This window comes from Aotus nancymaae, unplaced genomic scaffold (assembly GCF_030222135.1).
Source record: "Aotus nancymaae isolate 86718 unplaced genomic scaffold, 86718_ANA_hifiasm-v0.15.2.pri h1tg000036l, whole genome shotgun sequence".
Taxonomy (NCBI): Eukaryota; Metazoa; Chordata; class Mammalia; order Primates; family Aotidae; genus Aotus; species Aotus nancymaae.
Window position 1 is genome coordinate 5,445,673 of NW_026988450.1, and position 72,089 is coordinate 5,517,761.

Sequence of the window (72,089 nt, forward strand, 5' to 3'; positions counted from 1 at the left end):
CATGCCCCAGGGAAGCCTCACCTCCAGGGGGTCACCTCAGGAGAGCATGTAGAAAGCCTGCCGACTTGGCCATTTTTACAAATATTTCTTCCCAGGATGGCACCAACCCCACTGCCTGGTACATAACTGACACCTTCCCGTGCCCATTTCCTCCCCTACTTTATAAAAGTACCTATTTCTGCTCCCAAAGTGATGCAGCACATTTAAATCCAGGATGCTTAGTTCCCTTCCCAAGCTAGCTTCTGAATAAACTCACATTTTCTTTATTAGACCTCACTCTCCCTAACTGGACTCTGCATTCAGCAAGCACTAACCTGCTTTTTGGTTATAATAGACCTTTTAGAATACGTTATGTTCTATTAAAATTGCGCTGCCATTGCAATATATTGCAGTTACTTGCTTAATTGCTTGTCTTTTGTAAATTGTAAGATCAAAAATATGTTTGGCCACTTAAGACACTAATAAATCCAGTAGCAGAACATTAAAAAAGGGGGGGTGGGGTGTCTATTTTGTTTACCTCTGTTTATTCAGTATCTAGCATAGTTCTTGACAGAAATATATAATTGAATATTCTCTTAAGCACAAGTTATTGAAAAAGTAACTATCATGCCTGTTTGTTCATTTGTTTTATGTTATCACTAGTTTTCACAAACATGGGAACCATCAGCAGGAATGTGAGGAATGTGTAGTGCTGTCAATTAATCACAGAGAAGATGTTATAATGCCTAAAACTTGCTATATATTGAGTTTTCTTCCAAAACATTTCTCCAAAGATAAATTAAAATTTTCTTTAGAAAATAAGTTTCTAATGATAGTCTACATTCAGAATTTATAGACCCAAATACACAACAACCAGCCCAAGGAAACGATCTTGATTCAGATGCAAACTTGCTATATATTAAGTTTTCTCCCAAGATATTTCTCCCAAGATATATTAAAATTTTCTTTAGAAAATGTTTCTAATTATATTCCATATTCAGAATTTATATACCCAAATACACAACAACCAGCCCAAGGAAAGGATCTTGATTTAGATGAAAAACTATTTGCTCTCTTATTTCCTTAGACTTTTTCTAACTTATTTTTGTACCTAGTTCATTAACCAATCAAAGAATCCATTAAAAATGGAAGCGGAGGCCCGTACCACACTTGCACTCCAGTTGCTTATGAAATTGACTTACCAAAGATAAACAGTAATCAGAAATTTGCTCCGTTTAGAAATGAGACTAGGACTTAGTAGTGTGTTCTTCCCAATTAGCAAAATGAGTCCCTTTTTACTTCTCATGCCTACGTTTTGCTTCTATTTCCACAAATCTTTCTTTTGTCAAGATACTAGGTTTTAAGTTGTTCTTTGTGTATAAAATATCACTTGGTTTAGAAACAGACCATTCTTGGCAGGGAGGTGATTTTATTATACTGGGAGCAGGGCAGAAGGCTGCTTGTGTTTCCAGGTAGGGTTGCTGTTTCTTTATGCTTTTATTGATGGAACAGTTTGATTTTGAATTTTGCATGTTTTTGTAGTGGAAAAAAAGTGGATTTTCATTGGGAAGGCGGTAGGTAACATTGATTCTGGGGTCCTGGCAGCATTATTGTGAAAATAGGTGAATTATCCTAAGCGATTCCCAGGTCTGGGAATTAAAGATCACAGTTTAGATCCCCACATATTTTGTTTCTACCCACCAATCACCCACAGCATTGTCATGGATGGAAAGTTAGAGTAACCCTTATAGTTTAGACAAACAGTTTCCATTGTTCTTGCTAACCTGCAGCATCACTGAAGTAATTATAGAATAAGCAATTTACCACAATAATTGACTGTTGCAATTTTTAGCGGGTACAATTTTGATTTTATTGCAAGGCACACAATCATATATACAATGCACAATTATCATCTTTTAAAGCATAAGATAAAAATAATATACATTATAGTAAAGAACATATGAGTATACTTTTGTTTCCGAGGAGAAAATTGCCTTAGGAAGCTGGGTTATACTTTTTGATTTTCATATTTATGCTAAATCATCCAAATAGCTCTTGGTTAGAAAGTAAATCTCATTGATAGGACACACAACCCTGCATAGCTTTCTCTTTATAATGTTCCAATTTAAAAACAGCCAATGTGCTCCCTGCATTTGTGTGAGTCACCTTATTTCATCTCAGGACTAGATGAAACACCTTTCAATTGTCTGACAATAGTTATACATGTTTAAGAACTTTTATTTCTCAGTACTTTATCACAGAATAGAAACATTTTCTGAAGATTTTATGTGACTCTTTATCGATTTTTTTCCTCCAAACTATTTTTCAAAATGAATCATTTTTAGTATCAAGCCTGGAGTTTTGACTTACATTCGAGGGACACTCTTAGACTGGTAACTATTCTGACACTAAGAGTGTTTCTGCTTTCCTCCCAGTTAGAGTGGGGGGTTTCCTCCTCAGCACTGCCCCTGCATGGCTGGTTCACTTCTCTGTGCCTTCTCTGACCCATTGCTAGGACCTGTCTTCCAGACCTTCTTACCAGAATGGAAAGATAGGGGTCATGTAGAGAATCGATCTCAGTTAAACACATGAAGTTCTGGTCTCAAAGAGAGACAACAGACAGTGCCCTTCTCACTGAGGTCAGAGAATAGGACCATCAAGAGATGAGAGATATTGGAGAGCCAGAGGGTCTGCATCGTCTGGAACGGTGACTATATGGCAGTGTTGTTCCTGCTTCACAGCAGGACATTAGGACACACACACAAAAAGCATGTTCACACTTTGAAAAAGAAATACATCTGTGTAAGTGGTATTTTCCCTGCTATGTCATCCACTTTATCATTCCTTTAAAGCAGTGCCCTCAAATGACATTCCTCCTTCTTCACTCCTTTTTCAATGTGGGGGAGTCAATATTAACAAGAATCAAAAAGCTTGACACCCTCGTGGGCACATACAGCTACTTTTCTCTCCTTAGGCTGCAGACTTACATATGAGGAGAAGCAGGAAAATCAGGCAAAAATTCAGATTCCAACAATGGCAATTAATGCTATGAGAGCATGTTGAGTGCTAATTTAAAGGAAATAGGCCAGGCACTGCCGCTTATGCCTATAATCTCCACATTTTGGGAGGCCGAGGTAGGTGGATCTTCTGAGGTCAGGAGTTCAAGACCAGCCTGCACAACATGGTGAAACACTGTCTCTACCAAAAATGCAAAAATTAGCCAGGCGTGGCGATGTATGCCTGTAATCCCAGCTATTCGGGAGGCTGAAGCAGGAGAATCACTTGAATCCAGGACGTGGGGGTTGCAGTGAGCCGAGATCGTGCCACTGCACTCCAGCCTGGACAACAGAGCGAGAAGACTGTCTCAAAAAAAGAAGAAGAACAAAACACACTACTCTGATTTCATCTCACAATCCTATCTCTGTTATATTTTTCCCTGGACAGGTATCTGACAAGAAAATCTCTTGGATTTTCCTGTTCCATAAAGAAGTTTTTGTATCTCCTACTTCACTAGGGCTTGTTTCTGGAACTATCCTCTATATAGATACCTTTCCTGTGCCATAGCCCAGATTTTTAACCACGGGATTAGTATAAACCAGTATTCAAGCCATTCCTATTTACATTCAGTTATAAAAATACAAGGGCAGCTAGGAATTTCAATAAAACAAGAAATACTCAAAAGAGCATTTCATTTTCATGAGGAGAAACCAGTGCCATTCTGCTGTATGTCATCTGTGTTGGGTGCCATGATAATCTGGAGTAGAGGCAAACATGGTAATATTCGGAAGCCATGTGTAAAACCTTCAATGCAAAGTTTTGTTTCCAAAAGGTGAGAGTACATACACCACCAAGAAAGTGCATGGTGAACAGAACTTAACAGTGGTAATGATGTCTATAGTTACCTAGGGCTATATATTCAATTTTTCTATTAAATTGCAGAGGATGCTGCCCTAATAAGATATAGGCTTGGAGATGAGTGTTATTTCTAAATTATTCCTTTTCTCTTCCCAGGCAAATTACAGAAAAAAAGCCATTACCTCTGAAATGATAAGTTTCAGGGGGAAAAAGAGGGAATTTATATGTCATCTGGAAGTTTTAGCAAAATTACCCTAAATGTGCTTTTTCTGGCATTATCCTCAGCAGGGATGCCCTTCACAGAAAGCTGTGCAGGATCTGTCCAGGCTCCAGGAGGGACATCATGTCCTTATTCAGCACCATTTAGGAACAATTCTACTTCCCGCCGAGAGCCACAAAATAGTACCTCGAGATCCACAGAGGCAAAACGCCTTCCCCTCCATGAATAGAGAGGAGCTGCGAATCACTATATATTCATAAAGAGATGTGGCAAATAAACGAAATTCTGCTACAGCTACAACCTGGGAGCGAGTTAAAGCCTCTGTGATTCATTAACACATGAGCTATGAGCACTGTTACAGGACTAAATGGTGTTCAGGGAGTCTGAAAGAGATCATGCCATGACTAATTCCCAGGAAAATGTCTCAGCATCAACTTAGCAACTCAGGGGATATCATTAGTGTGCCGTCAGGAAATCGCCTGGCTGGAAAGCAAGCCCATTCCTTATTTGCACATGTACTACTATTTACAGAAGAAACTATATATATTTTCAGTGGTATTCAAACTACTTTATGTTTCTTGACAATGGGACATGCTTTATCGTATGTAGGACTGTCTACCTGAATAGCATGCTAAGAAAAAAAATCTGTAGTTTTTGAGAAATTAAACCACGTTACAAACAACCTTCTGAATGTTTAAATAATTTCATAAATAGCAAGATAATGTTCTGGTATAAGTGAACATCGTGAACATCAGATGCCTCAGATGTGGGTCCAAGCCCTACGTAAGCTGGAACTCTCACCACACAGCCATGTGAAATGCGTGTCCACACAGCATACACTGAGCTGGGCACGAAGCCTGGAAATAGTTCTCATTCTGTTGGAGGTCGTGGCTGTCATTGTTAAACATCTGGATTGCATGCCCACTGAGCTCTGAAAGTGATGTTTCTTCTTTTCCTTTTCTCTTAAACCGAGCTTTTGAAACCACATTGCATAGGAAGGCCACAGCAGATGGGTGTTAAACCTAATCTAGGAAACCGGAAGGAAAAGGCCTGTTACCTTGTTCATCAGAGGAACAGAGGGTCTGCCTTGCTTCTGTGCCCTGGAGAAGAGGTGCACGTGTTGCATGGACCTTTTGTCCTTGATGTTTCCACTAATCGCGAATGCTGTCTGCATCTGATGACTTCAGACCATGAGATCTCTAAAAGTTTATTTCGAATTCTGTCTTTTCATGTCAGACCGCAGTGGTGATCTGAGTTAAACCTAGATCATTCAACTCCCCTCTTCCAGAAGAACTGTAAGAAGACATCTCCACGACTAGTCATACTGGTTTATTCATCCCGTCGACGTCCCTCAGGTAAGCAGGATCCTGAACCGTATTTCGGACTTTGCTAGTGCTCTGCCGCTCCATCCTCATCTTCAGTGGAAAGCAGAAGTCCCGGAAACACCGCTTGAAGTTTTCATCAAGAAAGGCATAGAGAATGGGATTCAGGCTACTGTTGGTATAGCCCAAGGCGATGCAGAAGTAATAGCTGGAGAGAGCAGCCGTGCTGTGGGAGGTGCTCCCCAGAGCCTCCACCAGGATGAAGATGTGAATGGGGGTCCAGCAGATGATGAAGACCGCCACCACCACCAGGACCAGTCTGGTGATCCTGCGCAGGTTGCGATCTTTCTCTCGGGAGCCAGAAAGGAGCCGGACGCTTTTGAGGCGCAGGATCATCAGCGTGTAGCAGACAATGATGATGAGGACAGGGATCACGAAGGCAAAGACAAAGACACAGATCTTCATGAAGAGGTCCCACCAGGAGTAGTCATCATCCGGGAACTGCAAGGAGCACTCGATGACATCCACATCTGGAGGAAGGCAACAAAAACCACAGCACAGAGACCTGTTATTGCTATTACCATGGCTGCAAAGTGTTTTGAATGTGAATGTTAATGCCTTTGATTGCAATGGTCCAATTATGGTGAGATGACATTGCCTGAAGTAGATCACCAAATTACTAACGAATATTGTATTTTATTAGCCATCCTAATATTTGTACATGGAACAGTGATGATAGTCACTGTTTACTGGTGACATACACAATGCTGTAGAATTAAGATTAGCTGACAATATTGCTCGTCTAGTTGCAGAAGCTGGTTTGACACTGATGGCTTGCAGAAGAACTAAAGAGCTGATATATAGCATGAGAACTTATTTCTATTTCCATTCATTAACAGTTCTTCCAGACCCAAGGCTCTGGTACAAAAGCTAATGTCGGGCCGGGCGCGGTGGCTCAAGCCTGTAATCCCAGCACTTTGGGAGGCCAAGGCGGGTGGATCACGAGGTCAAGAGATCGAGACCATCCTGGTCAACATGGTGAAACCCTGTCTCTACTAAAAATACAAAAAATTAGCTGGGCATGGTGCGTGCCTGTAATCCCAGCTACTCAGGAGGCTGAGGCAGGAGAATTGCCTGAACCCTGGAGGCGGAGGTGGCAGTGAGCTGAGATCGTGCCATTGCACTCCAGCCTGGGTAACAAGAGTGAAACTCAGTCTCAAAAAAAAAAAAAAAAAAAAGCTAATGTCTATTTGTAACAAACAATTAAATATTTCAATGTAGTCACTAAATTAGTTAACTAAATTAACTAATTTAACACATTTTTCAATGTGTTTGAAAAACATTAAGTGGTTTACAGGAAATCATTATGTAGGTCAACAAAAATTGATCTGAAATTTGTTTAAATATGATGCAGGTATTGTGATTTAATGGAACCAACAGCACTCGTTGTGATTAAGGGCACTACTGAAACACGAGTAGAGCCTTTGGAGGAGGCGGGGGAGAATCATCATCATCAAGGAACTTCTGAGTAAATCAGGCACATTTATTTTCATTTTTACCAACATTATTATGTAACTCAGATAAAACAAATATTTGTATGTGATTACTTAGAAAATTGCTTTATTTGCTCTGCTTCTCTTTGCTGGGTAGGATTCTCTTTGGAGTAGTCTTAATACTAGGAAGACCAGGGACTCAGGATCAACACCTTCTAAACTATTTTTGTGGGGGTCTCATGGACTCCAGCCAGCCTACATTTCCAACCCCTGCCCCAGAGAAGTCAGTGAGCACACAGCAGAGCTCTCTTTGCCCCGGTCCTTCCTCATAGACAAGGTGGTCATACGCAACATCATGAGTATGATTACTGTAATGAAAATATTTTCTTCTGACATTGGAAAAATCTGCTTCAAAATAGCACACGAATATTTTTTAAATAGCAAAACAGCTCTATTAATAATGTTTTCTAAAACGTTTTAATGCAATCAGTGGAATATTCCATCTTACTAGAATTTTAATTACATATACTTTAAAATAAAAAGGATATAATCATTTTTAACAATTAATCAAGATGACTATCTTAGAGACCTTCATGTTATCAATGAAATACCAGATCAAACCTTGGAGTAGTAAATGAATGCTTCCAGAGTAATTTAACATTTTTGATTTTTTAAAAATGTCATTGTCTAAAGTAATATTACTATGAAGACTACTGACTTTTGCTTTAGTATTTATGGTAAATGATTTTTAAATCTTTCTAGTGTCAAAGAATATAAGGTATCCATTAAGCAACTTTTGATGGGTGATACTTGAAAAAAAATCTGAGTTCAATGTAAATATTCAATTCTGGGTTATGACTTGTTTGTTGAAACTGGTAGAAGAGTTTCCTTGGAGGTAGGGAGCATGGTTTGGTTTGGATTTTTCTGCTAAGCTTTTGATTTCAGCCTTAGCTCTTCCTTGTGGCTGACCTCAGCTTAAATGTCACTTCAGACACATTCAGATGGAGGTGTGTCTCTGAAACAGTTCTCTCCTTGGTAACTTATACTTTGTCTACATTTTATACTCACCCAATCTCCCAGACAGAAGCTTGTCTGATCTGTAATTATGTGTTACCTTCCTGACATTTTTCTCTCCATCCAGAATGTGAACTGCCTTCGTGGAAAACCCAGCCTGCCTTAATCAACACTGAATCCCTGGCACCTAGGGTAGTATTGGGAACATGTGGTGCATAAAGAGAATAAATTGTTAAATAAATGAACAAACAAATACATACCACATGAATAACAAACCCTCGAAAATGTGTCCTAATTACAGTAGTTATTATGGAAAATTCACCGGCTAAGCTGAGCTAAACAGAAGCCACACAGGGCTGCTGTTTAATTTGATAGATCTTTAACTCTGAGGCTCAGCTCCCTCCCAAACCATCTTGCATGTAGTGGGAGATAATAAGTGTCTGAGTGGGTGGAATAATCAACAACAGCTACTCAAAATACTGTTCGAAGGAAAAAGCTTGTGTTCGGTAGCACAGGAGGGTGACTACAGTTAACAATAATTTATTCCATATGTCAAAATAACTAAAAGAGTGAAACTGGAATTCCCTAACACAAATAAATGATAAATACTTGAGGTGATGAATATCCCAATTACCCTAATTTGATCATTACACATTGTATGCTTGTATCAAAATAACACTGGTACCCCCTCAATGTAAAACTATCATGAATCCATAAAAACTAAGCATTTTAAAAAAAGAAATTCCTGTCCAAGCATGCCATTTTTATTACATGTTCTGTTTCCGGAAGAAGGGGGCATTTTCAGGTTGAAGTATCCATACAACTGCCTCAGTTGAAAAAGCAGACTTTTGTTTCCTTATCTATTAATATCAGAGGGCTGCGGTTTCTGCTGGCTCTTGTTCCAACATCTCATGGTTGTCTTCATTATAGAGTTAGTTCTAATAGCTAAACTAAAGCTTTTCTTGTGTACATTCATTTTGTTAAGAATAACTGTTTCTGCTTATGGCGATTATAATAATTCTAAGCTATTATAATTACAGTAAGAGCAGACTATGAATTCTCAAATAATATATACACATATACTGCAGTATGGAAAATATTAGACTCAACATTTTATGTAAAGTGAAAGCTTTGCATCAGAAGAGTTTTTTGTACTTTATTTCCATTTGCTGTAGGCATGAAGGAACAAAATTCTGTGTGTGATTAATCACACTTTAAAATGCAAATATGATAAGGGAAGTTGGGCATTTCTTAAAATTTACCTAGTAGTATAGCTTGACACCTGCTGTGACTATGCTAGAAATTCATTTTGTAGTTTCAGAGGGAAAAAAATCAGCTTCATGATAAAACAATCAATACGTGTCCTTATACATTTGCCTAAACCCACAGGAGGTACAACCCAGAGAGTGAGCCCTCCTGTAAACCACAGGCTCTGGGTGATAAAGATGTGTCAGTGTGGGTTCAGCAGCTGTAATAAATGGACCACTCTGTGGGGGATGTTGATCATGGGAGAGGATGAGCCTGCGTGGGGGCAGGGGGTAAATGGAACCTCTCTGTGCTTTCTGCTCAGTTTTTTCGTGAACCTAAAACTATAAACCTAAACCTAAACAAACAAACCATGTACATGCAAGACAAGCTATGATTTTAGCGCCTTGCCCTTTCACTATGACCTAGAAAGTCCTCACTATACATAGTCAGTTATCTGCTTTCACAGGTGTTATGGGCCTCCCTAATAAACTGGAGCATTTAGATACCCGCTGGAGCATTAAACAGCTGAGTAAGGGCCACAGTGACTGTTCTGCTGGCCTCTCCATCATGAATTTCTATGAGGAACAAAGATGCTTTCCATAGCTTTACTTTTTGCTAGTAAAGCAAAACTCCTAGAACAGGACCTCTCACCTTGGTTGCAGGTCAGAGTTATGTGGGGAGAGCTCAAAAATCTTGACACCCAGGCTGTACCCCAGGTCAATTAAACCAGACCCTTAGGGTGTGGGATACAGGCAGCAGTGTTTCTAAAGTACCCAGGTGATTCCAATGTGCAGGCCAGAGTGAGAACTTCTATCCTAGAAATACAGGAAAAACATGAATTGGCTGGTTTGTATGGGGTAAAGCCTGATCTGTCCAAAATCAAATGGTTCTGCTCATCTGTGACTACCATTCATCTCTGAACTTGCTTTTGAATGGCCTACAGCCAAAGCTGTTAAGATAGTGATGTGGAGGTTATCCTCTAGGAAGAAAAGAGGAAAGAACCGGCATTTGTCACCAATAATTTATGTCCCTTGTTAGAAAATAAAAGAGTGAGAAGGCGTGTCCTGGAATTGTCAGGTTGTACTCTAAAATTCCACATGCCTGAGGATTCTTACCTCATCCTCACCCCTCCACATTCTACTGAGCACTTCCAGAATAGGAGACAGGTCGGGCATCTCTTTCCTGGCAATGTCATTGTTGCAGTCACTGTTTAGAGGTGGAAAGGGACACAAAATGGTTCTATTTCTCTCATCTTTCATGAATCCAGGCACTATTTCTATTGCCTTTTGGCACTAATTTCCACAGATATGTGTGGCTAGATGGCCTACTCGCTCCAAATTAAAAGTCTATATAACTTGAAGCTACATTTTTATGAATGGAATGAAAATGACTGCTCTTACCTTCCCTGACTTTGGTGCCTCCCAGTACTATTGCGGAGATACCGACGGATGATGACAGCAGCCAGATGCAGATATTGATGATCTTTGCCTTCAGGGGCGTGCGGAAGTCCAGAGCCTTCACGGGGTGGCACACGGCAATGTAGCGGTCCACGCTCATCATGGTCAAGGTGAAGATGCTGGTGAACATGTTGTAGTAGTCGATGGAAATGACTATCTTGCACAGCACATCCCCAAAAGGCCAGGAATTCATCAAGTAGACCGTGCTCTGGAAGGGCATGGTTGTAGTCACTAAAGCGTCTGCCAAGGCCAGGTTAAATATGTAAATGTTGGTTGCTGTCTTCATCTTTGTGTATCTAAAAGAAAAGAAATGATAGCATTTCCCTCCATTTTCAAGTCAAATCCATGAGGTGAATATGTTGGTGACAGCCTTTGGATGACTGATTTTGCTTCTTTGTTCAATTATCCTCATATTCATTGAGGGTCTAACATGTAAATGGGCTGTCCCAGGCATTGGGGGTGATAGGAAAATAGACAAAGGTCTCCACCTTTATCAAGTGTTTATTCTAGTGCTTTGTTTAAAAAATTTTAATGAAGAAGACAAGGAATATAGCAGAGATAGAGGGATAGACACATGAACCTAGTTCTGCACATAATATAGGTCTTTGTTTTGTGGCTGACAATTCATCTTAATCCTGTCCAGAGTTGCTTGGCTTTAAGCATTGTTCAGACACTATATTCTTTTTCTTTGACTTGTTTAAAACATTTTTTTCCCTCAGGGTTATTTTGAGAAATCAATCATTATAATTGTGATGTCTTTTGAAAATACAAAATGGTTTTCAATTTTGATATATGTTCAGTTGCAATGACTAAAACACAATTAGGCTTGCTGATTTTTGTTCTCCAGTGCACCATTAATTTGTCATTTTGGATATATTATATAAATAAAGCAGGCTGAATTCTGCTCTTACACATGCCATAGCACTAAGCATAGTATGGTACAGTAGGAGAGAAATAATTCTTTCTTTCTTTACTCCTTGAGATATTTTCTAAGCACATAACATGTCTCATCTTCTGACGGAGAGAAGAGCAATTTTCAAGGAAGGTCAGAATGATTGCTTTGATGCCTGAGTTATTCTTTACATTATAACACGATGTTTAGGACAACTTAATTTTCAACTAAGACTGAATTAAGAGGATTGTTTTGCTTACAGAATGCTTCCTCAAATATCCATAAAGCATTAAATAAATGTTCCAAACCCTACCATCAGGTTTTCAAAGGCCAAGAGCTGAAGTATGTTGGGAAAACCATACGTTGATTATCTTCTACAGCCTCAGATTTGAAGACCTTGTCACGTGTTCCCTGTTTGATACATGAATTTCCACATGAGAAACAACTTTGAACATTCTGTGATAGAACAGAACAGCCCCGGCTCCTCTTGGAGGTAGTGTGGTCTCATGTGAACTCAGACAGTCCTGAGTCTGAACTCAGTGAATGACTTATCTGAGTTTCAGTTCCTGCCAAACAAGAATCATAAAACCTAACTCACAATTCATGAGATAAGGGCAGTAGACAGCCTGACACACAGGATCACACTCCACCCTCAGCGTCCACTGCCTTTCCCACCTCCCATCTCTTCTCATTAGGAAGTGGCTGTGTTTGGGGTCAGCTGGGAAGGCATTGTGAAAGATGGGTACCAGAGTTAGTATCTGTTGGTTTCCATCTATATGGTCTGCTAACTAAGGAGCGATTTCATCTGGAAAGCGAGTCTATTTTAAAATGTGGTTGGCTTTATACTTTTTATTCAGGCATTATTACATGACCCACCATAAGTTTTAGAAAGTGACTAAACATGGATGGCGAAGTTCTCATGGCACAGGCTTCACAAAAGCAGAGATAGCCAAGCAATGACAGTTACTGAGATGGAGACACATGTTTCCAATGAGAAAGACTGAAATACTATCTATTCAGATATTTTCTTAACACTATGGTTTTACGTTTGAAAAAAAACGCATCTTACACACCTACCTTCTACTCTCTCATCTCGCCCCACCCCGAAATCCCAGATACTAGCAAGGATTCCAGCAGGAATCTTCGACTCCTCCTCTTGTATTTTGTGACCCTGATAGTCCCCTCTTTCTTTATGAAGTCAGACTGGCATTCTTTTTTCCATAAACTTAGGCAGACCTGGGTTGTAGTCCTTATTTTTCAAACTAACTAGTATACTTTAGACCGTCACTAACCACCCTGAGCCTCAGTTTCCCCAATTATAAAATGGAAAATGTAATATTTATCTCATAGAATTCCAGGGGTATTAACGAACGCACCTGACTCAGAGAGCATGTTTAATTTATGTCATGTTCCCCAACTCCTACCTCCCTTCTTACATGGGTGAAAGTCACCAGTTACCACAGGAAGCAGAAAAGAATGTAGTTTCTAGGTAGCATCCATGGTCATATTTACCCAATTCAGCTTAAATATAAAAGGTGAGAATAAAAATGAGCCCTGGGACCTGACAGGAAGAAAATGAATGGAATGGTGCATGAATTACCATACAATATAACGTGCATCTTTAAGTATCCACACAATGTAGAGTGATAGGTTGATTTTAGTTTCTCAAAATATTTATTATAGCCAATAGATTTATGAAACTGCATGAGACTTGAACATGTAAAGAATGCAAACCCCGCCGTCAGATCTCAGAGAGATGAATGTGGGCAGTAATCACGCTGACCGCATTTCCGAAGCGCCCGCAAGAGGCCCTCTCCTGTGCGTTCCCCATGCTCTGTCTCGTGTCGTCCTCACAGTCACTCCACGTGGTAGGTATTGGTATCCCTATTCTACAGATGAAGTGACTAAGAATCACAGGATTTTCTTTAAAATTCTCAAAGTGATATAACTATAAAAGGCATAGCAGAAATTTAAACCCAGGAGTTTGATCCCAGTTTGTGCATTCTTACGTCTCCTTAGCACTCTGTAATTTGCAAAGTCCAGTTTTTTGACTTGCATGTATCTTACTTGCTTCTCAAAACTACTGCCCTTCTAGTTTACCTGGGAGACTTATGTCTTTTCCCTCATATAGCTGAAGCAAGTTAGGCTCAGGTAGGTTCAGTGATTTGTTTGGTATCAGCGGAGGCAGGACCTCAGTGGGAGGATCTGGAAGGGGTGACAAGGCAGGGCCCTTCTTCCAGGTTTCTGGAAGACACATGCTTATAAACCTGTAACACTATAAAGGGAGAACCCCTGAGTAAAATTAAAAGTGATGAATAAACTATGAATTCAATGAATATTTATAGATAGTCTTCTGCGCACTACACTGGACTACTCTGTGAACGTGAATATAAAGCAAGGTGGTGACGCTCAGAGGCAGTCTGGTTGAGCCCTGGGGTATTGTTTGTATCTAACCGCAACAGAATTAGCGAGCCTTTTCATTCATTGTATGTCCCCCACTAAAAAAGCAAGCAAGCTTTCTCATTATGCTATGATACGAAATTACTTTTCATTTCACCCACACTGCTTTACAAAAATTCACAAGCATTTTAAGCAAAATGGCACCATCTGGGTGGGAAGTTCTGGCTTGTGTGGAGGAGCTGGAGGTGGGCCCACAGCTCATGGCTGCACTTTTGAGCATACACACTGAAGGAGCATATGGTTTGAAAAGAGCAAAGTCCGTGGGCTCTCCTCGCTAAACTGACAACGTAACAGACCTGTAAACAACAGTACCCTGCATGGAATGGGAAATGAGGGGCAGGCCAGGAAAGAGGGCTTAACTAGGGAACTTGGGTTGTGAACAGCAGGAAGGCTCTGGTGGCCAGGCAATAGGGCGGAGGGTGTTCCAGAGACTTAGAAATGCTCCCCAATGACACCTTGACTCAAGACCGTCCTACTGTACTCCTCTTTACAGAGAAATGAGGCCTGGCTTCAAATTTGGCAGCCACTGGAGCTTGTGTGATGGTAAAGGGAACAAAGTTATCTGCTGAGATGTCAGGAACCAGTGTCACCAGGCAGGGTTTCCGGGAGGACATGACACTTGCCGCACTAGAAAGGAGGCACTCAAGATGGGGGAGCTGACCTTGCAACACAGCACTCTCAGGACTTCCTGTCCTTTCCACCCATGGCTGGACTCAAGACAATACACAGGAGGTAGAAGAGGTAATTATTGAATTATTAGCATGCTTTGCTGTTGGGGTGCATTGCCTAGGTTTGTTTTTTGTTTTTTAAATTTCAGTGATGCTTCTTTAATCAGGAACTCCTTTTCACCTTCATGACAATAGTGTAATAAACCTTTAATCTTGATGATGGATTATCATATACCTTAAAAACCAACACACTTTCAGTTGCACTGATTTCAGTCATTCTGGGTCTTCCCTTGCACCTGTCCCCCATGGTAACGCACGCATCCTCTCTGCCCTCTCCAGTTATGTGCATGCACTCTCCCCTATCTTCGACCTTTCATTTCTTTCAGCACGTTTTTAAGTCCCTACCCCATAAGCAGCAATACACTAGACTTTGAGGATGACTGAAAAACTCAATATACAGACCCTGGCTCTAAGGATCTTTTAAACTGAGACCAGATTATAATATGAACTATAGGAATACATGGAAGGGAAAGATTGCTGTGTAGTGAGGAAGTCAGGACATGTTTTTAAGGGAAAACGTAGCAGAATCTTGAGCTTTGCGAAAGATTAGGACAGAGTGAGAAGCTTTCTGGCTAGTGTCTCATTCAGAGGTCAATGAGGAAATGGATTTCCTGGTTCAGGGATCCTGCTGGGGAGTCTCAGGTGGCTGCCTGGGATAGGAACAGTAATGTCAGGCCACAGAGGACCCTGAACACCAGAAGGAAAAAAAAAATCACTTTAACATTTATTGATGACACTATGTGACAGACACTGTTTGGTGAATTTCATATTATTTGATAAAGTTGTCATGATGATTAAATGAGACATGCATAAAATTACTTAGCACCAGACTGGTACTTGATAATTGCTTAGTGAATGCAGCCTTCATTGTCACATGGCTGCTGCTGCTGTTGTTACTGTTATTATTCATTACCTACCACAGGCCTAATAAGCCATATTACAATCCGATAAGATACCATTGCCTCACTTTTTTCTGAAGAGAAAAGTTTCAGAAAACATTTTAGAAATACTCACAGTGTTTTTCAGTTCTTAGAATCTATATGTAATAAGTAAAGGAACTCAGGCTTGTCTTATTCCAAGGTTTCTTTTAAAATCAGAGAAATTTTATCAGAGAAATAAATTCTGCCATAGTTCAAGATTGAAAAGCATTCTGAGAACATTTAGCCTGAGAAACGGGGCATAGTCCAGCTGGAAATACTGTAATAAATACATTACATACATTAAATACTGCCCCTCAATAGACAAAACGATGTCGTGTACATTGTGGAGTTTTTCCATAGGCTCATTTTTGAGGGTTGGGGAAACTGAGTTAAAAGGGAGTAGGTGACTTGCCTGAAACCACAAACTAGTGAGACAGTGGGAATTCAAACTTCAGCTCCAATATAATGACAAAGAAAAAGGAAACAAAACAAAAGCCTGGCGATTTTCTAAATAAGTTCCTTTAATACAGCAAATACCTAAAGGTCCATAGAATGCACTGAACAGATGCTGTTTGGTGAAAACATGAGTGTGATCAAATGCCATGGACCCACAGGAAGCTGGTGACTTTCTTACAACATTGGAGCTGGCCTTAGAGTCCAAAGATGCCCAAGACACCAAACTCAGTAGGAGGAAATCTCTGCAGCACCAAGGAAAAGGCAGTCCTTTTCACAAATGATGGAAGATGGGCATGGTAAGAGATGAGTGTTGGCGCTTTTGTCTCTGTATTGCCAACAAGTCTTTTCCTGGGCATTTTTTCCAGATGCATGGCATTCTAGAGTTTAAGTGCAAAATGATTTGAAAGGGTAGGGTAAGTGGAGAGTGGTCGAAGGATACAAAGCTTCAGTATAAGAGGAATACATTCAGGGGATCCAATGTACAGCAGGGGGCTAGCATCAACAATACTGTATTGTTTATCTTGAAATTTGCTGATTGAGTAGATCTTAAGTGTTCTCACCCCCCCCCAACACACACCATACACACACAAAATGGCAACTGTGTGTGGTAATGACTGTGTAATCTGTGGTAATCACAAATTAACATATATAGAATTATTACATTGTGCATGTTTAATTTATGTCATTTTTATTTGTCAGTTACACCCACCAAAGCTTGGCGTGGGGGGGCGGGGCGCGGAATAATGAACCCTGATGTAAAGTATGGCCTCTGGGTGCTAATGATGTGTAAATGCAGGCTCCACGGTCCCACGAATGCCCCACTGTGGGGGAACGGGGTATATGGGAACTCTTTAACTTCCCTTCAATTTTTCTGTGAAGCTAAAACTTATTTTAAAAAAAACTATTTAAAAAACAAAAACAAAATGAAGAATGATGACTGTGCTGATGTGACTTCCCAGTGGAACTTACTTAAAAACATGAGTGTTTCACTAAATTCTTTCAGTTTCAGTTCATCTCAACGAAATTAATTGCTATAGTCTCTTCTGGATTGGATTATTCACTATTGTAATTGTAGGGTTTTATTTTTAAAGGGGCAGTAGTTTATCAATTTTAGGGAAAAAAAGGAGGGAAGCAGAGACAGGAGGATGGCTTGACCGCCCCACTGCACCCCAGCCTGGGCAACGGAGAGACACTCCATATTTGTTTGTTTGTTTAAAAGAAAAGGTAAAAGAAAAAAGAAAAAGGAAGGGAGTAAAGGAAAGGAAAAGAAAAGGGAAAGAGAGGAAAGTAAAAACGGAAGCAAAGGAAAATGGAAAGGAAAGAAAAGGAAAGAAAATTCACTGCTTCTCAAAGGATCTGACTTTGATATCCCTCAATCTGCAGTATTCTAAAGGAGTCATACTCACACAGGAGCCAGGCCCTTGCAGCTCTCAAGAATTACTCTCCTGCATGAAAAGCACAAAGACATCAAGAGAATAGCAGGCAGCCACGTGCAATCAGGACCGCAGGCAGCCACACGCAATCAGGGCAGGCTGTCCATGCAGGGTGGCAGCAAGGAAGGAAGGGGAGTGGGGAGCGATGATTCCACGGGAACAGCCAGTGCCCCAGGCACCTGCTAAGCTCTTCATCTCAGTAGTCCTGGTTGTGGAATCATGTACCTCTGGACCTCCAGAAGGAATGTTCTAGTGTATTCAAGGGTATGGGCAGGGTGAGCGCTTCTTACGCCCAACAGCACCCAAAAGAAAACTGCACCTCGCTAACACTGGTGTGCTGTTTCCTAGGGCACAACTACCCATATGCCTAGCAGTATATGAATACTTAAAATTAGTTTTCCTATTTTTATACAGAAATTTGACCTAGGTTGGAGTGTGGGCACATGGAGAGGGGGACGATGCCCTCCTGCACTCTCCTCTCCCCATGGAGCCAGTCCTCCACTGGACAGGAAGCAACCTAGCCAGGCAGAGGGCACTGAGAAGATTCAGGGCTATGCAAATTGGGCTGTGGTACCGGATTGATCATTTAACAACTGTCTGCCCTTGGGCAGTTCATTAAACCTCTGAAGTTGATTTCCTCATCTGAAAACGAGCTCTAACAATCTTTGTTTCATAGGTGTGTTGTGAATTAGAGTGAGCTCAACAGGAGCTCAAAAAATCAGTCCTGTCATAACTGGTCTCTGACTGCATGTAACTCCAGCCATTCTTAATTCAAGGCTTCCCTGCCCAGCTTCACACCAGTTCCTTTGGGAGCTCTCAATTCATCACATGGTTTTGTCATCCTCCACTGAAATTCCAATCTGCTTGGCCAGTGGAGAAGGCAAGCGTTAAACAACCTTCAGCCATTTACAGTATTATCCTCACTCCTGAAATCTATTCTTATATAAGCCTTCCTTATCAAAGACATAAACGAGCATCCCCTCCAAAGAAAGGGGAAAGAAGGGACTACTGCAGATCTTTCTGTTGAGGAATAAATAAATGTTATTCTGAAACCATCTCTTGTTAATATATGATTCTAAGCATGTATTATTACTTGCACCACTGAAACCACATAAGCTAAATCTTCAAAAGGCAACTGTCTTCAGCCATACAGTTTGAGGCTTTTAGCTGAGCACAGAGGCTCCTGGGGCCGTGACAATTAAGTGCATCCAACTTAAACAGGAATGAAGGGAGGTGCTAACTGCACAGCCACGTGAAAACATTGCTGCTGAAGAGATGCAGCTGAATGAATCATGGAGAAGAGCTATTCTGTACCAATGAGAAGCAAATTCCTTCTGAAAGTAACTCTGAGGCAGGCATCAGAAAACATGTCAAGTCAACACAATCAAGAAATGATTTTGAAGGCTACAGTTTTGCCTGGAGTCTAGTAAAGTTTAGGAGCTCTATACCTGACTGCCAAATTGGTCTCTCATGCTCTTGTTCTTTCTCCCTTTCTCTCTCTCTCTCTCTCTCTCTCTCTCTCTCTCTCTCTGCAGTTGTTATCTTCTCTGATCCCTGCAAACAGTTCCACGAGGCTTTGGATCCCCGCGATCGCACATCCCATGGGGGAGAAAATGATTTGGCTGATCCATATATAAGCAGTTGCAATTCTCTCTTCAAAAGGTTGTCAAAGGTATACAAATTACTTTGAGAAATGAAAAACAGTCTCTTGAAAATAATTTCTGAAGTTATTTTGCTGAATTTGTCTTAAAGAAAATATTCAAAAACAAGATCAAGCAATTAAACACAGGTTTCAAGAAAAAGTAGAACATATTTTATTAGTCAAAGACTAAAATAAGACTGGTGTCCTGTAGGGAGGAGCAAATGGTGAATTATACGGGTGCCATATTGTACCTCTGCTTTTTTAATGCCTCTGTATATATAATTTGGTGATATGATGTAAGGTATGCTATGTTGACACTTGTGAGAATGTGGAACACGTATGTACACACCACAGTGATTACAACAGGTATTTCTAAGGAGGGAGAAGAAGAAACTCAGGAGAGAAGACGCAGGCATTGTGCCAGACACTCTGTCACCCCATTCCATCCCACACTTCTCCAGTTCCAAGACAGCCAGACAGTTTTGGTGAGACTGAGACAAGTGCAACCATGAGGCCCAGACTGGCCCAGAGGTGCCTTGAATGAGTCAGTAAATGGCACATAACGTAAAGTGATCCCAGCAGAGGAAGCCTGGAACTTCTGTTCAGTGGATTGGGGAAGAAACACTCTGTCCTGCTATTTATAATTATGAAAAAGAACTATGAAGCACAGATTGCTGATTTGATTTCAAAGTGTGTTGGGAACACTTTCTGATCCTCCTCCAAGACACCCAGTCATCTACCTGGTAACACCGCCCTGATCGTCATTCATGAAACAACTGCTCCATCTCCGCCCTTCTCACACCCAGGATGCTCCTGATCAACCGTAACACTTCATGATGCAGATTTTTCGGTGCCTGGAAATGATCGATGAAGAGGTTTCTCATTAGGACTTTGTCCACTTTTCCTTCTGAGGTGTTTGCTAAGTTCATCAATTTCTTTTGAGCATCATCCAGGATTTCTGGTCGGACCTCATTTTTTTTCCTAAGTTCTTCAATTTGTTCCGTAAGTCCTGATGCTCAATCCAATGCAGCATTTGCTACATCCAAATGTTCCTGTAATGATAACACTTTTCTTTTCAGATGTTCCTCCTTTTTCTTCCATTCAGCTCTAAGATGTTTTTGCTTTTCTAGCTCAGCAGAATACGTAGCTTTTTCCTCTTGTTGGAAACGCTGTAGTTTGGCCAGTGACACAGCACACTGCTTCACTTCTTCCTGAGAGGCAGAAAGCTGCAGCACACTTCCATCCCTTTGCTTGGAGACTACATTCAATTGTTCTTGCAATGATTCTACCTGCACACTGGCTTGATGGCTTGCATTTTCCATTGCATTAGAGGATGAAACTAGCTTTTCCTCCAATACTGTGGCTTTCTTTCTTAGTTTAGCCTCTCTATCTTCTGTGGCCAAAGCCTCACGGGTATAAGAACATTCTGATTCTAGAAGATGATTACGCAATCTCTCTAGCTCCCGGGTTGACTGAAATTTGTTGTCACATAAATGTGGAACCTCATTCTGTAGGGCAGTGTTTTCCATTTGCTTTTGTTTCAGAGACAACATGACTTGGTCTCTCTCCTGTTGAAACACAACTGTCTTCTCCTGCATTGATTTAACTGCATTTACAAGTGGATTTAACTCCCCAATCTTGCCCTGTTCTTTTTCTTTCAACAGCTCTTCAAAAGCAAGAGCCTTCTCCTTCATTGAATGGCACTCAAACTCTTTTTCTTGCAGCATCGTAGAAAACTTCATGTTAGTCTCTTGCAATGCTTGATATTCTGTTTCCTTTTCTCTGGATGTTTCTATGTTTTCATTTTCTCCTTTTAGTTTGCTATTGTCCGTCTGTAGAATTAATATTCTCTCCTTCAGGTTTCTTACTTCCTGTCTCAAAAGTTTGTTTTCATTTACTTTGTTAGTGAATGGAAGAAAGTAATTGATCACTTTGGGATTTGATTAAGATGTCTTTTCCCTCAAGTAACTTTTGCAAAACATCTTGTTTCTCCTTTAGCTGCTTAATTTGTGAATCAGTTTTTTCATGTTCTTTTCTTTCTAGCTCTGAAGTGGCAGCAGTTGAATCAGACGATCTCTGATTATTTGCCTGGAGCGTTCTAATTGTTGTATCTTTTTCCTGTAGTGCTTTTCTGAGCTCTTCTAGCTCTTGCTGTAGCAATTCAGAAGATTCATTCAATACATCAGACTTACTTGCTCTAAGAGACTCTGCTGACTGGGGAGTCAGCAATGATGCTGAAGATAGTTGGGATGAAATAATACCAAGTTTTCCTAAAAGAAGATCCTTGGTATTGCAAAGCTCCCCAAGGCCGTGCTGAACTTGTGCTAATTCCTGCCTCAAATTTTTGAGTTTGGTTTCTTTCTGCTCATAACTCTGGATCAGGCCAGTATAGTCCACTTGTAATTTATAATTATTATCACTGTCAACCAAAACTTGTGCCTGAAGTTGGTGAAGTTCTTCCTGAAGCTGGGCGGACTCATGTTGCATATTTTGTACTGTGGTCATCACCTGCTGTTTCCACTCTTCCATTTTCTTTACTTGCTGTTTTAACTTGCCACCTTCCTGTAAGAGCTCCTCAAATTGATTACTATTAACACCTCCAACCTCATTGCCAGTGCTGGATGTTCGTAAAACTGCCAATAAGCTCTGACATTTTTGATTTAGTGCATCTGTTTCAATGTCTTTCTCTCGAATGATACGTGATAAATTCTGAATAGTTTCTCTAAACATAGCTTGGCCACCACTTTCAAATCTAGTCGACAATTTTTTATTTTCATCTTGCAGTTTGATGAGAGCTGCTTCTTTGGCAGCAACTCTATCCATCAGTTTTTGATATTTTCTTTTTAGATGGCTATTTTCCTTGATCTTCTTATTCAAAACAGTGAATAGCTGTTCTCTTTCCATAGCATAGGCCTGCAGTTGCTGTTGAAGGTAAACAAAATCTTGAGTACAGGAAGCTGAAGGCATTCTAGCCTGAAGAGCTTGTATCTCCAAATCTTTCTGCTGAGTGATCTGAGTTAGTTTACCAACTTCATCTTTGGGCAACTGATCAATCGGTTTAGTTAAAGCTATATTCTTTTCATTTATAAGTTTAATCTCCGGTTCTCGCTCTTTGATTCCTTTCACTAATCTTTCCATTTCAGCTTTAGATAAATCATGCTCCTCACTTCCGTTTTTTATATTAAGGCTCTGAACTTTGGTTTCTTGAAAAACATCAGAGTTATCTGTTTGAATCTTCTGCTTTTCTTCATAAAACTGGGTTTTGATTGGTTCAATTGTTTCTTGCAAACACTTAACTTCCTCATTTTTCTCCAAACAGAGCTGGGTGTGCATGGCGTTCTTTTGCTCATGCTGATGTCTCAACTCATCCAGGTCCTTCTGCTCTTGTAAAGGCTGAAGTAGTTGCATCTTACTCTGGTTTTGATCTTCAATTATCTTTGGATAGTGTTCAGTTTCCTCTTCAAGATGATCCTTGATCATGTTCAGTTGAGATACCTCAGATTCTAGTTCAGTAACACTATCGAGGGTTTTTGGATCAGCCACAGGTGCAGTTCGACTCTGCTGTTCCCCGAGCTGTTCCAGTTTTTCTTGCAGATGATTATTTTCTTCTTTCATGGATCCAAGACTTCTGTCCCTTTCCCGTATGGTCTGTCTTAAAATTTCATGTTTTCTTAAGGTCTGAGAATATTTATCCAATTCCTCCTGCAACTTTGAACTTTTTTCTTGAAGGTTTTCAATAAAAATTTCTTTCTCGTTTAAAAGTTTTGTCATTTGCTTCTGCTCTTCTAGACTAGATGACAAAATGTCCTTAATTTCTTTATGATCAGTATCCATTTGTCCAATATTCTTTTTGAGTTCTGCTATTTCAATGTCTTTCTTGTGATTGAGTTTAATTAAATGCTCATGTTCCAGCTGCAAAGCAGAGGAATTCAAGTTACATGCATTTGACAATTCTTTAATGGTTTTCTCATGCTTGTTTGCTTCTTCCAATAGCTTCTTTTTAGCCTGATGCAATTCTGCTTCTATCTGTCCTTTTTCCATTTTTAGAGTCTCCACAATGGTGTTTTTTTCAAGAGAAAGCTGATTGCTATTAGCAATATATTCTTCCAGCTGATGCCTCACATCTTCACATGCTGAAACTAACTTTTTGTTTTCCATTTTGACATCCAAAGCAACTTTCCTTAACTTTTCACTGAGCCGCTCTAATTCTGAAAGACTTTGCTCTAAGTTTCTAACTTCGGCTTCTTTTTCTTTAATTAAGTTGTCCTTAAAATTACTACTAGAGTCTTGATTTAAAGAGTGAGTTAACTCATTCCTGACTCTAGAAAGCTCCTCGTCATTTTGTCTGATATGCTCTTTAAGTTCCACATTCTCCTTCTGGATGCTTACATTATTTTTTTGTGATTTATTTAGCTGATCTACTAAATCTTCTGTTTTGTCCTCAAGTTTCTGCTTGGCTACACGTAAATCATTTAGGGCCACTTCACTTTGAAGTAATGTTGCTTTTTGCACATCTAACTCTTTAGTAATGTCCATTTTATCATCTTCAAGTTGATGGACTTTCTTTTTTTCATCATTTAGATCTTGTTTCAGTTTACTGATGATGTTATCTCCTTCATTTTGTTGTTTTGATAGTTGATCTTTTATCAAAAGCATGTGCATTTTAGCATCTTGATTCTGTCTGTCCAATTTTTCTATCTTAGCTATCAGGATTTTCTTTTCACTAATACTCTGATTGAGTTCTTGTTCCTTTGCTTCCAAATTAAGTCTTAAATTATATAATTCTGAATCCAAACTTAAGTCTCTTATAACTGTACTTTTAATTAGTTCATATTCGTTGTTTGATTTTAAAAGTGATATCTGAAGTTCTTCTTTTTCCTGAATCAGTAATGACTTCTCTTTTTCTAGATCTTCAATATGCATTTTAAGTTTCAGATTGTCTTCAACAAGACTGTGATCCTGGTTTAAACTACTCAGTCTCATTATTTCATTTTTGGCATCCGACAGTGCTTGTCGTAGTCTGAACACTTCTTCCACTGATGCACTCTGTGCAATAATTCTTTCCTTTTCTGTCACGGTATCACTTTGCTTCATACCATAGGGCAGCAATTCACTACACTCCAATTTCAAGTTTTCACATTCTTCTATTATTTGTCTCTCTTCCACATTTAGCTGTTCTTGTTCTTTCCTTAACATATCTCTATCATTTTCTGCAGAAGATAATTTTTTATTTGTATCTTTCGTTTTATCCTCAAGTTCTTCAATTTTTTTGGTAGACTCCACTTTTTCTGTTTGTAGAAATTGAATAGTATTTTGCATGTCATAGATTTTAGAGTGATCGGTTTCTGTAGCTCCAAGGCCACCTTGTTGTAACAGATTTGTGAGTTCTTCAATTTGTTCTTCATAGTCACTTAATTCTTCTTGATGCCGTTGACTTATTTCTGTCAATTTCTGTTGGTGCACATTCTGCAGAACTGACATTTCATGTTGATGGTCATCTATTTCCTGACTTCGGTTCTGTTTCAGTTCCTTAGTGATATTTTGGAGTTTGTTTATTTCTCTTTGAGCAGAGCTATGTGTTCTTCGTGCTGTTGAAGCGTGACCAATATCCCTCCAATAGACAACTTCAGACTCAAGTCTTGAAACTTCATTTGAGAGTTGGTTTATTTTCTGTTGGGACAAAATTATATCATTAAAGTCCATGTCATCATCATGGAAAGCTGAAGGATGATGACTAATCCCATAAGCGAAAGAAGATGCAGTGGCTGCTGGTACACTGCCAGCTCCTTACGGTACTGACTGAGCAGCCGACTGCAGTTTCAGCGTCTGGTCCTGGAGCACAGTATGTCTGGCTTTAAGATGGTGGATTTTTACCTCTTTTTGTTGAAGTTGATTTTGGTAACTTGTAGATTCCTGTTTCATTTGAAGCTCTGATGCTTCATGTTTCTCTTGTAGATCAATAGAAAGTTTCTTATGCCTTTTATTCTCTGATCTCAAGATTTCATGAGTGGCTTCAATTTCCTTTGTCATAAAATCAGGTAATTCTGCTTCCACTTCCTCTGTGCCCCTCGTCAGTATAAACTTTGTAAAGCTTGAAATCTTGCCCGTGAGGGAAGCCAGGCTGCCCCTGACGGAAGCCAGGCTGCCCCTGACTTGACCTAGAGACTGGTCCCATCTGGAGCCGAGGCCCCCAGACCAGGACGACATCACGGTGAGTTTAGCGGCCGACCCAGTCCACTCGAAAAAAAAAAAATTTAGCGCCGTTGGACGATCCAACCAAATATCCTTGAACAACTCCCTTCACAAGACTAGTTCAAATGCGCAGGATTCCATAACAAAGCGGGGTTCCCAGGCAATGTGGGCTCCAGGTTCTGCTGAGGAACACAGAGGCCTGGCCTGGGACTTTACCAGGGGCCCTCCTCTAGTGACACCGTCACCCATGGGGGGCCTTCTGCTCATTCCCACCATCCAGATTGGGCCCGTTTTACCTCTGCTTTAGTGACTCTCCCCAGCTCCCTGGGCAATTCCTGCCAACTCACCAGCCGCCATGACGCTGGCCAACAATTTTTTTTTAATTTAAGTTGTGGGATACACGTGCAGAATGTATTTCACTTCTTGAGGCTGGCTTTTTTTTCACTCAGCATAACTCCCTTGAGATCCATCCAAGTTTTTGGATGTATCATTGTTTTTTCCTTTTTATTGTTGAGCATATACTCCAGATATATCACTTAGTTTTAACAGCTAAGATATCTATTTAAAGATATCATCCTAAAACTAAATGTTTCCTTACATAAATTCATACAACTTTCATGTAAGTGTTAAACCATAAGCTGCATCTACATAAGTATACTTAGCAACATCACTGAACATGCCACTTCCTGATATATGAGGTACAGCAATCCAAGAGTTAACTATTCTCATGATGGTGGCCACTGAGGGCAGTGAAACCACTTTGATAGCACAAGTACCCAGATGTCTGAAACTTAAGAGACAATTTCTTAATTTTTTTAATAAACTCATCATAAAAATGTCCTGACTTGAAACTTAACTGTATGTGGATGTTCATATTTTTATTAGTTGTTGGACTTGTACATTTAAAAAGACATTTCTTGCAAATTTTGTAAATTGCAATATGCCTTTAAAATAGAAATATTTATAGAACAAAGAAAGATGAAAAATGAGATAAATTCAAATATGTAAATAGGTCTGGCTCAGGCCAGAACTAAATTTGGTTGTTTGCAAGTTTTGCTGTGATTAACTGTAGTTTCTAATATATTTGAAAGACTGGAAGTCTTAATTACATGTTGAGGGGTGAAATAAGATGTTTTGCACAAGTTATTTAAGGGAAAAGACTTTTTTTTTTTTTTTGAAACAGAGTTTCACTCTGGTTACCCAGGCTGGAGTGCAATGGTGCGATCTCGGCTCACCGCAACCTCCACCTCCTGGGTTCAGGCAATTCTCCTGCCTCAACCTCCTGCGTAGCTGGGATTACAGGCATGTGCCACCATGCCCAGCTAATTTTTTTGTATTTTTAGTAGAGACGGGGTTTCACCATGTTGACCAGGATTGTCTCGATCTCTTGACCTTGTGATCCACCCGCCTCGGCCTCCCAAAGTGCTGGGATTACAGGTGTGAGCCACCACGCCCAGCCTGGGAAAAGACATCTTAATTAAAGCCAAAAGTGATCAGTTACTTTCTTCCAATGAAAATTTCTCTAAGAAAGGAAATGAAAACAAGCTTTTGAGGCAGGGAGTCACAAACCTGAAGGAGAGAATATTAATTCTAGAGACGAACATTGGCAAACTAAAAGCAGAAAATGAAAACATAGTAGAAACATCCAGAGAAAAGGAAACAGAATTATCAAGCATTGCAAGAGACTAACATGAAGTTTTATATGATGCTGCAAGAAAAAAGAGTTTGAGTGCCATTCAATGAAGGAGAAGGCTCTTGCTTTTGAAGAGCTATTGAAAGAAAAAGAACAGGGCAAGATTGGGGAGTTAAATCCACTTGTAAATGCAGTTCAATCAATGCAGGAGAAGACAGTTGTGTTTCAACAGGAGAGAGACCAAGTCATGTTGTCTCTGAAACAAAAGCAAATGGAAAACACTGCCCTACAGAATGAGGTTCCACATTCATGTGACAACAAATTTCAGTCAACCCGGGAGCTAGAGAGATTGCATAATCATCTTCTAGAATCAGAATGTTCTTATACCCGTGAGGCTTTGGCCGCAGAAGATGGAGAGGCTAAACTAAGAAAGAAAGTCACAGTATTGGAGGAAAAGCTAGTTTCATCCTCTAATGCAATGGAAAATGCAAGCCATCAAGCCAGTGTGCGGGTAGAATCATTGCAAGAACAATTGAATGTAGTCTCCAAGCAAAGGGATGGAAGTGTGCTGCAGCTTTCTGCCTCTCAGGAAGAAGTGAAGCAGTGTGCTGTGTCACTGGCCAAACTACAGCGTTTCCAACAAGAGGAAAAAGCTACGTAGTCTGCTGAGCTAGAAAAGCAAAAACATCTTAGAGCTGAATGGAAGGAAAAGGAGAAATATCTGAAAAGAAAAGTGTTATCATTACAGGAATGTTTGGATGTAGCAAATGCTGCATTGGATTCAGCATCAAGACTTACAGAACAAATTGAAGAACTTAGAAAAAAAAATGAGGTCCAACCAGAAATCCTGGATGATGCTCAAAAGAAATTGATGAACAAGGAAACGAAGAGGAGGAATTACTCCAAGAAGCTTGCCTACCCATGACAGGCAGGAGGGTGAAAGGACGTTAGCCAAGGAAACTGAGGAAAATGGACGGTTGGTGGATATGGGTTTTTGATTATTGGTAAGATGGCAGACGCTTGGGTATGTTCATGGGCTGAAGAGCAGGTGAAGAGGAAGAGATTCCACACCAGTAGAAAGGAGATAGCTTATATGGTAAAGACCCCAGAAGGCAATGAGCTTCACAACCCAGGAGCAGGAATTAGCCTTGGATAGAAGGAAGGAGAATCTTCCCATGAAGTAACACAGAATGCAGGGAGGATGGCTGCCAACATGCGCGTGTAGGGAAGCGGTGTTCCCGGGGGCTGCACTCCACGGTCTTGGTGAACTACTGGGTAAAACCACTCATGAAGATAATATGATAAAGAAAGTAAAGAATATGACATGAAGATCATATGATCAGGTGGAGGGTTTGGGAATCAGTGCAGATTTGAATTCATTTTTTAAAAATGGGAAATGAAAGAATTGGCTTTTCTGGAAAATAGAAGAGGGACACGAAAACTTCTAGGCAGAATTAGCGGCAGATACACTTGAAGGCGGTGACTTTGCCTTGACAAAGATAAAATTGATATTATCCAATAGCATCCAACCAGCTGCATATAGGAATAAGGACGGTAGGTCACTGGCTTCATCAAGGGTTAAGGCTTTGGTGGAAGACACTGGCAGAAATACAAGAAGGCAGGACACTTGAGTGTGTTGTCAAGACAGAGGTTTTAGTGATAGCTCATGAAGTCTAGGATGGCGATGAGAAAAAGAGACAGTCTGGGAGAAAATGAAGAACCTCCTGGGAAGAAAGAATCTAAACGTTTGCAGAAGTGGTACGGTGGGAAATGAGGAGCCGCGTGGATAAAAGCACAGGATCTGTGGTCAGGCCGCTGAGATCATTCTGGCCGCATGAGTTACCCAGGTGTGACCTTAGTACATTTCACCTTTGTGTGCTTTAGTTTCCTCCTCTGTTAAGCGAGTATGGTAATGATATACCTATAGTTGTGAAGATTAAATAATTCACATGAAGAAGGTAGCTTGACCTGCTTGACACATATTAAGTGTTCATTAAATGTTAGTCGCCTTCTGTAAGGGAGTCGAACATGTATGAAGTTGTGGTAAGAGCAGGAGAATGGATATTTACAATGTCAGAGGTCGGGCTGCCTCTGGCAGGGCAGAAGGGTGTGGGTGTCATGGTGTTCATTAATTAATGAAAAACGAAGACTGCACAGGGTAATCTTGCACAGGAAGAAGTCAGGATACCACGGGATTAGAATCCTGAGGGTCGGCTGGGCGCAGTGGCTAACACCTGTAATCCCAGCACTTTGGGAGGCCAAGGTGGGTGGATCACTTGAAATCAGGAGTTCAAGACCAGCCTGGCCAACATGGTGAAACCCCATCTCTACCAAAAATACAAAAAGTAGCTGGGCATGGTGGTGCACACCTGTAATCCCAGATACCTGGGAGGCTGAGGTGAGAGAATCGCTTGAGCCTAGGGGGCAGAGGTTGCAGTGAGCCAAGATCACGCCACTGCACTCCAGCCTGGACAATAGAGACAAACTCCGTCACAAAAAAGTAAAAAAGAATCCTGAGGGTCACATCTGTATCTATCTACACCCAACAACCACAAACCCCAAAGCCAGGTCAATTAGGAGGGTGGAGTACTTACATTTTAAGCTCTCCACAGTGAAAATGAATGTGCCCTAATTATCAAGGGATTATGGCAGTTGGTACACATGATGAGAACTCTTGAAGAAGCTTTAAATCAGAAGATACGAGGCAGCATTAGAGGGGCCACAGGTGGGAAAAACCATTTGTAAGGCAGGTCTAAAAGTAGCCACATCTTTTTCCACAGCTCTTTCTCCCCAGGTCTGAGCTGACCAGCCTAGATCTGCACTCTCTGAGCATCTAAGTTCCATTTCTACAATGATTTTCTCTAAGACTGACCTATGCTAGGAGCCTTTCCCATGTAAAATATTTTAAAACAGTATCCTCCATCTTTCAAGCACCGCTGCTCAGCCCCTTCAGTTACAGGGCTGCAGGGCCTCCGCACCCTGGTTCTGCGCTCAGCCCTGATGATAGCCACGCAAACCACTTCAGTCACCCTCTCTCCAATCTTTAGCTTCTTCCTTTCCTGAGATAAATAAACCCAAGTACCTCAATTCTTCTTCAGTCCTCGAACCATCTATCATTATGAAATAATACTAAATCCGCCCTTTCCCTCTTAGCTATAGACTTAAGTGAACTAGGTTCACTAGACATTAACCTTTTACTGTAAAGACCTTAAAATGTATGTGCTTTGGCCATAAGTGAACTAGCTAGGTTCAGTAGGTTGGCACTCCAGGATGGCAGTAGAACGCTTCGCTTTTCATTTATCATCAAATGTAACCTCTAAGTATTGAGAATGGGGTAAGAGAATGATGTTATATGAACCATCCAACTTCTTTTATATTTTTAGCTAAACTTATCCCCTTACAACACATTTTAGTGTTGGATATCTTTGGGAAATCTATCCATTAAAAGTCCTAGCTAATCTACAGGAATTTTTTTTTCCTTCTTACATGTCAAATGTTCCCCATGGAGTTGTATTTGCACGTAACATCTAAATGCTATTTTAGGATTCTTCACTCTTTTTAATCCTAGGCTGCACAAGGTTGTAGAGCAACTACAAAGCTCTTTTCAAACCGGAGACTTCAGGTGCTCATTCAAACAACAATAATATGTATCTATTTTACTTGAGTGCCTAAATATGATATAAATAGAAACAGAGCTAATTTTTTTTCTTAGAGCTTTCTTCTTTCAATGTTTCTATTACTCTACCACCAAAAAAAGGCTTCAGTACCAAAGATCTCCTAAAAATTTTAATTAAAATTTAGAATACAGTTGTCTTCCATTTTGTCTGTCTCTTTAGTAGAGACCAGCCCTGAGATTACTAATGACTTAGACAAACAATTTACTTTTAAAATATTCCCACCTTCTATAACCTTTACTCATCACTGATAGAATTCCTGCGAAATGCAATGGGCAATTATGAAAACCAAGGATACCAAGCTACAAACACTAGTTGTGGGTGCAATGAGCTTTCTAATATGTATTTGGAGACTTAAATGATGGTTTTTAATGTCAGAGCATAAATAGGAATAAAAGACCTGACATTCTCAAGCAAAAAAAAAAAAAAGGTAAAGAGGTATTTCTATTATGATAATTTTCCAAGAGCAAGATTCATGCTACTGTTTATGATATGGCTTAGAGTTCATAATAAATAAATGGCCTGTTTCAAAACTAAAGTCAAGCTTTAAACAAAATCAGCTATTCATCCTTTCAGAGTCCCTAGCCAGGGGAGCTGCACCCCTCCCTTATTTCACACAGACTTCTCGAAGGAACACAAGCTTCCTACTCCCTCTCACAGGTGTGCTGACAAAGCGCTAGTGCTCCAGAAAGGGAAACACATCTATCTCAAGAAGAGTGCAGAACAGGTTGGCTTTTTCTTTTCTTGCTTTTCTTTCTCAAAGTCAGAATCACATTGCTTACCAGAAAATGAGCATGCATGTGAATATTTGGATATTTATTATTAGAAGTTGACCTAAAGAAAATTCCACACACACACAAAAAAACCACCATAAAATAAAACCTTCAATTTCTCATGGTGAAAAACAAACAAAAAACTAGAAAAGCAGTTTGCTTTAGAGAATAAATGTTATTTACTGATATTCCTAACAAATGAGATGACATTTGGTACTAAAAAGGCTCATATATGCATATCAGCAACGCTAGATCATATATCAACTTTTGTTTTATAAGTCAAAACACCAGTCTGAGGAGTCACAGGAAATTCTGAATTATCTTCAGTGCATTGGGTGGGCTTGAAATTTATCTTAAGAAACATTTGCATAACAAAGTGCTCCGAACTGCTGCAGGCAACCAGGCAAACGGACTAGTTCCTTTACCGGGAGACCTTGGCCCTGTTGTCAGCACTGTGGCACTTGCCCTGCGCGTAGTTTTCAGCAGGAACACGGGGCCCTAGGGTGAGGTGGGGAGGTCGCTCTGAAACCTTCCAGACGCCCCTGGCCACTAGGATTCTCCCTGCGTGAACCTCTCAGTCCTACACCAAAAACTCCCGCAGGAAATCCTTCACCTCTTGTAGGAGGCCACCCGGTAGCGTTTCCAGGATCCTTCACGGAGCAGAGTCCCCACCACCTGGCTGGCTGCCCCCACCGCGGCTCCAGTGGCGGGCTCGACCCTCACTCCCTGCCCTGCCCTTCCCCGCCCAGCCCCCCGCGCCGCGCTGACCACCCACCCCCTCGCGCTCACCGGATGATCACGAACATGACCAGCGAGTTGCCCACCAAGCCCACGACGAACACCACGGAGTAGACCGCGGTGATGATGACAGGGATGGCCGGGGAGATGTGCGCCGGCTCCAGCTGCGCGTCCTCGGAGCCGGCGCTGCCGTTGCTGTCGGGCTCGGCCCAGCTGGGAAACCAGGCGCTGCTGTTGGGGGACAGGCAGGCGCTCGGGGTGCAGGTGGGCCCTGGCTCCCCGCGGAATATCTGGACAGGGGAGTCCATGGCGGGGCGGCTGCAGCAGGAAGGCGAGGACAGGCGATACCTGCGGGGCTGCGGGAGCGAGAGAACAGGCTGGACGCGGAGAGGCAAACTTTGCTCGCGCCCTGGCCGGCAGCGCTGGGGACCCGCAGCTCACGGACACCCACCCGGGCCGCACGTCGCCCCGGATAGGGCAGGAGGGACGGAACCCTCGCTGCCTTCCCGGCCAGCAGACGCGCCGCTGGGTGCCGGAGAGGGTCAGAGCTCTTGCTCCTTCTCCCCCAGCTCCGGAGGTGCCTCCCCCACCATTTCTAGGCACTGGCCCCTGGTGGAACTGTCCCCAGACTGCCCATCTGAGTGCCCAAGGTCAAGCCCCCTTCCCACCGCCCTGCACGGAACCCTTGCTAGAACTGCGCCTCGAAAGCCCAAAGCTCACCTCTGGTTCCCAAAGACAGCGAAGGCGAGGAGATTTAGGGGACGCCCTGGTCAGGGCTGAACCGCTCGCCCCGCGGTCCCGCTCAGCCCTTGGCGTCACCTGCTCTCGGACCCTGGCCTCGCTCTTGGCCCCAGGGCTGCTGTTTCGCAAGCGCCCCGCGGCTCAGCGCGCGGCTCCCACTGCTGGCGGTGGCTCGGCGGGGCGGGGCGGGGCGCAGCCGGGACGCGGCTAGGCGCTGGGGACCCACGGGCGGAGAGCTCGGCTGGTGAGCCCACCCCCGGCCCTCCCGTCCCCCCAACCCCGCCCGGAGTCGGCCCCCGGCTCCCCAGCCTCCCAGCCCCGCGTCCCCTCCAGCCCTACAGGCTCCCTGGCGCACTCACTGCCTTAGCCGCACGCCGCCTGGTCCCCGGCCTTGCAGCCTTCCCCGAGACCTGAGACTGAGCCGTATAGATTCAGTACTAAGGAAGGGCGTGCCTGTTTCGTGCAAGCATGCACCTGGATTTTCCTAGTGTGTCTAGAACTTCTTATCTGCATAGTTCGCAGTCAGGAACTACGTTTATTAGAGTGACCCATCCAAAGAAAGTAGCAAAATGATCCAGTTAGAATAAGACCAGTTCATAAAATTATGACTTAAAAGACATATACATAGAATATTTCCTTGCGTTCTCTTCATTCAGTCTGCTCTAACTGGGGTGACAGGCTGCAGACAAACTGCACCTTACGGGTGTCACCTGAATTGCATGAGAGTATCTGAGAAGGGCAAAACACTCTCCTTACCTGGGCCTTAGTGGTGGTCCATGGAGGTGACAATGTCTCTGTTTTACTTTAATCCCTGCAGCCGTCACGTTCTCCTCACTTCTCCCTCACAGCAGCGCCGCCTCCATCACACAGCCGTGAGTCTGAGGGTCTGTAAAGACAGTCACCATCATTTCTTTGCGTAACTCTGCTAGTCCAAGGATCGCTGTCAGATTCTGCTGGGTGACAGGCATTCTCTTCTCCCGCAAAGGGACCGGCAAGACACACAGGGAGCAAGGGTTCAGCCCCTGAGGTGAAGGTTCTGAAAGGGAGTGGGGAAGTTCCCCTTCCCCATAGAGTACTGGAGGCAGGCCTGGAAGAGACCAGGGTTAGGCACCTCAGTTTCCCCCGTGGATTCATTGCCTCAGGCTGACAAACAACAGGTCCCCATTGCATCCCACTGCTAATGTCCATGCCACACCTTGACACACTAATGGCTGATCCAATCCTTCCCTCCATCAGCTGAGGGGAAAAGAGGGCTCCTGTCTCTTTCAAGATACTGTGACCCCAGCACGGGATTTGACCACCAGCGTCTCCCTGCCTAGAGATGTACAGCTCTTCTAAGCAGTGTGATATGAAGAACATCAGGAAATCTTCCCTTTGTTCAACCATATCCCTTCAACCCTTTCAAATGGTTTTGAAAATTATTATCAAGTCTTAGATTTTTAAGTCTGATTGCGAACTGTCATTGGAGATGTGTTACATCCGCTTCAATCACACATCAGACCTGCCGAGACCTCTGTGTGTCTAGGGGTGCCCTCTTCATAAGGAAGATGGCAGACAGTCTTCCCTGCATGTCTGGGAACTCCCTTCCTGCCACAGTGATCCCATGCTCTCCCCAAACCAACCCAGCAAATATATTTTACTCGAAACTGACAAAAACTGAGCAGTATCAGTGTTAAAAGAAAGTAAAAATAGTATCTCAGACGAAAATCAGTGGGAAGTTCAAAATTATCCATCTTTCTATTACCTATTTGTCTATTAATCTATGATTCCATGGATACAGTTGTATTTGTGCTACACACTTTTGAAGGTGCCTGCATTTTCGATCCATCTTTCTTTTGCACTCATTTACCACATTGGTTGTTTTCTTTGGTTAGTGCACAGGTGGCTCTCATAGCTGGTAATGCGAGATCTGGGTTCAAACACAGGTGTTTCTGCCTCTTGCCATATGCTTATTGAATAGAACTATGTTATGTAAGAAGAAAAATACAGAGCCGCTTTTCCCACCCAAAGACAAAATACATTTAGGAAGGGGATATTCAGCAAAGATGGAAAAAAGAAAGGAAAAGTTATTGTTTGAAAAGATTTAGGTAAAGTTGTAAAGAGGTGAAACCTTTAAAGAAGTTACCAAGTTGATATAATTTCAATAATTCAAACTCTTGAACTCCCTTTCTCATATATTTGGTGAGTGCAGAGGGGTTTTCCTTCCATAAAGAAAGCAGGGGCACAACTCCAGCCTGGGGTTTCTCAACTATAATTGGATGTTCCATTCTCATCATTGATTTAAAAAAAAAAAAAAAAGTCCTCTTCTGGTTGAGACAGTCTTTTGAATTATGATTCTACTAATTATGATAAAAGTAGTTTTCTTTCCTTTGAGCCCTCTTATTTTTCTTTTTTAGCAAATTCATGGGCAAAATAAAGGGAAGGCAAAATGAACAGAGCATGGAGAAGCCTTCAGGTGGCTCAGGTTGCCAGGGGAACCCACCCGACTCTCTAAATCCAGGAAGCACCGCTGCTTCTGTGGAGTCATGCTCTTGGGAGTATGAAATTTTACCATAATGTTGGAAAGAAGCTCATAAAATAGAAAGGAAAAGTGAACTGCTAAAATGCTGTACAGCATTACATGCTGATATAAAGCACATGTGGTTAGACTTGGCCATTCTACTCAATGTAAACACTATGCTTATACCTAAGTACATGGAAAGCCCTTTTAAAGATGAAAATGTGGAGATTTTTATTGGATAATGCTACAATGCTAAGGAGCATCTTGGGTGGTGGGTGGCTTTGATGTTTTCGTTAGATAGACTAGATAACCCACCAGCCAATTGCAATTAAATCCCTTTCTTGTGGCTCCGACAACAGTCATTGTTGTTCAGCAATGGGTGCAGAGCTGGAGGGAGCAACCCCGGTGGCTGAAGACCTCAATGCAGCCAATGGAGTCCTGCCAAGCCGGGAGGCAGCCAGCTTCAGCTGACTTCACTAGGCAGACATTGCAGAGTACCCCCAAGAGGCTGAAGAAAGGCACCCTCTGAGGGTACAACAATACCAACACAGAGGCAGTCTCTTCTCAAAGAGGCTGTGCAAGCTAGTGTGAGAGATGGGATCTAAATTGTTTAATGTTATGAATAATTATCAAATAAATAATTAACAAGAATTAAATGCACCCAACTCTGGCAAATGTTATGTAGAAAAGATGTTTAATAAACTCTGATACCCAATGCAGCAAATTTGCATGACATTTAAAAATAGTGTCCCTTTCATAAGGCACTTTCCTTATATCTCTCAGCAAGTTGTCATGATAAATACCCAAATCAGCCCTGTCTTCGGTGTGAAGCATCCTGTGAGATACTGTACCCTTAGGAGAGGTGCAATCTACACTTCTATGCAGAGCCCCTGAAGAAGACCTGGTGTCTGGGAACCCTGCTCAGTCAGAGAACATCAGGGAAGCCTTTCTTGAAATGGCATTGAAGCTGATATTTAAGGACTGCAGTTATGGCAGTTATCCAGGAGACGGGGAAGAAAGAGCATTCTAGGTAGGGAACAGCATATGTGAAGAATGTAGATGGTCAAGAGTGGGGCATTTCTGTGGCATCCTGAGGAGCCTGCGGTGCTTGAGCCAGGTAATCAAGGGCAGTTAAGACCCAGACCATGCTAAGCCTTGCCAAGAATGTCAAAGATTTTGGATTTCAGCCCAAGAGTAATAAAGAGCCAGTGAAGGCTCTCAGGCAGGAGGTGGCAGGCTGAGATTTGGGTCTTTGAAGTATCGCTTGTCTTTCGTTTGGTGAACATACTGGAGGGAATGAGTAGGTGTGAGGGGCTCCAGATAGAATCGGTATCGTGTGCTGTTCCAGCTAAAGGTGCCACGCGTCTGCATGTGACATAAACAACACGCAACCAGGACTTTCTCACGGCTGTAGACTTAAACTTAAAACTGCTTATGCTGAAACTCTTGACTGTATTGAATCCACAGGTTTGAAAATTCAATGCCAGTCACATGTCAGGCTCTAAGTTGAGGAGTGAGAGAAATTTTGGCAATGCAAAGCAATGAATGGCATATCAGACGTAAGGGCAGAATCATTTCAAAGGAAGTCGAGATTATTTCTGGTAGTAGAGGAAAGATGACACTAAGGTAGGGATTGAAATTTAAGCAAGAATTTACCAAGAAGAAAAGGCATGGAGGCACACGTGCAGAGATGTGGGAGCCTGACACATGGTGGTGTGGGGTTTGCAGTGTTACAGAAGGTGAGGGGAGAGGAAGTGACACATCAGGACAGCCAGGGTGCAGACTCAGGGAAGAGCAGGTCCGTCCAGCTGTGCTGGGATTGTGAGCTGACTGTGCGGTGGCATGGCCCTGACTGACACAAGGAGGGTGCCTTTGGACACAGAACAGTAGTTAAGCTCTCCTAACCATCTAGTGGGAAGGAATCAACCCTAAAACAACCCAATTGCTAAGCAGATTGGGGAGGATAGGATCTTTTTGGGAACCGTGTAGGAGATTAAATTGACAAGACGTGGTTTGAATGAATATGGAAGTTAGGGAGGAGAAAGGGTTTAGAATTGCTTTAGGATGATGCTTGGGTGACCAAGTGAATGATGGTACCTTTAAATGAAATAAGAAATACACGGGAATCACAGTAAGCTGTAGAAAGAACATAATGAGCTCGGGTTTGGAAGGCTGTATTTGAGACACCAGTGAGGCATTCGTTTGTGTGCATGGTCCAGGGCTGTCTAATGCTGGGAAGACTGTGTTGGAGAGACACAGGGCAGAGCCATGCAGGTGAATAAGGGCATGGATGGAGAACACGCCAAGAAAATCAATTGATGAGAACATGCTGCAGAAAGCATGAGCTTTAATAGGGATCTATCAAAGAACACTGATGAAGAACAGGCATCGATGGAGGAGGAGAAAAAGAAACAGAAAAACCAAGAGAAGAAAGAAGTTCAGGATGGAAAGCTTATCAACAGTGTCCACATGGCCAAGAACTTGGCAAAGAGAATATCACTGGAGTTATCTGACAAAGAGAGTATCACTGGAGACACGAGCATTATCTATAATTAAAATTACATTTTATATTTGTGCTATAGAACAGAAATAAACAGACAATAAAATGGTAAAAGGGTGAAGACCCACTGGCCCTTAGAGTCTCTGCTGAAGGTACCCCTGCCCTGGAAAAGAGGGTGGGGGTATGCCACATGGCGAGTGTGAAAGACACCTGCCTCTCTCTCTGCTCAGAACCACTCCCCACTTTATATCACAACTATGGGAACACAAAAAGCACCCCTTGCCACTGGCCGTGGGGGAATTTTGCACTCTGTGGGTGGAGGTGCCCTCCCTCTGGTAGACAAGGTCTCAGGCTCCCAGCTTATGTGATGTTACTCTTGCCTTTACTTGTCTAAATTCAGTACGTTTCCACTGAGGTTAAAACATAGCCAGCTCCACACACTATAGGTCATTACTAGCCTGGATTTTGACCAAAGGCCATCCTTATTGGTGACTATGGGGAGAGAAGGCTCCTGCTACAATGACCAACTGCTCCAATGCCGCCAGGCCACAGGTCACACGTGGCAAAGGCTTTGGTGCCTCAGCTGATCAGACTTTCTACTTTGTAGAAAGTCAAGTTTTTCATAAGGTTTTCAGTAAGAAAATTTCCGAAATTCACTTTATTTGTCTGAATCCTTTTTAAGACAAATTAAGACAATTAAAAAAATAAATAAGTAATCCTTTTGCAAAAACATATTCAAGTTCCAAGGGATCTTTTCTTTTTCTCTCTCTGTTTGTTTTTTCTGTCAAATCCAGGGAGGATCCTCTACCTCTACGCAAGCCCCTGTGAATACCTCACATTAATGGTTACTAAGACTGTTTGTGGGAATCATACTCTCTTCCCTGGTGTGGGAATGCTCCTCATCTGCCTTAGAAGAGGCATGGTAGGAAGATCAGACCTCTCCGAGGATTATTTTCACAAACACTGCCTGAACTCTATCTCCCGCTCTAATACAATCCCCTCAAGTGTGTCTGGAGGACAGTGGGTGCCTCTCTACTTCCATCATTCCTGCCCTCACTCTACTTGAAAACTCTGGTTTGGAGTGCAGCTATAGGCACTGTCCGTTCTTCAGCTTCCAAGAACTGCATCAAAAAAGCCATTTTAAAGGCTTGAGCACATTCTTTAAGTGAAAGTGCTGCTCAGAGTTCAGATGACTGACTTACAGTTTCAGTTTATAGACAAAGACAGGAGTCTCCAGGGGAGCGAGGTCAGAGGCTTTTCATCTTCAGGGATTACCGTAATTACTGATGCACAACCCAGCAAGCAAGGATGTTTAGGGCAGATGCACAAAAGCAGTGCCCAGGGAGGGACTGGTTGACTGCTAGTTTGGAGAATAACTAGCTTCCTTGGAAGTGAGGGACTCCTCAGCCCCTGAGTGACTGCATTTTGCCTTGCTCTTGAAAGGGCCAGGGGAGGCTGTGCAGAATCTCCAGAGTGTAGTCTGGGTAACCAGTAGATATTAAACCATCCCCCCCACTCACCTGGCTTTTTGGTGTGAAAACGCTCGCACAAGGTAGCCATGCTGTCAGCTTCTACAGGGGGACTACAAACTTCACCCTGAGTCTGCGGGTCTTCATTACCAAACCCACAATCCTCAGTCCCCAAGAACTTGGCCTGGTCATGCAAGTATTCTGATCACCCTCAACCTCACCAAGCCCACTATCTTGTATGCAAAGAGAGAAAAGCATTTTCGCTTAATAAATATTCATACTGATACTTTTACTCATATCTCCAATACAGTTTCTGGCATCCACAAAGCATATGTTAACTGGATGAATTTTAAAAAATGGCAGGCTGGGCGCAGTGGCTCACGCCATAATCCCAGTGCTTTGAGAGACCAATGACGGAAAATCTCTTGAGGCTAGTCCTGGGCAACAAAATGATTTTTTTTTAATCAAAAATCATTAAATAAAAATAAAAATTAGGAATGTTTCCCATCTGTAGTTCCAGCTTGAGCCCAGGAATTCCAGGTTACAGTGAGCTATAATGATGTCACTACTCTCCAGACTGGGTGATAGATTGAGACCCAGTCTCAAAAAAAAAAAAAAAGGCAAATTATGTGTTACATTTCACATTAAAGAAGCAAAAGAGAATGAATGGGCTCAGGACAAGGAAAAGTGCTGATAGGATATAAGCTATGCCTTAGAAAGCTAGCATTACCTTAAGACAGTGGTTATATTTAATTTACCAACTTTGACAGCATTTTATTTTTTTTTCTCACATACATCCTGAAGCAAAATTATGACCAAAGTGATAGAACTCAAGTCTAGAGAAAACTGGTTGGTAGATTTCTTTGGATCCCACATAGCATTGTGCACATTTATTAAGATCAACAAACTCACCGAGTTTAACAAAACTTAGGAGTTCATGACTCCAAAGGCAATTATACTTGGAATAAGCCTTGTATCTGAAGGCAGTCCTTGCTCAAAATTTTACTTATTTTGCAATAACGTTCACAATTATTCAGTTAGCACTCAGAGTGTGGAATCAAAAATCTTATGAGTGAAGAAGCCACAGAGGCTTATGACAGATGTCATATAATAATACCATCTCTACTGACTTCCTTTGTCTTATAAGAAAAAGGGTTTCAATTTCTAGCATTTCACTGCATGTGCCATTAAAATTAAAAGCTTTAGACTCCACTCAAAAAATCATCTTTAGAAAGAAGATCAAAGCATGGTTCTATAAACTACAAGAAAAGAAAAAAAGAATAGAGAATGTTTGAATAATCTACCCTAAGAAAGAATGAGATAATTGCAAGCATGTTTCAGGTGACACAGAGGTGAATTCTGTGATTTATTCCTGTCCCCCAATCACAGTTTAACACAATGTGAAAACAAGGACATTCAAACAGCAGAGGGAGTAGGTGCTATAAAATATTACTCTTGGTAAAGAGATTAAACATAAACAGAGATACAACTGACATAAATACTTTCGATGACACAGCAAAATTTGAATCCAGCTTTATTTCAAAGGTGTTGGATTTGTTTATATTTCAAAATCTATGCAGCATATTAAGCCACCTCTGTGATCATGGTAATAATAATATCATAAATTTGCTTGAGTCTTTGCTTTCACCAACATACTTCATATAAAAATGTCTTATTTGGTCATATCTTCATTGTACTTTATGCAGAAAAAACCTGACTATCCCTATTTTATAATTGAGAAAGCAGGTTCCCAGAGGTTCAGCCATATAACCATGATCACTTAATAAATGGAGGACTAGGAATAGAATCATTCTCCTGAATCCCAATCCAGTGATTTTTTTCACCTTCCCAGGTTGCACAAAAATTTTAGTTTGAATGAAAGCAGAGATGAGTCATAAGAGTAAAATTAAAATGTGAGAAGACTGTCAAGTGTTCTCTTTAACACTGAAGCATGAACTGTGGCTTCATTGTCTTCATCGTGCAAGAGCTAGGTAACGTAATTTTAAAACACAACTAAATGGTCACAACAGAAACAATTTTGAAAAACTGCATCAATATTAATATGTTAAAATTCTTCATAAAAAGGGTGTATTCAGACAACTAAAGCAAGTAGAAGACTCAATTCCACAGTCGATGAAAAGAAAAATATTGAATAAGTGAATATTGCAAATATGTTTATTTGGAGAAAAATAATTGATATGAACAGGATTACATGACACATGTGAAAGTAACACTCAAAGTTATATAGGATAATTTATCACGCTTAGATGGTAAACAATGAAAAATATTATATATAGGTCAAAACAACCAAAATTTCTTTTTATTAGTTTAAAAAGATTGTTGGTCAGGTATGATGGCACATTCCTGTAATCCCAGCACTTTGGGAGGCCGAGGCGGGTGGATCACCTGAGGTCAGGAGTTTGAGAACAGCCTGGCCAACATTGTGAAACCTTGTCTCTACTAAAAATACAAAAAATTAGTTAATCATGATGGTGTGCACTTGTAATTCCAGCAAATTGGGAGGCTGAGGTAGGAGAATTGCTTGGATCTGTGAGGCAGATGTTGCAGTGAGCCAAGATCACACCACTGCACTCCAGCCTGGGCAACAGAGTGAGACTCTGTCTCAAAAAAAAAAAAAAAAAAGATTGTTAATTGTTTTGCTAATATATTAACAAAAAGATATTTGGAAGCTTTGCTCTCTCCTATACTATCTTCTTCCTCTCATCCTACTCCTATCTCATGTAAGCAAACTATTTTTTCAGTTTCTTTTACATGTGTTTTTGTGTTTCTTTATGCATATAAAATTAAATGACGTTCTCTACTTCTTTACATAAAAATATTAATTGTTCTTCACTATGGTTTTTATTTTTAATGTAGTTGTATATTCTGGAGATATTTCTATACTGAGACATAGTTTTCTCTTTTTTTATATTTTTTACATTTTTTAACTTTTTCAGAGCATCCCACTTTGAGGCTATACCAGAGTTTATATAACCAATCCCTCATAAATAGAGACTTGGATTATTTTCATCTTCTGCTATCACTAGCAGTGCTGCAATTGTGTGTATACATCGTTGTGCAGGAGTGCAGGTATACCTGTAATTCTCAGAGGGGTATGATTTAATCAAAGCGTAAAGTAAGTAGTGTGCTAAAATCAACTTTCAACATTTTGGGAACCTTTTGATCTGGTTGTTAAAAACAGGCTCTACTAAAAATTAAATGATATAATTGATAATTATATATTATATTATAAATTATTATATTATTAATTTATATTAAATTATATTATAAATAAAGGTATTAAACAAATAAACGAATCACTTCCTCACTATTTTACTATGCTTCACTCTAGTTTGTGCGCTGGAGATGTCTATTACGTGAACATGGGGGAGACCGTACCATGGTGTGCTGCATTCGGTAACCTCACATGAATTGCTGACTCAGCCACAATAGGGAAGTATTGAAACCACAGAAATTAGCAAATGCTATCAGTCAGGGTCTTGTTTTCATTTTTTCTAAAGAGCTGGTAGTTAAACATTTACCTGCATACCACCCATTAGATATTTTTGAATTATTTGTAACCCATAGCAATTTAGTAGACTCTACCTTTGTAAATGGAAATTAAACATTTTTAATTGACATCAGATTCTCATTCTCCACAGAATTCATTTCTCTTACTGAATCTCTCTACTTTTTAATGACCATATAAATTTTTGCATATGTTCAATAAGAATTTCCTCTTTTTACCAGAATGCAATTGGGAAAAAAAATCAGAAAAAAAATTAGAAAATCTTTTCCGGTGTTAATTTTGGCAAATTATGTCTTCCAATAGTTTCTTCCTTCCTATTATGATTAATTTTTTTTTTGAAAATTTTCCCCTTTTCAAACATAGTGTTTTACCTATTCTATCATTTCTCATTATTGTTTTATAGAACCAGATTTGAATTTTGAATTTCTTTTTAAAAGCTTCCTAATTTCTGCTTTTACCTTTACTAATTCCTTTCTTCTGTTTTTGTTCAGTTTAATCTATTCCTGTTCTTCCATCTTTTCCATTTGGAGGATACTTTATTTCTTCCTTTTTTCAATAGTTAAAAGTAGATAAGGCTTGAATTTTCCTCTGAATTCTCACTTTATTTTATTTTATTTCAATGGTCTTTAAAGACAATGTTTTCATTATCTTGCTTTCAGGAAATTCTCCAGTTTTGGTTTATATTTCCTCTTTGATCCAAGAGTTGTTTGAGATTTTTGTAAATGTTCCTAAGGAGAAACCTTTCCGTTTCCTAATTGGTAAAATTTATTTCTACTCTTATGTCACTGTGATCATATTGTCTGAAATTTTTCTTTTCTCCCATTTTGGAGTATATTGAAATTTACTTATGTGGCTCAATAGACAGTAAACATGAATATTCCATGAGCTTTTGAAAAGGAAGATATTTTCTCCAATTTAAGGATATAGAGTTTAGTAAATGTCAATTACATGTACTTATTAACTATGTTACTTTAGTCTTTTATATCCTTATTCATTTACTGTCAACTTGATGTGTCATATAAGAAAGAGGTGATCTAAATTCCTTAGTTTAGATCATACAACACAACATAGTTGTGTTTCTTGTGTCTTCTGTAATTTGTTTTATGAAGGTCATGGCCATATTTTTTGATGCATTGCTATTTATAATTGGTATGCTTTCATTGCACATTTCACTTATTAACACTAATTTAGTTCTTTCTGGCCCACATTTCATCTTGTCTGATATTAACATCTGGGAAGGATGGAGTTAAGCAGCTATCCTGCAATCCATTTCTATTCAGTTATAGGATTTGGGAGAAACTCTTTGGAAATAAAGGAGGCAGTTAGCTCAGTGTAATCCCCTTGTAAGCATACCTTAAAAGATGCTCTAGAAAATACATTGAATAATTGAAATAGCTAAGAAAAGAGTCCTTATCTATTGAATGCTTTTAGCAGGATGTTCCTGTTTTAGGATCGTTTGTGGTAAACAACTTGAGAATCTTTGAATATATGAGCCATGTCTCCTGGAAAATATCACATGAGTTATGTAAATTATATAAATGTGAGATAAAATAAAGGCATTTCATAACCTAAATGCTCTCTGCCATGCATGTAACGTGACCACAGACCCAGTTAGAAATATCATTGTATGAGTTGGCCAAAGAGTGTGTCCAGTGCAAGAAAAAGCGACCTGGTGAACATATCGATGTCCTGGACACCTGGCTGCTATAGTTGTGTCACTTGGAAATTACTAATAAAGTTTGATACATAGTAGATTGTCTGGTTCATGGAACTCTGTTTTAACAACTCGACACTTTTTGTCAGGACAACATCACTACCTCTGCTTTCTTTTTCTTTGCCTTTTTCTAGTGTAATGTTTCATCATTTTTCTGCAACTTTCTGAATTGCTTCATTTAGAGAGTGTTCCTTACATATAGAGAGCACAGAATTGAGATTTTCTTTTTAATTAAATTGGAAAATCTTCTTGCATTTGTAGCTAAATTAAGCCCATATGTATTTATTAATTTCACAGACATATTTTGACTTAATACTTTCCTATTATTTTCCATTAAGTTTTCTGGGCTTGTAAAGTTTTTGGTGAGTTTTGTCTTGGCACTTTTAATGATACAGGCTATTTTTTCTTGTTTTTGTATTTAGTTCATCTAATATTTAGAATGGGATCTGTTTACGGGTCTGCTTGGACTGCCATAACAAAGTACCACAGACCTGGTGGCTTCACCAGCAAAAATTAATTTTTTCACAGTTCTGGAGGCTGAAAGTCCAAGATCAAAATGCCAGCATGCGAGGGTTCTGGTGAGCCCTCTCTCTTTTCTTGTTTGATGGCCACCTTCACAATGTGTCCTCATATGGCCTTATCTCCATGGATGTAAAAAAAAAGAGAGGGCTCTGGTAGTTCCTCTCCTTATAAAAACACCCGTCCTACAGAATTAAAGACCCATCCTTATGACCTCATTTAATTCAGTCACATTGAGGGTTAGGGCTTCAACATATAAATTTATGGAGACACATTTTAGTCCATAACAATGCTTATAAAGGTAAAGTGGTTATCCTCATAATTGCGATCTGCTTCTGATGAAAATACGCATCAGTTTCTGTGGTGACCTGAATAAGTGCTCCCCAAATACACACATGTCCTAATCTCCAGAACCTGTGAATGTTACTGTATATGGAAAAGGGGACTTTGTAGCTATCAGTAAGGTAAGGATCATGAGATGGTGAGATTACCCTGGGTTACCCAGGGGGCCCAATGTAATCCCACAGGCCCTTGTAAGAGGCAGGCAAGAGTCAGATTTAATGAGAAGGTGACCTGATGACACAGCAGAGATTGGAGTGACATACTCTGGAGAAGGAGGAAGGGTCCAACTTGCCTTTCTCAGTTTCTAGTGACCACTTGTATTCCACCAACCAAGGAACACAAGGGGCCACTAGAAACTAAAAAAGGCAAGGAAATTAATTCTTCCCTCAGAATCCCCAGAAGGAAGCAGCCCAGCCAACACCTTCACCTTAGTGTTGTGAAACTGATTTTGGACATCTGATCTCCAGAACTGTGAGATAATAAATTTGTGTGGTTTTAAGTCACTAACTTTGTGGTAGTTTGTTAGAGCAGCCATAGGAAATTAATACGATTCTCTATATAATATAAAAATTAGCATATTTCTTTTCTTTTTCCACTGCCAAGTTTTAGTCAATATATTTCTTAGTGTTCACCTTCAAACTGTGAAACATGTTTATGATTTAAGTGTTTGATTTTGTAACTTCATGTGATACTTTAGATTCCAAAACATTACAAATTAGCAATTAGCAAAACCACGCCACTTCACACTTCTTTTTGCTACCTTCTCTTTCAGTTACTAGTATATGTATCATTTCCACTTTTCAAGGCATTTACATTTCCATTCTATTCTGTCACACTTATTTTCATATTTCTTTAATATTAGTTTTATGGATAAATATTATCAGTGCTCACTGCTATTACCTTTGCTCTGGCTTCTTTAGCCAATTTATATGTTTTATTGAAGTTTTTGCTATTTTTTTTTAATGGCCCAGGAAACAGTATTTTCTGAGCTTTTGTGTATTGAAATCTATTTTTCTGTTGTCTTGATACATGAGAGATAGTTTGGCTAGATATAAAATTATTTGCTCACACTTTGTTTCCTTGAAGATCTTGTAGGCATTGCTTCACTGTCACCTGGCTTTATATGTTGCCGTGGAGAAGTGAATTCAGCTTAATTGCATTTTCTCTTATAAAACTTGATCATTTTCTCAACTTTTCATAGATTTTTAAATTATCTTTTTAAGTCCAACAAATGTACCTGAATATTTCTCAATATTGATCATGTTAGATTAATTTTTGTCATACATGGTGTCACTTGAAATTGTAAAATTTTGTCTGTGTGGCAGAGACTCCTGGAGCTTTGAAGCATGGAATATGATCCTGATGCCACCCTTCACCTTCAGTGAATGACCATCAGTGTTACAGGGTTTCCTTCTGGGGTGATAAAAATCTTTTAAAATTAGACTTTGATGATGATTGCACTACTCAGTAATACAATCAAAACATTATATTTTACATATTAGGTGGTTGGATTTTATGTTATGTAAATTATAGCTCTATAAAGGTGTTAAAAAAGAAAATTACCATAATGAAAGGAGACAGAATGTCTCCACTGTCTTCCCAGGAAGAGGATAAAGGTGGTGTCTTCTGAATACAATGCTCCATGTAATATGATGGGCTAACGGTGTGGTTATCCCAATAGTTAGAGGAAGAAAGTCTCAAATACATGGGAGTTGTCTGTATGGGATAGTAAAACAAGGAACAAATAGAGGCGGAACAGCCCAAGTGTTAGCGGACACATACCGGTTAATTCAGTACCCTGTGGATTTGGAAGTTATGTCCCTACTGCAACTATGAGTGCATCAGTCTGCTGTAGCAGGAGCAGCCACACCCTTTGTGCTGATTCTATATGCACTCAGCAAACTTTTCTTTGTATTTCACTTCCCTTTTATCCTTTTCTATGGGAAAAGAAAGGCACCGATCACTCTAAGAGAAAATTACCACTCACGTTACAATTGAACATCTTATTATAGAAGAGTACGTTTAATTTTCTTATTGACCAGTGCCTTGTGAGCTTGATGATTATAAATAGGTCACTGAGACTGGGTCCCTGAGATTACGTTTCTGGACTCTTGAAGCTGAAGACCAGACTGTGGATCATAAACATAACTACTCCACTTCATGAAGTTTCTTGGAATCCAGCCAGATTATTGACACTTTTTAATTTTGATATTGCAATTAAACTGTAACAGTTGTATTCCCTGACAAAGCTTTTAAGAAATAATCACCCGTATGGTGGTGCGTGCCTGTAATCCCAGCTACTCAGGAGGCTGAGGTAGGAGAATTGCCTGAACCCAGGAGGTGGAGGTTGCCGTGAGCCGGTATCGCGCAATTGCACTCCAGCCTGGGTAACAAGAGCGAAACTCCGTCTCAAAAAAAAGAAAAGAAAAGAAATAATCGCCTGTATTAAATAAGAGAACATTTTTCATCCTAAACACTGGGCCCTACTAATGGCAAATATTTAGGCCCAGGAATCAAGCAACAGTTAAAGAATCTTTGTCTTTAAGAAACCTTATTTAAATGTTTCAAGATAACAGAAATTCATGTCAACATAAGCTACAAAAGTACATTTAAGTATAACTATTTCTTATGTCAGTCTAAATCTGTTCAATTATTTCTTTCAATTGCAGATCAGCTGGAGAAAATAATTGTATTAGGTACCTCTTAAAATGTACTTTACATCTGTGCTTTTACTGTAAAAGAAAAAGAATTTCCAGAATATTGTTCTCTTTATATCTCTATTCAATTTTCTAATATAGGCCATCTACCATAACAAGGCCAAATTTTATGATAGGTCCACATTCCCATATACTAACCCTTGGGCCCTCGTGCTTTCAAACCTAACATTTTTCAAATTTCAGAAAACGAATACAGTGTGTACACCATGTTTTACATAATTTCTTCAGGGAGCTCTGAGGCAGCACTCTTGTAATCCAATATTAATGGTCATCAATGTATTGACTACCCTTGTAATCAAACATTAATATCCCACCAAACTGGGATAAAGACTCACATTATTTCAGACCAGATTTTGCTTCCCTGTAACTTTAATGAAATTTTCTGATTAAAAAAAATTGATTTTCAAAGCTTTCTGCTTTTGGAATCATGAATACATGTTTCTAGATGCATAATTTAAATGACTATGTCACATCAAGAAGAGAATTAATAAATTTGTCATGGGATGAAGGAAAGGAGAAAAGATGTAATTCTTCAAGTCTAATAAGAAATTGTATGTAGGTCCCTTATCTTCTCAACATCCCAGTCCACCCTCACATTCATACCAAAATCAAGCAGGATGGCATACTTTAGAGATGTCATTTAGCTATGTCGTTTCATTAATTTAACATATTTAAAATGCAAGTTAATTCTAGGAATTAAATCTCTTCCTCTCTTTCTCTCCCCAGCATTTTCTCCATGGTATGGATTGGGAACAGCCTCATGTGAGACCCAGAAGTAGAAAGGACGGGAAAAGAGATTCTGATGACACAGAACTCCTGCTACATCATGTAAATGGATAGAACGTATAGTTATATTTTATTGTCCAATTTAAGCATTATATTTTATTGATAGGTGTGTTAGAAAACGAGATTTCATAAAGCTTTTCCAGATGGCAGAATTTAGAGAAAAATATTTCACATCAAAATTCAGGGACTTCCTCCATAAAAGTAGCACTGTTTAGCTCTAAAGCAAAGGACTGTATTTCAGTTTGTTCATGACATACAGTGGGTGGACAGGTAAGAAACCAAGTCAGCAATTGCTTGATTTACATTTTTGTAGCCATTATAAATAAGACTGGTTCAGATTTGATCTGATGACTAAATTTTTGTGTGTGAGTGAAGGGAAGTATTTTATTACTCACACCAGAATTCAATTCCAAGAATTTTCTTGCAAGTAATGTTTTCCAGTGTTGAAGTGGGACTTTCATTGTCTCTGACCCTAGAGAAACTTCTCGTAGTGAAGCACAGGGCTTCCTGCAGAAGGCTCATCTGGAGACACTGGCACAAATATTGCTATGAAACACATTCAGCGCATACTTTAAAATTCAAATGACCAACATTTCTCTTGCTTATGATCCTGGCCTTTTATCTGGCAGAGCTATTAATAAAAATTTAGTTTTAGAATAACTTTAGTTTCCCTCGTAAAAATGGAAAACTGCTCAAGTTTGTGCTTGTTTGGGGAGAAGGTAGAATGTCTTACACAGAATTCATTCCATATAACAGCTCTTAGAATAAAGCAAAAGAAGAAGTTATGGAAATTGATTTCCAATATGGAAAGTCATGGAAGTCATGGAAATTGATTTCTAATATGTGATAAAAAGGTAGTAAATGTACAGATCATAGGATGATATTGAAATCTCCCATCTTTCTTCATTCCTTTGTCTAGAATTGTTGACAAATCAACATTCTTATCATACATATGCCAATATCTAGTTACAGATCAAACTTTTTTGAATCTATGAGGGCAAAAGTGAGTTGCTGTAACTTTAAAGTAGGGATGTTAAGAAATAAAAGAACAGAACAAAATAAAGAAAAAAAGAAAGGAAGGAGGAAAGAATAAAGAGAGAAGAAAGAGGAGAAAGAAAGGAAGAAGGAAGAAGGAAGAAAGAAAGGAAGGAAGGAAGGAAGGAGAGGAGAGGAGAGGAGAGGGAGGGAGAGAGAGAGAAAGGAAGGGAAGGAGGGAGGGAGGCAGGGAGGGAGGAAGGAAGCAAAGAAGGAGGAAGGGAGGGAGGAAGGAAGGAAGGGAAGGAAGGAAAAAAAGAAAATTAAAACATTCCTTTTAGAATTTGATCCAAAACTTTTGGTATATGAAGAAATGGTCTGTTTTAGTATTTGGAAATGTCCAAAAGTCACTTTTAGGCTTGCATAGTGAGTCAAATTAATCAGATTGTGTTTTGGATGTGCACTGTTTCAAATGTATTCCCTCCAAAATTCATGTGTGGTTATATCAGGAGGTGGGGCCTTTTGGGAAGTAACTAAGCCATGTGAGCTCCACCTTGATGAATGGATTAGTGCCTTATGAAAGGGCTGGACGTAACTAGCTTAGGCCTTTTTCTCTAGCCCTTCTGTCTTCCACCACATGCAGACACAGCAATAAGGCACCATCTTAGAAGCAGAGAGACGGCACCTTTACCAGACACCAAATCTGGTGGTGCCTTGATCTTGGACTTCAAGCCTCCAGAACTATGAGAAATAAATATTTATTGTTTACAAATTACAAAGTCATGGGAGGTTGGGGAGGGATAGCATGGGAAGAAATACCACATATAGGTGAAGGGGAGGAAGGCAGCAAATCACACTGCCACGTGTGCACCTACGCAACAATCTTGCATGTTCTTCATATGTACCCCAAAACCTAAAATGCAATAAAAAAAATACAAAATCTGTGATATTTTGTTATAGCAGCACACATAGGCTATGGCAAAATGGTTCATAAGCATATTATGATGACATTTATAAAAGAGGAGTCCCAAAATGTTTTGAGCAATGGCAAAATTTTGGAAATATGTGTGTGTATCAGTTGGAGTCCCATCAGGAAAACAGCAATCACTACATATCTTAAACAAAGGATATTTAATCCAGGGAGTTGGTTATGTCTCCAACGGAAGAGCTGAAGACACAAGAGACCAAAACAGAACCAGAGAATAGCAGGAAGTTGTACCAGCTATGGGACTAGAGGGCTGTGGGGGAAATGGTGTTTGTAGGGTCCAGGCAGAATCTTGGAACATCCGGCAAGAGATAAAACCACCAGAGTGATGAGGCAGAGGGAGGGAGGCACCCAGTGTGAGCTCAGACCAGAGAGGGAAGAACTGGCTGAGGTGCAGCTACTGCTGGAGATGCTGTTCAAAGCAAAGGCAGGGGAAGGAACACTCTGGCCTCTTCACCCCTCTCACACCAAGCTTTTCCAGGACTCCTGTTGGTCGAGCTCCTGGACAACCAGAAAGAGGTGAAACATGGAACTGCACGTATGTATTCCTGGCAATACAGTGCAGGTGGAGGGTGCAGATTAGAGCTGAGAGCAAACTAGTAAGTGTTAGCTGCTAAAGTGCACTTGAAAAGATTTATGTGGAGTTTGATGTTTCTCTATGTCTGTTCATTTGTTCCTCAGATAACTGAGCACATTCTGCATTCAGACATAATTCCAGGCTTTAGGAGGAAAAATACCATCTCCTGCTTCACAAAACTTCCCTACTAATGAGGAAGACAGGTAAGAAATAAGAGAACACATAAATAAAAAGAGAACTATAAGACAAAACAAAGTGTGTGATTGGACAAAGACCCCTTTGAGGTCTTGTTAGAACAGTTAAGTTACTCTTCAAAGAATCAGCTTCCTGGTCATCCAAAACCAGCAGGCCCCACCCGCTTCCTTTGCTTTTCCTTTGGCACATTTATCTTATTTGGCAAGTTCAAACCTTAGCCAATTGGGATGAGTTTAGATTATGCAGTCCAACCCCAGCCAAAGGAGAAAGGGCACAGAAGCAGGGACTGCATTAGGGTTAAAGATCCCTTCCCTCCTTTGTTCAGTGTGCTCTCACAGTGGCCAGAAGTGCCAGTGGCACCCTTCTGCAGAAGTAAATTTGCCTTGCTGAGAATCCTTTAAGTGCTCTTTCTCTTTGTGACTCTGAGCTCTTGTTTCCAACAGGTGTTCACACGTGAACTGACATCTGCCAACCAAGCAGGGATGAGCTGTGGGGGAACCTGGCAGCCAGAGAACTCCAAGTAACACAGCTGCCAGTGCCACTGCTCTGATGGAGGAGAGAAGGGTGGGAGGTAAGGCTGGAGGGCTAGATGGCATAGGGCCTCGGAGGCCTCATTAAGGTATCCTATCCTAAGGGTAATGAGAGGCCCATAGAAAATTTAAATCAAGGAGTGGCATGACATAATTTTTTATTCCAAAAACAATACTCATACTGCTATATTTGCACAATATTGTGGGGCCAGGTGGACAAAAGTGAATGTAGGCAGGCAAATTAAGAAAACCTTTTAATGGTCCAGGAAAGATTATAGTGTTAGAGACTATGGGGTCCTGATGGAAACAGAGATAAATAGGCAAATTTTTATATTATTTAGAAGTTAACAAAAAACACTTATGGAGTGAATGTCAGGAATGAGCGAAAAGAAGAGATCAAAGGTAGTTCCTAGATTTTTGTTTTAAATAACTGGGAAGATAAGTGATATAGTCTGAATGTCTGTCCCTTCTAAATCTCATGTTGAGATGTAATCCCCAATGTTGGAGGGAGGGCATGGTGGGAGGTGTTTCAGTCACAGGGGCAGATCCCTCATGGCTTGGTGCTGTTTTCACTACAGTGAATGAGTGCTCTCGAGATCTGGTCATTTAAGAGTGTTGGCAATTCCCCCCTCACCTCTCTCTTACTCCTGTTCTCATCATGTGATACACCTGCTTCCCCTTCTGCCATGATTTTAAGGTTCCTGCAGCCTCACCAGAAGCCAAGCAGATGCCATCCCAGTGCCATACTTGTACAGCCTGCAGAACAGTAAGTCAATGAAACCTCTTTTCTTTATAAATTACCCAGTTTCAGATATTTCTTTATAGCAATGCAAGAACGGCCTAATACCATGGGGGTTCCATTTACTGAGATGGGGAAGATGGGATCTTCTAACTCTTCAGAGTTGAAATGTCACTGAAAGGCTGCTTTGTGTATGTTGATATATGAATTATTCCTCAACATCCACGTGAAAGTATTTCATGCCATTTCATTAATAGAATTATACTAATCAGTGGAAATAAAGCTAGATATATAAATAAATTTAGGCAGCACTAACATTTCAGTGGTAACATAAAGCCATAGGACTAGGTAAGATCACCAAAACAGAGGGTGTAGATAGACCTTGTGTCTCCCTGGAAGAATGATTGGCTTATATTAAAAATTCAACATAAAAACCTCTAGTTTGAGGGATGCATGGGACACCTTTTGGAATAGATGTTCCTATATCTGAATTTCTTTCTATGGGTACTTTGAAGAGCACTAATTGAAAGGACTTTGGGCATTTGTCACATGGAAAATACACTAACAACTTGCCACTTAGATTCTTCTTCCTGTCATTTGTCATTTTCAGGACTTCTTGTCTTTCTCAGGACTTTCATTTGATTTGGAAAATTTTGAGCCATTATTTCTTCAAATTTTCTCTACCCCCATTTTTCTTTTTCTTCTGGATGACACAGATGTTACTCCAGTGACACAAACATTACTCCAATGACACAAACATTACTCCAGTGACACAGATGTTATTCCAGTAACACAGACATTACTCCAATGACACAGAGGTTACTCCAATAACACAGAGCTTACTCCAGTGGCACAGACGTTACCCCAGGGACACAGACATTACTCCAGTGACACAGATGTTATTCCAGTAACACAGACATTACTCCAATGACACAGAGGTTACTCCAATAACACAGAGCTTACTCCAGTGGCACAGACATTACTCCAGGGACACAGACATTACTCCAGGGACACAGATGTTATTCCAGTGACACAGACGTTACTCCAGTGACACAGATGTTACTCCGGTGACACAGACATTACTCCAGTGACACAGACATTACTCCAGTGACACAGACATTACCCCAGTGACACAGACATTGCACTTTTTGACTATGTTCCACACCTCTTGCACCCTCTGCCCTGTTTTTGCCCATTCTATTTTCTCTTTTTCTTCCTTTTGGATATATTGCACATACCTGTCTTTCTATTTACTAACACTATTTTCTTCTGTGTCCAGTGTGCTATTAAATCCATTCAGCAAGTTCTTATTTCAGACACTAATTTTTCAATTACAGAATGCTCACTGGATTCTTTCAATAGATTTCAATTCTTTGTTGAGATACTCCTTTTTTAAATCCATTTTTTTGTCCAGAGTTTGCTCTATTTTCTTTGACATATTAATGATAGTCATATTAAAATCTTATCTTTTATGTCCAAAATCTGAGTCATCTTTGGCATCCTTTGGCTGACAGATTTATCCTGTGACTATTGGTCACAGTTTCCTGCTTATTTACATTTCAGTAATTGAATGCTGGATATTATGGATGACACATCGTGGAAGTTATGAAATAAATTATCCTCCTCTAAAGAGGGTTAAACTTTGTTCTAAGAGGCAGGTAAATTACTGGCAGATCATCTATATCCTGACAGGCTAAGGCTGAACGTGGTTTTGTGTTTATTCCTTAGTTACAGCTTTAACTCCTAGTGTGTGATCTTTTCATCTGAGAATGATCTTTCTCGGGTCTCAAGTGAAGGTCTGGGATAAATATCTCCCCCAAAGTTCTTATCGTGCTAAGCTGGAATTCTAAGGGCTCCAAAATATGCTACACAGCGAGAGTAACTAAAATAGTATGGTAATGGCATAGAAACAGACATCTACACCAAAGGAACAGAATAGAGAGCCCAGAAATAAACCCATGCATTTACAGCCAACTCATTTTCAACAAAGGCACCAAGATCATATATTAGAAAAACACAGAAAACTGAACATTAACATGCACAAGAATGAAATTAGACCTCTATCCTCACCATATACAAAAATAAACTCAAAATAGATTACAGGTTTAAACATGAGACCTGAAACTATGAAACTACTCAGAGAAAACACTGGGGAAACACTTCAGGACATTTTCTGGGCAAAGATTTCTTGAGGAAGATCTCAAAAGCACAGGCAATCGAAGCAAAAATTGAAAACTGTAATGACACCAAGCTAAAAGACTTCTGCACAGCAAAGGAGACAATCAACAAAGTGAAGAGACAGCCTACAGGAAAGGAGAAAATATTTGCAAACCATTTATGTGACAAGAGATTCATAATCAGAGTACATAAGAAACTCAAACAACTCAACAGCAAAAATCAATCTGATTTTTAAAAAAACAGGCAAAAGATCTGAATAGATATTTCTCAAAGGAGACATTCAAATGGCCAACAGGTATATGAAAAAAATGCTCGATATCACAAATCATCAGAGAAGTTCAAAGCAAAACCGCAGTGAAACCTGGTTAAAATGGCTATTATAAAAAACACAAAAAATAACACATTCTGGCAAGGATGTGGAAAAAGAGGAACCCTCGTACACTGTTGATGGAAATATAAATTAGTGCAGCCAGTGTGAAGCTTCCTCAAAAAACCAAAATTAGAACTACCCTATGACTGAGTAATTCTACTGCTGGGTATATTTCCAAAAAATATAACATCAGTATATCAAAAAGGTATCTCTACTCCCATGTTCATTGCAGCACTGTTCACAACAGACAAGATAGGGAATCAACCCAAGTGTCCACGAGTGAATAAATGGTTAAAGAAAATATAGTGTGTGTGTATATATACACACACACACATACACACACACACAAAGAACTATCATTATCATCATATATACGTCATCATATGTTTGATATATATATCATCATACACACACACACACACACACACACACACACACACACACAGAGGACTATCATTCAGCCATAAAAAAACATAAAATTCTGTCATTGGCAGCAATATTATGGACCTGGAGGACGTTACGCTAAGTGAAATAATGCAGCACAGAAAGACAAACACCACGTGTTCCCATTCATATGGGGGACCTGAAAAGAGTTGATTATGGATGTAGAGAATAGACTGGTGTTACCAGAGGCTGTGAGGGGGAGGGATGAAGAGAGAGGTTGGTTGATAAGTACAAATATACAGCGAGATATAAGGAATAAGATCTAGTGTTCAGTGGCACAACAGACAACTATAGTTAGCAATAATTTGTTGTATATTTCAATATAGCCAGAAGAGAACATTTGGAATGTTCCCAACACAAAGAAATGAAAACTATTTGAGGTGATGAATATCCCAGTTACGCACATTGATAATTACACATTGTATGCTTGCATTGACAGATTACAAGGACCCCCAAAATACGTACAACTATTTTGTATCCACAAAAAGTAGAATGAAAAAGAGAAATGCCTGCTCTCCAGGAGCTCCACCTGGCTCTCAGCCCCTGGCAGCTGCTTTTCGGTGTACGCACACAGCGCAGTCACCCAGGCCCTGAGACATTCCCACTCACATGCGGAGCTTCCCTGGCTGTGGTGCACCCTCTTTGTATCTTTGCCTTCCAAATCTCGGTCACCTTAGTACCTCGAACTCATCTCTGTCTCTTCTACCAGCAAGACCACTGCCTCCTTCCTGGGATCATTTTTCCCTCAGCCATGGCCCAGAAACACGTCCACAGGAGGCAAGCCTGTGTGAATTGGCAACTAACCTTGTGTGTCTCTGTGTTTTCAGCATTGCAAGTCTGACTTGATCGTTTTCTAATACCTGCAAACTGTTTTTTGAAATGCATTTTCCCAGACGTTATAGTTTTTTTTTATGATAGGGTGGTAAGTATGGTTTCCATCTACTTTCTCCATGGATAGCAATCTAGTTACGCTTTTATCATTGATTTCTAACCTAATTCTATTTTGATCTCAGAATGTGGTCTCCGCAACATCAAATATTTGAAGTTTCCTGAAATATTTTTATGACCCAGTAGAGAGTCAGTTTTTATAAATAGTTCATGTGTGCTAGAAAATAATGTGTATTTGTAATGTGTGGCTATTGCAGCCTACTGGTACAACTATATTGAGCTCACTAATTGTGTTGTTCACGTCATCTACATCATTATTAATTTTTTGCCTGTGTTATATATCAGTGATTGAAAGGAGCATGTCAGTTGTTTCTGATTCTCCTTGTGGTTCTGTTCATCATCCCTTTATGTGTTTTGAGGTAATATTATACACTCATAATTTTAGGATTATTATCATTTTCTGTGCATTTGACTTTTACTAATTACCCTGTAGTAACTCCTTATTCCCACTGATACTTTGACTAAAAGCCTAGTTTGTCTTTTATTAGTAGCAATGCCAGCTTCTCTTGTTTATCCTTTATTTTAAACATTTTTGAGAACTTGCATTTTAGTTCTCATGTAATACAAGAGGTATAATACAATTGCAATAAGAAGCTAAGAGTTAAATTTTGTTTTTATATCCAACACGACGTTCTGTGTCTTCTCATTGTTGTGGTTCATTTCTATTTTTGTGACTATTGATCTATTTGAATTTATCTATCATTTCATTTTTTTCTGTTTTCAGCTTTTCCTTTATTCTTTTCCTTCTTTCTTCTTTTAGACTGACTTGGTTTCTAACATTCCACTCCCCAACCTCTACTCTTTCAGAAATTATTCCCGGTTTTATGGTTTACTTGGTGATTATCCTTAGAATAAGGTTAGAATGTTAACATACTCTAAAACTCAGGATGCTGGTAGGACATTAATCGCTTATATGAGAACATTCTAATAAAGCGGGTTTTCTCTGAGGCATAGTTAGGGTTTAGCTGGGTTTTATGAGGAACAGTAATTGATCATGGTCACACTTGGGTATGAAAGGGCAAGGTGAGGAGAGTGGTTTCCAAACCCAAAAGGGAGGAGAGATAGCTGTAAGAGCTTTAAAAGAGGGTGTCTTTGCTATAGACTTGGAACCAACCCAAAAGCCCATCAAGGATAGACTGGATAGGGAAAACCTGGCATATATACGCCATGGAATACTATGCAGCCATAAAAAAAGGATGAGTTCATGTCATTTGCAGGGACATGGATGAAGCTGGAAACCATCATTCTCAGCGAACTGACACAAGAACAGAAAACCAAACACCGCGTGTTCTCACTGTGGGTGTTGAACAATGAGAACACATGGACATGGGGAGGAGAACATCACACACTGGGGCCTGTTTGGGGGTGGGGGAACTAGGGGAGGGATAACAGGGCGTGGGGGAATTGGGGAGGGATAACTTTAGGAGAAATACCTAATGTAGATGATGGGGGGATGGATGCAGCAAACCACCATGGCACGTGTATACCTATGTGACAAACCTGCACATTCTGCACATGTATTTCAGAACTTAAAGTATATATATATATATATATATGAAGTGTTTTACAGAAGCTGCCTTTGGAAGAGCAAAGCAGCCACCTGGAATGACCCAGCAGAGGGAGCCGGGGAGTACATCCCTCTCCCGCACTCCCCTCTCACCTTCCAGTGCCTCCCAGAGCAAACCCACGCAGAGCGGGACAGGCCAGATGGGGACCTGGAGAAGTGAAGCACACAGTCATGTCTGAAGCTAAAGTAAATCCACCCTCCACTCTTTCCCGAATCAAACAGGAATCCTAGAGCACATCAGTCCGACCACTTCATTGTAAATCAGTATAATATTGTCGTCAGCCTTTTGCTTGCATTTTAACCCCAAACTTAGCATTGCTGCTTCTTTCACTCATTTATTGCTTTTTGTGTCCCAGCCCATTGACTCTCCTTCTCATACTCGAGCTTCAAGAGTTCTTTCAGTGAGGGCCTGCTGGGTGTGAACGCCTTTAGTTTTTGTTTGTTTGAAAATGTCTCTATTTTGTCCTTACTTCTTAATGAAACACAGACCAAATAATTTGAGAGTGACAGTTATTTTCCCTGAGCCCTCTGTGGATATTATTACAATTGTTTCTGGGTAACATTGTCTTTTAATGAAGTCAGCGCTGGTCTAATTATTATTCCATCGTAGGTGGTTTGTCTTTTTTCTTGGTCTGCTTTTAAGATCGTTGTCTTTTTTCTTTCTGCTCTTTACTACAATTTATTTAGGTTTCTTTTTAAAATCTTCTATCAGTTTTTCTTTTAACTTCTCAGCCATGCTTTCCTTAAATATCCCCTCTTCTCCATTTTCCCTATTCTTTCCCGTCTGGAATGTTGATGAGTGTGTTTTAGCCATTCCTTCCTATCTCTCTCATCTGACATATTTACCATTTTGTCATCTCTTAGTGCCGTATCCTAAATGCTTTCAAATTTCTTTTCTAGCTTACCAGTTCCCTCTAGGCTGTATCTAATCTGCTGTCTGAATTGTCCATTAATTTTATAAATTCATTGACTGTGTTTTTTATTTATAATTCTTATATTCTCTCATTTGAAAAATCAGTCTTTTCTTATTTAATGTTGTTTTTTGCTAACATTTTTAGTTCCTTTTTCATTGTATCAAAGATTTTATGAATTGCTTTATTTTAAGGTTTTATATTCCAGCATTTGCGTTTCTCAGAGTCTTACTCTGCCATTGCTGGAGACTCTGCAGATGTTTTGCCATTTTGACTGTAATGGCGGGTAATCCTAAACGAGGTTGAATTGAGACTATTTTCACCCTGCATTTCTTTTTTCCCTAAGGAATCCAGGACACTATCATTCTGGGGATATTTTAATTTAAGCATTGACTTATAATTTTCTGGATCACAAAGGTAACATGATTAAAATTCCAAGCAAATATAAAGGTATTTTCAAGGCTACACATTCTCCAGAGAGGAAAGAAAAAGTGTTTTTTGAACCAGACCTATGGGCAAGACAGGCAAGTTACTTTGTCAGCTCCTTTTGCCGGAGGGAAGATTTCTTCTGGCTGGAAGCACCATCCTGCCCTCTGCCCTGAGCACTGCTCCTTCCTGGAGGTGGCAGCCCCACAGCAGCTCACTGGGAAGGAAGCTGGGATGGCGGAACAGGCAGGGTGATAGGTCAGCTACTCAGCTTTGACGCTCAACTAATCACCCACCCCGTGGGCTGCTTGGCCCCCTCCTCCTCAGCCCTGCAACTCCAGGCTCCCCGCTCCCTGGGAATGCTCCATGCTTGCTGTTGTGCTCTGACATGGCCCCTGTACACATCCTCACCTGCTGGCTTCCTCTGTGACCCACTGTCACCTGCGTCTATTAGTTTATACATTTCTGAAGATGCCTGTTGTATCGTTGAGTAAAGCTTTGTATTTACTTTCTACAGAAAAGCATTATTTCTATTATTTCATTTAGAGAGGGAAGATCAGTTTATGCTCAGTTCACCCTCTTGCAATGGAAATAGCATTTTACGTAACTGATATATTACGTTTAGTATATTTTGCTTTAAAAGTCTGGAAAGTAAGTAATGTACTTAGTCATGATTCAGAGCAAAGATGGGAAAATGTAATACAGGAGGAAATAAAGTCTTGGGTGGGAAGAAGCCTGAACTCCAGCCATAAAAACTAGGTTCTGCTCCTTGTCATGAAAACACAGCGTGCCAACGTCAAAGCAATTTATTCTATCTTGTCATCAGTTCACCCAGCTGTCAATAAGATGAGTTTTGTTAGATGCTAATTTCTAATTCTATAACTTTTAGCTACTTGAAAAATGTATGTATGTATGCTACCTACTTCCCTGAGAACGCTAAGAGAGAACACTAACTACCAACCTCATTTTAAAGACCAGTATAAAGACCTTAATATCTCTTTTGATTTAAAAATAAGAAAAAGTTAAAGTTCTTAGATCATAGTTCAACATAGTTCTAGAGATTTTTATCCAGCTTGTTCATGTATGACAGATCATTCCTGGTGATAACATAGGCAGCAAAATGCAGTTGGATGTACAGCCAATAAATAAGGATCCCAGTTATGGGTTTGCCAACTATGGTAGAAAGACTACAAGTCTCTGTCAGGTAGTTAGTAAGCGTGAACAAGGCAAAGCTGCCATGATTTACTCTGTTACCAACTCACAACTGCTTTGCTTGGGTTCCTGCTCCGGTAACCAGCAGCCATCAGGTGTAGCCCAAGAACACCTCACCTCAGCTACACCATGGAACTCTTCTTCTGCTCTAATCATTTAGTTATTAGAGGGTGGTCATGCAGGAGCCTGCTCAGGTGTTCTGACATAAACACAAATCTATAAGAATGAGAGCGTTAACCTTTGTCCACTAGGGAATGAAGCCCATCCATTTTCCATGTCTCAGAGAGATGTTTCTGTGTATTCTGCAAAGCGTTTTGGAGGGCTCCCAGCAGGAGCTCCCCTAGTCCACAGCAATCCTGCTCAGTTATGAACCAGTGAGTGCACCCTTATATTGACTGCCTCCTCCTCTTCCTTTTATTATTCCCAGTCCCCCCACCAATCTTTTTCTTTGTGATCACTTTCCAAAATAGTCTACCTTTGCTGGGATGCTCCATCCAGTCCTGCTTTGAGCTGGAGGCACTCATCTCTATAGACGTTGGAAGCATTTGCTTGTGGTGAGAACTGCTCTGAGAACTGTCGACTGAAGAAGCTGCATTACTCAAGGCTATGCTGCTGTCCTGGGGCCAGTTACTACTTCGTGACTGGTCAGTATTGGAGAACAAAAATCTAGCCCCTTGACTCAGGTTGGACAACTCTGCAAGGCCACCTCAGAATCAGCATTCACCCTGGGTCAGCGGACACCTCTACGGCGGTCACATCACAACTCAACTTCTCCATTTGTTTAAATCCACTTTACCCACTCCCTTAGCTGTGTCGATATTGAGAGCACGCTGACTGACAAAACTGCTCAGCAAATTTCTATTTTAGTGCCTGATTTCAAGGCACCTAAGACACAGCCCTTGTCTTGGGCTTGTTGCTTTGGGTTTCTGTTGGTGGGGCATGGCAGTGCAAGCTAGGACAGTTGGAATGTGTTTTCTCTCTCTCTCTGTCTCTCTCTCTGTGTGTGTGTGTGTGTGTGTGTGTGTGTGTGTAAGAGAGAGAGACAGAAAATTCAGGAGTTTTGATGATCACTTTCTTACAGCAGGAATTTCTTAAGTTTATGACTACAGTATTTTTGGCATAGGAAGCAATCATAACAAAACAGAGAGTCATTACTTTCTAAGATGGAATTCAGGACTAACTAAAGCATGCCAATTAGCCACTGACTAGGTGAAGGGCCATAGGAAAAGCATGCACGTCAGTACAGTATGTAGTATTTTTCCAATCTTATTGAAAAACCTTATTTATGTATCCTCATTTTAGGACATTGCAGACAATAAAGTTGCAAATTTATACTTTTTTCTTTAATCTTTCCAAAGAAGTGAATATTTATGATTAATATTCACCTTTCTCCTTCTGAATATTCCTAGAATTTCTTGGCACTTTTGCATTTTAGCTGCTCTCAACTCTGTAGTTCCAGTTGCCAATTAAGTACCCTTCATAATTTAAAATTAACAGGTAATATATAACTTTTTCAAAATTACTAATAAATTGATAGGGATGTTAAATTCAAGTCTAAAGCTGATTCCTGCAGGGCCATTTATTTTCAGCATTTAACACCACCTGCCTATGCAGGAAATTAAGTAATGTTCTTTCCTTAACTATAATTTGTTTTTCTTTTAATGATGGTAATTGCAGACAAGAAATAAATCACAAAGAAAATAAAAACAGAACTATATACGTAACTATTTGTGATTGCACTGCCTTTTCCAACAAGGCACAATGAAATTGAGATCAAGCAATAAGTCAATTATTTTTATCAGAATGGACACTCAATCTAGAGCACTCAGACTCCCAAGACAATGCATTTCTCTTGAATGGCAATAAATTTAAACTGTATAATTGACAACTTCTAATGCTCATTTTATTTTGCCTACATTCATCTGGTTGGTGTTAAAGGAAAAGTAAATGCTTTGGCTTTTATATCTTTGGGGTCTTTTCTATTTTATGTAGATAATCAATATAACATTTTATAATTACAAATATTATATTATGTAAATAATGCTTCTAAAAAAACCAAAAATTTCAAGTGGGACCTGATTAAACTAAAGAGCTTCTGCACAGCAAAAGAAACTATCAACAGAATCAGAATAAACAGCCTACAGAATGGGAGAAAATATTCTCAAACTGTGTGTCCAACTAATGTCTAATATCCTAAATCTATAAAGAACCTAAACAATTGAACAAGAGAAAACAAGTAACCCTATTAAAAATTGGGCAAGAGACATGAACAAACACTTCTCAAAAGAAGACATACCAATAGCCAACAGACCTGAAAAGGTGCTCCTCATCACTAATCATCAGAGAAATGAAAATCAACAGGACAATGAGATATCATCTCACACCAGTCAGAATGGCTGTTACTAAAAAAAATAAAAAAATAACAGATGCTGTCAAGGCTGTGGAGAAAAGGAAATGCTTATACACTGCTGGTAGGAATGTAAATTAGTTCAGCCAGTGTGGAAATCAATTTGGAGATTTCTCAAAGCATTAAAAACAGAATGACCATTTGACCCAGCAACCTCATTACTGGGTATATACCCAAAATGATACAACACATTCTACCAAAAAGACACATATATGTTTCTTTCAGCACTATTCATGAGAGCAAAAAGATGGAATCAACGTGAATTAACACAGGAAGAGAAAACCAAATGTCACATGTGCTCACATAAGTGGGAGCTAAGCATTAAGTACTCATGGACATAAAGGTGGCAACCAAAGACACTTGAGACTACTAGAGTTGGGGGGAGGGAGGGGGAAAAGAGTTGAAAAACTGTTGGGCACTATGCTTAATACCTGGGTGATGGGATCATTCATACCCAAAACCTCAGGATCATATAATATACCCATTTAACAAACCTGCATGTGTACCCTCCAAATCTAAAATAAAAGTTGAAAAATAAAAATAATATTTCTGAGATTTAAAGCCTTGTTGTTAACTGCTTGAATTTTTTGAGGACACAAATATACATGGAAGTTGTTGATAGGCAAACACCTTGTTTGCCACTTTGTTTCTCTAACAAAGATTATTAGAGAAACAATTATATATAGAGGTGATTGCTCTTGTTAAATGCAAGTAAAACAGGTCAATGCCAGACCCAGGTGATGTTCCAAGGTAAATGTATATTGCACCTTACCATGTTCTCCTCTCTCATTTATCAATGCCTCTTGCTGTCCCCCTAGCCCAGGGCAGCCAGGAGCATCCTAGAGCTCTAAAGTAGTCCCTAATTATTCCAACCCCTTCTTTTCTTTCTTCTCCAATTCATCTATCTTGCTTTCTAAACACTTAGTCAAGGATTATCTCAAAAGTAACATGAAGTTCCAAATCTATATGACATAATTTGATGGAAACATGTTTCCAAATATGGACCTGTCATAATAAAGAGCTCTATTAGGGCTCTATTCTTTTGTGTAGGGGTTACAGGACTACCAGGTTCATATCACTACTGCACAGTAACAGACTAATACACAGGGGCAGCTGGGTTTGCAGCAGAGAAAGAGTTTAATGATTACAGGGCAGTTGAGAAAATGGGAGCCTTAAGTCCATCTTCCCAGGAGTTCTGAGTTGGGTTTCTAAGGAGATCATGAAGGGTGAGGGGCTGGAAAATTAAGTCATTTATTGGTCAAGGTAAGTGGGGATAAAATCATCAGGATATGGAAACTGTCCTCTTTGGTGTCAGCTCTTTGTGGGGTCCTTTTCCAGCAGATGCAGGTAGTCTACAACTGTTCAGGACCCGAAAAAATATCTCAAAGGGAAAACTTAACATTTCACAATATTCAAGTTGTTATCTATAGAGCAGTTAAGGGGAACTATAATCTTATAATAGGGTCTATGTGATTCTGGGGCAATGGGCACCAAACAACTATGAGGAAGGGATCAGAGAGCAGCTTACCTCATGACTGCTGATGTGCCACAAGCTTGGCTTATTTTTTGTTTTTTTTCCTTCCCTTATTCCATGATTAATTTTATAAAGTTTAGAGGGACAGTTTTATAGATCTACCAGACTAGAAGGATCCCTCATTGAAAATTCATTATCTCTGAGGTGGTAACAGCAGCTAAAATCATCATTAGCACCTAGAGAGCAATTCTCACTGAGCAAGGCCACAGATACCCATGCAAAGAGGAAATCAGCACTGAAGCTAATCTCTGAGATAACATCTTCAATCTAGTGTGCAAACGTGTGCATGGTGCATGGTAGGGACTCAGCAGACAGTGAATGGAATTGTGGGTTGACAACACGAAGTGAAAAGTGCTGAACTCCGGTTTCACCTTGTTCTCAGCTTTCTATGAGACTTTGTTCTCAGGGCACTGTTAGAGAGCCAGAAAGCCAATCTCATAAACAAATGCACCTTAATATAAGATGTTAATAATGAATTTCCAAAATCACTCCTCCAATATGACAGACACACACATACACACACACACACACACACACACACACACACACCTGGATCTACTTCTTTTTCAACTTGGCCACATGTCTTAAAGTCAAGTGCCTACTAGGTCCTGGCAAATGACATGGATGTCCAGGCCAGGTAGAGGCAGGTGAGGACTGTACCTTCTAAAGCAGCAACACTGCCCAGCTGCCATGTGTAATGTGGACCTGATGTACTGTATACACTGACTTTTTAAGTTGAGAAAGATATATTAGCTTAATGTAAAATTAATAGACAACCAATTCAGCTCTGCATCAGCTAATATAGTGTTCATCTTTGTCCAAATTGGACCACAGGTTGCCAATATCATGGCCTGTGGAGTAGAACGTGATGCTCTGAAAGTGTATCTAGGTCTTCATCTTTAGCGCTTTGCTTAGTATCTCATGAGTAGTAAGGGCTGGGTTCATGGAGAAGCTAAGTATACACACAGTGCTAACCATTCCCAGGTGAGTCCAATGCTTACAAACATCCCTGAGGCCCTGGGAAATGACTATCTGCAGTTGTTCTTTTCTCCTCTAAGAAGAAAATCTCTGTTTTCATAGCTGCTTCCCCTTACCACAACACATCAAGAAATAGAAAAGAAGATATAAAAATCATTCAAGGCATTATCATCAAAGACTGTGAAGTAAAATATTTTCTTAAAATAACAAACCGTTGATATTTTTCTATGTCAGGTTTCACTAGAAAAACAAAATCAGCTAAAACATGTCTAGACAGTGCCAAGTCCTCCTTCTACTTGTTCTTCTGACCACAGATGATACTTTGGGTATTTTTATGCATAAACTCTTTCCCACATGAATGTTTGCAGTGCTCTGTGTTCATAAAGTTGCTGCACAGGAAATTGTCAGAAATAAAAATTTGAAAGTTTCCTGAAGAGAGTGAAGAATCACTTGATTTTATGAACTTGTTCTTTGTTGACAGAGTAAAATAACACTTAAAGTATCATTCAATTTACTCTACCAACGTGCAGTAGAGATTTAAGGAAGTTACACTTCATTCAGACAAAAAGAAGAGCTTAACACAAATGATTCAAAACTTGATGCTCTATTTGGTTCAAATTCATTATCTACTATTAGTTTTTTATTTGTTCAGACAGCCTAAGTTTAATCTCCTTACTTTCAACTAATGTTGGTTCTGTTAAAAAAAAAAAAGAAGAAGAAGAAGAAGAAGAAGAAAGAAAACAACCAAAAATACCTCTGCCTTGCTAGTCATTGCATCACATTACCTGGATCTAGGGTATACACTATACAATGAGCCTCAGGAGCTCCATGAAGCCCTTGAAAGTGTGTGCAAGATACTCTCTGTGTCTGTTTTCTTTCTGGGAATGGAGTTTAGACTTTTTATTAAATTGTCAAAGAGACTAAGAAAATATTAATAATTATGGAGATAAAGTATCTCCCAGTTCTCCTACAACACTGAAATGTCTGTGATTTCAGAAATTCATGTTAAGTGAATATAATCACGAAAATAAGTAAAAATTGTGTAAATACCTTATTAAAATAATAAATTAGTCAACATAGAAATAAATAGGAAATGGCTTGTATTAATCCTGTATCCTTTGAGATTGTTTAGTATTGTTACAAAATGCAAAACCAACCCTCAATATACAAAAAGATTTAACAAATCAATTATAAATGAATGAACTACTCGACAGAAAAAAATTAAGCAAATGACACCCCCCTTTCCAAGCACCAACTTGGTGTGATATATATAAACATAAATACATCTATTTTAATGAGCTATATCTAGTTACCTATTGCTATATAACAAACCACTCCAAAACTAAGTGGCTCAATACAATCAATAATTGTTTATTATAATGCATCATGAGTCTGTGAATTGGTGGAAACCATTTGGGCTTACATGTCTGCAGGATGGCTGGCGATTCTACACTTGGTTGAGAATGGCTAGGACAACATAGCCTAGTCAACTCAGCTCCATGCTCCTCCTCAGACCAGTGGAAAAATACAGGTATGTCATGCTCATGGTAATGGCAGATGAGCCAGAGAAAGCAAAAACTTTCAAGGTCTCTTAAGGTCTAAGTTGGAATAGCCTCACCATCACCTCTGCCTCATACTGCTGTCCAAAGCAAGTCATGCAGCTGAGGGTTGAAGAAATACACCCTGCATCTTTAATGCAAAGAACTGAAAAGTCATGGGAAAAAAGCACAAATACAGAGTTCTCTATACTGAGACTATTCATTAAGTTTATCACATGGGCCAAACTTCCGAGGAGTCCAAACAGGAAGCAGGTTTATTTTTCTCCTGGCATTGCCTTAAAATATGTTCTACTGAATCTTGTCGAGTCTGACTGGCAGACTCTGTCTGAACAATAGATGACAGAAGAATGCAGACACAGATGTTTTTCCCGTGCAAGCATGGCCAGGGGGCTCACAGCTCACAGACCATGAAGAGACTGGAATCGGCCATGCAGCCCTGCTAAGTTGGAGAGGCTCTGCATTTATTTAGTAAAGATTTAATGACAAAGGTCTCAAGTAAACACCATTAGTGGGTAACTAACATTGCCAACCCCCTGAGTAGAAAGCAGTTGTGTGCACAGATGATCAAAGGTTGGTCTTCGTAAACAAGGTATTTAGATAAACTCCTCTACATTCCCTTATTATTTGCTCTTTGCTATTAGCTCAGGTAGGAGGGTTTGTCCGCCTTCAGCCATAATTCCCTCCAGAGGATTTTGCAAAACCTCTGGCCTTCTGAGAAGGTTTGCATCTTCTATAATTTTTCCCACTACCCTGACCAATATCCTACATCTCCTCCTTTTCCGTTTTTTGCATCAGGTTTTGTTGATTGCAGATCACAGATGTGTGCAGCAACAGTTTTGTCAGGTGCAGCAATTATAAGTCATGAACTACTCGACAGAAAAAAACACAAATATGGCTACATCATGGCAGAGGAAATGCCTTAACATTCTTGGTTGCTCGTAGCCTCAAACCAGGCAATGCAACCAATGCCACTTTCCCCAACGTTCCTCCCATGCTAAAGAACCAAGCCAGGAATGTAATGGATTCCACTTTGGTTGCAGGGTCTGTCATGGGGGACAAGCCTGTAGCTTCCAGTTAGGCAATTATAACATCTTAGACTGGAGGCCCCACAAGCATTTGCAGGGTAATTGTAGTGATGTCTCCAACTTTGCATCCTAGAATTAGTAAATAACATAAGATAAACATGACTATAATCAGTAACATTCTTTTCCAATCAAGCAGTGACTCCAAGGAGTAGAGGTCTATCCAGGAGAGATGTTCTCACACATCCTTCCATATGGCTGTTTGTTGGGCGTGTAGATCTATAGCATTTATGGATTCTAGAATTTTAGTTTTAAGTTGCCTTATATCCGCTGATAAATTATCATGAAACGTTCCCCAGAGATGTTGTTTCACCTCAACCCAACTATGTATAGATTGATTCCAAGGTAGAGAGGTGACACAGATATGCTTATGTTCCCAGTCACAGTTTACTTGCTGTTGGAATGCCAGTGCCTCTTGTTGCTCCCCTACATATTCCAAGGCAACCTTGAGGGCTTGCAGGCATGCATGAATCTTTTGATTTACACCCTGCTGTAAGAGAAGTTCATTACAACTTGTCTACAAAGGTAGCTGTTTGTATACTGATTCAGTAATAGATGCTACAGCCACACTAGCAGTTGCTAGGATGACTACGGCTGAGACTATAAAGGCTATAAGTGTAACTATGAATCTTTTTTGTCTAACTTGGAAAGGGCATGTTATAAGATGGTAAAAGCAGAGGAACCTTGCCAATTACATGTCAAATTTACTAGTAGGAATGCCTCAGATTGTCTTCTTAATACCATTATATTAGTAATATTTAAATCAGATATTTAGTAATTAGTGATGCATTAGGTGAGCCAAACATGGAGTTTTGGGGTGTAATGGAAATATCGGTCCCTATAAGGAAAACATATGAATGAGTACTGCACATCAGGTACTGATCTGTGTGATTATGAATAAAGGGCACGGTACAATTGTTACTGGAATTATAATATGTCCCATGTCTTGTGTTAAGGGAGGTGCTAAGATGTCCTGGGTGCCATAAAGTGTCTTGAGGCGGCATGGACTCTATTTGGTGTCTGGGATATCCCATCCCCTCATAGCCCAAATTATAGGGGAACAGGACATGGCTACGAAACTGTTATTGATGCCATGATGGATGCAGACATCACTACAATTACCCTGCAAATGCCTGTGGGGGCTCCAGTCTAAGATGTTATAATTGCCTAACTGGAAGCTACAGGCTTGTTCCCCATGACAGACCCCGCAACCAAAGTGGAATCCATTACATTCCTGGCTTGGTTCTTTAGCACGGGGAGGAACGTTGGGGAAAGTGGCATTGGTTGCATTGCCTGGTTTGAGGCTACGAGCAATCAAGAATGTTAAGGCATTTCCTCTGCCATGATGTAGCCATACTTGTGTTTGGGTAGGTACACAGTAAGGGTTAGAACTTTTATAATTTACACACAGTGGGAGGATAGTGGAGTGATATGTAGTGTTACCTGGCACCTTAGTCAAATGTGTGCCATTAATGAGGGACCCCACTGGGGGTAAGTCAATCCCTCCTAGCCAAGTAGTCACATTGTTAGAGGCTGGGAAGGGGTGTCTGCCTAGGTAACAGGATGAAAGGAGGGTGGACCTAAGAGATGGGCCCAACAGAGTATAGCAGATACAGGTTGCAGACAAAGCAAGAATATAAAAAGGATCAATACCCTATGCAAGTTGCAATGTACAGCAGAGAGCATAGCAAGGAACAAATTATGTTGAGTGAATGGTGTCTGTGTCTGGAGCAGGATTTGCTCAGCCTCCTCAGTTGCCTTTTTCAGCATCCCCCAGGTAATTTCTGGGCTTGTGTCATCTGAGGAAGCTGCATCGTTCAGGGCTGCAGGTCCTGCAGGGTCATTTTCTTCATCTCTGGGACCGGGTTGGGTCCCAGTTTTACCATGGTTGGTTTGATGTGTCGTGCTGAATCCAAAGGGGACCTGAGAGGGTGTGAACACAAGCATATCCTCTTCCCCATGTTAGCAATTCATTTGAACCACACCATTCATTACTATTTACATCTTCCATAAAACTGCATGTTTTATGTTTTGAGAGGTTTTATCAAAGGGCTTCTCTATAGCTGATTGAAATTCGTCATCTAAATTTAAGAAATCAAGGATAAATAAGGCTTGTGCTGGTAGTGTTGCAGGGTCCTTACCTATACTCCCCCTTTTTTGTTTTCTGAGCATGGGATTTTCTCCCTTTTCATTTTAGGAGATGCCATAGCCAATATTTTGGCTTTGTGGTTTCAGTCCCCACCAGTTGACATGCTTGTGTAAGTTCCCCAACAGTAGCTGCCTTTCCTCTGATTGCCTGCCTGTATTGCTTGCTGGCAATCCACATTAGTGTTTTCATAAGCCAATTGCAACAATAAAATATCAGCAGCCTGGGCATAACTAATTTGTCTCTTAATTGCCTTGGTCAACTGATTAATAAATTCAACAAAATGACTCCTGAGGCCCTTGTCAAACATGTATAAAAGATTCCTATTGAACTCTGCTTTCGGGAATTCAGTCCCAAGCCTTGAGAGCACACAAAGACACCTGTGCATAGGCTTCGGGAACAAAATTTACTTCTTGTTATACATTGGCATAGGGATCCCTCCCCTGGAGCATAGCAGCTGTTATTTGTTGCCCGGCCACTTGATTCTGGTTGGCTTGTTGTTTGCACAACTCATCATATTCTGCCTTCCAGAGGGGAGGTATTGGCTGGATTCCAAAGTTATTTTAGCTAGCACTGACCAGTCCCATGGAATCATACAGAAGTTGTCTGCTATGGCCTCAATTAATCCTTTCATAAATGGGCTAGTGGCTCTTTTCTAATATTTTTTCTTACCTCTTTATAAGCGTCAAAAGAAATGGGTTCACGTACTGGATTGCCATGTCAATCTTGCGTTACCAGGCAAGCCAAGAGCTCCCCTTCTAATGCTGGTCACCTAAGACAGGTTCCCATAACTGTAGCATATCCCTTGTCTTTTTTCCAATTTATTGGGGGAGGTGTCTCAGGCAAAATCTCTGTTTACTCTTTAGTATTTTTACCTGGAACTTGCTCAGCTGAAGGAGAGGGAGGAGGTGATAAGGTAGGTGGCGCTTCCTCTTCCCTTTCCTTTTAGGGTCTTCTGTAACTAAGGCCCATCATGTTAGAGATGTTATCTGTTGCCCTTGTGCATGAAGTTGGTTAAGATTCCTCCCCACTTATTCCCAGAGCTCTACATCTAGCGTACCTTCTGCTGGGAACCATGGGTTATGGAAAACGACAGTTTGCATTAGATCCCTTAATGGACCCTGCAAAACTGAGGCTCCACTAGCTTTAAGTAGCTGTTTCAATACTTTTACATACTGTTTCTGTTGTCCTGATAACTGTTGTCCCATGACGAAACCCTAGCCTGAACAATTTCCTCAAACTTGGAAATCCCAAGCAGGCACCAATGACTTACTGACTTACTTATTGATTGTGCAGTCTCTTCACCTGTTTCCTAGGGTTCCATCATGATCCATGATCCCTTGCAGCATCCTCACACAGGAGCACCAACTGTCAAGTCTG

The 72,089-nt window shown here is 40.3% G+C and overlaps 2 protein-coding genes across 3 annotated transcripts; both read right to left on the bottom strand.

Annotated features, from left to right (window-relative positions):
* Positions 1 to 1,823: 1,823 nt before the first annotated feature.
* OPRK1 (opioid receptor kappa 1) lies at positions 1,824 to 33,696 on the bottom strand. Of its 2 annotated transcripts, XM_021672904.2 has the most exons (4): positions 33,627 to 33,696; positions 32,181 to 32,485; positions 10,532 to 10,884; positions 1,824 to 5,906 (listed from the first exon to the last, which is right to left on the bottom strand). In XM_021672904.2, the coding sequence occupies exons 2-4, from the start codon at positions 32,435 to 32,437 to the stop codon at positions 5,374 to 5,376; spliced, it is 1,143 nt and encodes a 380-aa protein (XP_021528579.1). In that variant the 5' UTR covers positions 32,438 to 32,485; positions 33,627 to 33,696; the 3' UTR covers positions 1,824 to 5,373. The 2 variants fall into 2 exon arrangements, with proteins under 2 accessions (XP_021528579.1, XP_012298374.1); XM_012442951.2 differs by lacking the exons at positions 32,181 to 32,485; positions 33,627 to 33,696 and adding an exon at positions 11,794 to 11,849 and having other exon boundaries at positions 1,831 to 5,906.
* Positions 19,641 to 25,326, bottom strand: LOC105716701 (thyroid receptor-interacting protein 11-like). Its single transcript, XM_064384180.1, is given in 4 exon segments — positions 19,641 to 19,810; positions 19,813 to 19,882; positions 19,884 to 21,030; positions 21,032 to 25,326. Coding segments are annotated over 4 exon segments (5,559 nt in total). The 3' UTR covers positions 19,641 to 19,763.
* Positions 33,697 to 72,089: the final 38,393 nt, after the last annotated feature.

Coding starts and splice junctions, on each gene's coding strand:
- OPRK1 (XM_021672904.2), bottom strand. CDS start 32,437: ATGGACTCCCCTGTCCAGATATTCCGCGGGGAGCCAGGGCCCACCTGC. Junction 10,885..32,180: donor GTCATGTTCGTGATCATCCG/GTGAGCGCGAGG, acceptor CTTTTCTTTTAG/ATACACAAAGATGAAGACAG. Junction 5,907..10,531: donor AGGCACCAAAGTCAGGGAAG/GTAAGAGCAGTC, acceptor GCCTTCCTCCAG/ATGTGGATGTCATCGAGTGC.